General features: G+C 52.4%; 2 protein-coding genes across 2 annotated transcripts; one reads left to right on the top strand and one right to left on the bottom strand.

Annotated features, from left to right (window-relative positions):
- The first annotated feature begins 13,473 nt into the window (after positions 1 to 13,473).
- LOC100908421 (uncharacterized) lies at positions 13,474 to 26,643 on the top strand. Its single transcript, XM_029112244.1, has 10 exons — positions 13,474 to 13,525; positions 15,340 to 15,462; positions 17,457 to 17,738; positions 18,720 to 18,931; positions 20,656 to 20,886; positions 22,106 to 22,294; positions 22,786 to 23,077; positions 23,572 to 23,891; positions 25,457 to 25,712; positions 25,903 to 26,643. The coding sequence occupies exons 1-10, from the start codon at positions 13,474 to 13,476 to the stop codon at positions 26,334 to 26,336; spliced, it is 2,391 nt and encodes a 796-aa protein (XP_028968077.1). The 3' UTR covers positions 26,337 to 26,643.
- Positions 26,644 to 30,321: 3,678 nt separating this feature from the next.
- Dsor1 (mitogen-activated protein kinase kinase 1) lies at positions 30,322 to 42,148 on the bottom strand. The gene is made up of 6 exons (XM_003745986.2): positions 41,986 to 42,148; positions 34,090 to 34,276; positions 32,650 to 32,923; positions 32,289 to 32,485; positions 31,579 to 31,832; positions 30,322 to 30,873 (listed from the first exon to the last, which is right to left on the bottom strand). The coding sequence occupies exons 1-6, from the start codon at positions 42,081 to 42,083 to the stop codon at positions 30,720 to 30,722; spliced, it is 1,164 nt and encodes a 387-aa protein (XP_003746034.1). The 5' UTR covers positions 42,084 to 42,148; the 3' UTR covers positions 30,322 to 30,719.
- Between the last annotated feature and the right edge of the window lie 14,329 nt (positions 42,149 to 56,477).

Below are 56,477 nucleotides of genomic sequence, written 5' to 3' on the forward strand. Positions count from 1 at the left end.
TTGAACTAATTTTGATCAGAATCGAAACCTTGGGCCGCGGCGGAGACGGGATAGGGGTTAGTGTTCGCTCTCAGAAGCACGTGTCATCTTGAGGGCGAGGTATGCGGTGATAGCCTCTACAAACCCCAGGACAAGGCACGCTCGGGTGGCCGGAGGGAATTCACCACGTCGAATTGTACAGTGTTCACAGATCCGCGGCGGGGAATAAAGCCCAAGTTCGTTAGGAACTTCTGAGATAGTCCTCGGAGGACGGATCGATTGCCTCATATACGTAGCTTTCGAGTCACTCGGAGCTGGGAAATCGTAAAGCTGATTTCCCACGCGAAGTTCTCTGGCTGAAAGCCTCCGTCTGGTTAGAAATCCGCTCGGGGCGTTTTCTCGCAACCGGTAGTATTCGGGAGGAGTTCATGAAATGCAACCCCGTCGCTGGAATCTCGCTAATAACAGCCCGACTCTGGAGGGGGCGTTCCAACCGATGCGCTCCTGATATCTTCCCATCAACCACTCTACCTCGCACGAATTGATACCGGAGTTCCCCTTCACTGGGAGATGCCCACATTACGTCAGAGCTCTATCCTTTCTCGCAGGCGGAGTTCCGAGTCGTCGCGCCGGCGTTGGCGGCCTGAGTTTTTTTCAGCGACTGGTTGACAGTTCGGATGATCCCCTCACAGATACGGGCAAGTGCACTGTTGCCAGTTGTTCGGTTGGCATACACAACGACCGAAAGCAAAGAGATGGGATCGTCTCGAGGGGGAAAAACAAGATTAGCATATAGAAGAGGAAGACTCCGAAGGAGTCGGCTCTTTGTGGGTGGGAACAAAGGAAGTCGATTCCTCATAATGAATTCTTTTAGGACACTAGATACTTCCATAACCATGACCGCCCCCCCCCCTTCGTCCGAAAGCGCCATACGTTCATGTAGTCGCTAGCCGCTGCTCCTGAATATTCATTGTTTATCGGAGCCGCAACCAACGCAGAGACTCGATTCACTGGCGGCACAATCCCGAGAATCGACTGCTTGTACAACCTGTAGAGGTGTCAGCTGTATCACAAGAGGCAAGCTGGGTCATTGTTGAGGAGCAGTCGTCGGAGAAAGACTCTCTCTAGTCTATTACCGAGCACACTAATCGATCGACATCTTGGAACAGCTTTCAGCACTTCCATGCCATGCGAAGACCGACCAATAGCGGTACGGAATGAACTCGCGTTCATTTTCCGAATCCGCCCAAGATCCTCCGGCCGCGCCGCCTCCACGTACCGCATGTCCGGCTCTGATTTCGCTCGATATTGATTCTACAACAGTTGGATCGATCGCAGCCTTCCGGGGATTCAGCTGATTCGGGTGGATCCAGGGCGCTCTTTAGAGTAAAGACTACTTGTACGCCGAAAAAGATCGAGACTCTTCACTCCTCCTTTCCCTCCGCCTCTTGTATGAATGGTTGAAGACTGACTGACTGAATGAATGAAGAACGAACCAAACGAAGGCTGAATGAATGGATTGAACGATTGGAGAACGAATGAGAGGAGAATATATCGCAGAAAAGGCGAGCAAAAGGGGGAATGGATGGAATGCGGCGTTAGACACGCACAGAGACTCCCGTTTCCATTCATTCGGCTCTTCTATCTCTGGACGTCGGCGTCGTCAGCTGTTGTTCTTGAAGGGGTGAAATGTCGGCGAGGGAATAGAACAGACATTGCCGCTCGCCGCTGGAAAAACTTCTATAAGACCCGCGGATGAGCTTCTGTGGCTTGATTTGTGCCCCAAGCTGCCGTCGAGATCGACCTCGATGGTCCATTTCAGGAAGAAATACGTCGAAACGATCCAATGAGACCGGAGTCAATGGGTTTCCGGCGACCAAGTGCTCCGAGCAGCAGTAAACCCTATCCAGGCAAGTATTGAATGATCGGAGGATAAACTCCATTCCGCCGATATGCTGCACTGAACTCAGCCTGTCGTGTGCAAGCGTATCGGAAATCGCTACCGATGGACTTTTGAGAGTTCATTTGAACCGAGGAGTTCTCTAGGACATTCTATGCGGATCGCCACGTTGCCCTAATGTTGCCGAATGTTCCGGAGATTCTGGAAATGATTTTCGAATCGCTTCACTGAAGGAATTCAGTCTCCTGCATTTAGCGTTCCCGGATTCGGACAGCGAGAGAGTTTTCATCAGACCGATATTCCCGCCGCCTATTTCTCATTTTTCTTGATGCCTCATACGCCCATGGAACCGCTCGTGTTATCGAAAGTTCCCGAGTAATTTCAATCAATTAATGAATGAATAGATTCGCCTGAAGATCGTACGTCGCTTTCTGACAAACTCTGTGGCCTTCCGGATCAATATTGACGGAAACCGCGGCTCCCCGAGGCCAGGGCCTCGGTCTGCCCACGTCAACGTAAGCATAACCCAATAGAAAGGTGTGCGGCGTGAGTTATCGAGTTTATTATTTGTCTGTCGGGAAGAAATTGTGGTGACGACTCGACTCTCCGCTCGGGGAGCTCTCAGGAGTTCGACGGGGGACCGAATCGAGGGGTACGAGGTCCCTTTCCATAAATGGCCGCTCTCCGTCTCCTTATGGCTGAATGGAGCGCCCTCTACTCCGCAGACTCGGCGTTCTGCTGACAGCGAGCCGCTGTCTTGAACAACACCTAATCCCATAGAACGTGATGATTCAGGAAGAAATATCCATCCAACAATGGGTTCCGACGTTTTCCGGATGAGTTGTTCGAGTTCCGGAGCCCTCAATTGGATTCAGATGGAGGTTCGCCTCGAGCTTTGATCTCGAAATCATTTGTTGTTCAAGCGCGGAGTTCGCCTCGTGACGTGCCTCCGTGGACGGAGTTGATGTGTTTTGTGACAAAATGTGTTCCTGAATAATGTTTCGGTCAACGATCATTTGATACCGACTGTAAACGTCCTCCGACTACTCTCGATTGCCTGCTGTCAAAGGTACGTGGAGGGATAAACATTCACGGGATACATTTCCGAACCCGTTCCGAGATGCGGACGACATTGTTTTCATTTGAATCAACACTGGCCGGCTCCCAATGAGCGCTGGCCGTTTTTTTCCGTGGTGCACATCCGATCTACCGAGCCCCGGGCTCGATCCCCGTCCAATGGATGCTCACTGCGACAGGCGGGTGGACCCGGCGGACGCCAGCATTGCTCGGCTCTCAATTGACCCTGGCTGAGAACAAATGGCGATCCGGGCGTCGACGACGTCCCGACCGTGGTTCTTTTGACATTGTTCATGCTGTAACGTATCTCCTCGACGTCAATCGCGATACGGCGGCCCCCGTCCTCAGCGAGGGCCGATCCGAGAAACGTCCGAGACTGCGGAATAAAACTGACTCCGCGCTCAGTAATCGATGCTCTCTGGGATTCAATGGGAGCTCATTCGCACCGGTTTCACTAGGGGTGCGCTCTGAGCGTCGAACCCAACGAAAACGTAGCTGCACTAACGTATCCACATCGGGGTTGGATCGGGCTGTAGCCCCCCTCCCCCTCCGGCATTGTTCCGCTCTGGTAAAGGATAAGAGCGGGGCGTCATTTTGGATTCCAAGCCCCATACAGATCCCTCTCCCCCCCAGGAAAAGTTCTAGGTACGCCCCTGCATAGCTGCCTGAATCTGGAGCCCGGAGACGGCCGTCGGCGACGTTTGAGTACCGTCCGAGCTTCCCTTATTCCGGAGGAAAGTTAGCAATATCAGTCCGGGAACGGTTCAGCCCACATCGGACTTCCAGGAAAGCCACTCATACCGCACCTGTCGTGAGTCGTGGGATCTTATCTCTGGAAGAGGAACTTCATTCTCTCACGACGACGACGGCACGCGAGAACCTCGGTGGAAGGCATTTTCCGGCGGAGATCGAGTTTCTGGAAGTTTTCCCAATCTGGCGGAGTCGGAGTGACTTCTGCAACGACGATGTCGAGAGAGCCTGTGCGCGATAAGCAGGGCTTGACTTCTATGGAGCGGTTCTGGAGCCATCGATGAGACCGATCGCCTGATGTAGACTATCTCGGCCTTGCGTGAAGGGCGTTTGGAGCGAAGGATCAACCCCGCCGTAGTTTACATTTTAATACTTCTTCCCAAAATCTTGGTACCAAGTCCGTTCCCGAGCGTGCGTGACGGCATGCATGACTGGAAGTGGGTGCGGGAGGACGCGCATCCCGCGCGCAAGGAGGGCAAGAAGTTCCACCGCTTTTCCCGCGCTCGCTCCTGCGGTCGGTCTTGCGATCCATCGGCAATGGATTTATTTTGGGACGACAGCCCCGTGAAGTCGGCATTGCTCTAAGTAAAAATTACTCGACCGAAAATCGTCGAAGCTTATCCACAAAGAATGATTTTCTAATGCACAGAGCGGGGAGCCTGCCTCAGCTGAACAGACTCGAGAACATCGAGAAGCCTGCGCCTCTGTCGGATGTTTCCGGCCGTTTGAGGGAATTAGAATTATTCTTCATTGCTCGCCCCGTTTCTGAAATATGATAAGGAAATTCGAGGCTCACTGCGATGTAGTGCCTGGAGCAGGGCAGCTGCTTCCCATCAGCGGATCGCATGTATTGTGTGAATTACGTCGACGGCTTGTCTCCTTCGCAGTTCGAAACAGTCAGACCGTGTCCTCAGCCCACCGTATAAAATTCAGTATTCCTCCATGATATGCATCCCCCGGGAATGAGCTAAAATTATTAGGCCGGGCATCACGATCGCTCCTGGGGTCGAATATGGAGAGCGAGCTCGTTCATGGGGCTCGAGTGCAGAGTCTGCTGACAACGCCGACGCTAGCAGCAGGGATTGAATCCTTTCGTTATGGAAACGGGAACCCTCACGGGGAGCATTCACGGAGATAGTCACGGTGGCGTCTCAGTGCACGCCGCAGTGGGATTGAGCGACCGGAGCTTTCCATCATCATTCACGTAGAGATATTCACAAGGGCTGGACCGCATGGCCGCCATAAAAAATAAGCTTCTGATGCCAACAAGTTAATGGAACGATCAACTGTAATCTGAACCGGAGGAAGGGAGGGTGGGATCTAGTATCTCTCAATGCACCGTCTGTTTGCTGCTTTGTTTCTGTCGGCTCGTGGGTTCTTGTCTATATATCCTATCTCTAACAAAGCATCACCTCCGCAGAGAACGTCTTCCCCGGGGTGGGTTTCGCTGCCGCTGCCGCCACCATGTGCGAGCCGGGCGATAAGGGCTCAGGGAGACAGAATAGAGGACAAGAATATGTTCCTTTCGTTTTTGTTTCTCCGCGCCGATCCATCGCTTGGAGGCACCAGGGGAGAAACGGGAGGGAGGTGGAGAGGAAGCAGGCGGACGACTTGGACGAATGCAACGCGATTCCGTTCTCATTGCTCCCTGCCCTTCGTTCTAAATCCTTCCACTGACGCTGCTGACGTTTGTGTCGCGAAAGACGCTGCTCGCGTTGCCCCGTCACTCTTTCTCTCTCTCGGGGAGGATAAATTCCCAGGCCATTCAAGCGCGTAGCTAAGCAACTCATCCAGATAACTCCTGCCTCTCCGGTGACGACGACTTCGGGGCTTCGCTCTTGGCGCGGGTCCGCAATCAAACTCATCGGAATGAGGTGATAAGTATCTCGGGGCTCATCAGGGGAGTCTTCCCAGCGGAGAGAAGGGAATCAACTCGACTACGGCCCGGAGAGGCTCCGAAGAAGGTCGGATGAGCGAATCCTGCCTGACCTGGTGGCACGCAAGCCGGAGCTGGCAGCGGACGGCAATAAAAGAGGTAGCAACAAAACATAGTGGAGTCGATGACCCAGCTCAAACGCTGGCGAATGGCGCGACCAGGTGTTGTCTGCCCTAATGGCCAACCAATGGTAGACTCCGGGTCTTCATGTTCTCGTTGTTCTCGTATCCGTGTGATATTTGCCCTCGTCGCGACTATGGAGTAAACCTGGCGATTCGGACGCTTCAGATGATGATGTTCCCGCACAAAATGTCTGGCGCGGCGGAAGACGATAGAGTTGCCCCTAATCGAGTCTGATGAGGCTCGATGGTCAGAAATCTCCGTGAGAGTCACGAAAAGGGAATCCGATGATGCGTACCTTGGCCCCCATAGTCAGGGAGGCTGGCAGACGGAGTATCCTAGCAAGTGCTTGCATAAGAAATAATCACCGAGGGATCACGACTCCATTAGGATCACTTTTGTGGGCATGCAGTGGCTGAGAGCGTGTGTCAACCTGAGGCGATCCCCACGATGGCGTCGCCGGGCGACGCCACGTTATGCGCGGACTAGCGTTTTTCGTCGCGAAGTCGTCCATCGAGGGTTCATTGGAATCTTCCCCATCTTATGAGGACCCGCGCGGCTCTCTCAGATACGTGTTCCTTATGCTTGCGTTGATCGCGATACACGAGACTAGGCGTCGCGTCGCCTCTACCAGGCTCCTGCTGGAACACAGTAGACCGCATAGCTCCACGCAACCGGGAGACTTATGCGCTAACCGAGTGGGGTCGAATCGAATCGGCAGTCGTCGCTTGACCGGCTCAGCTCCTGCTCCGATGGAAACTATTGTCTACGGAAGCCGTGGACCTGTCCGAAGACCCCTTAGAACGACCTTGTCTCGTACGACAGCGGGCTCATCCATACAGGGGCCGAGGATGATATTCCTTTGGGAAACCGTCTCCGATCCTGATCGTCTCTCTCCGGGGGTCTGATCAGACCGAATCTGTCCGCTTTCCCCTCAGTCAAAGCCATCTAAATGGACATTCAAAGAGGCATATCCTCGATTCGGAAGGAAGCTAGCGACTCTCCCGAGGAGGAATTCAGTTGCATAACGGGTCCGAATACACCTACGCACCATGGAAGAGAACATGAATGCACGTGTCATGGGTTGTGAAACTTCGGGACGGACAGTACGGCGCGAGCAGTGGAGTCGGGAGCAGAGCCCCTACGCACGGGTCAGAACCCAGACTGCACGAGGAGGCTCTCTCCTGACTGTCCGGGCAAATCGTTGTGGAGCTTCAACCAGTCAGAGAAGTTCCACGGGACTGTAATTTCGTTTCATTCGGTCGAGAGCAAAGTCCTTGCCGTCTGAAATAACAAACGTCATCCTCCTCTTCGACGAGGAAGCGGAGAGAGCAAGATTGCGTCCCGTTCGCCGAGCCAACTGTATTCGGTCGGAAATTTCCGAATTCCAACCCGCTCTTCGCGTCTTGAAAGATTCTTCCCCGTGTTTTCCCCTCGAGAATCGATCGTGAGACGAAGGTGTCGGTCACGAGCCACGACTGATGGATGAGTCATGACGACTGGATGGGACCACGGGAAAAGAAGCGACCCAGTATCAGAGTATCGAAGGTCCGAACAAGTCTTCACAATTCTCTTCCATTTTTTGATCGTTTCCCTCTCCATAGAAGCGGAATTCGCTTCGGCCCCTACCGACTGCGGGATCTTGCTCATGTTTATTCGCTGGAGGAGACGTTCCCTAGATCGTGAGCTCTGCTCCTTCGTTTCCCCGTGCTCGTGAAGGAAGCTCAACGTCTTTGGAGCTCATGCCGTCAGCTTCAAACGGACCAGCAAGGTTAGCAGTCAGAACATTCCAGAACGAGAATTTCTACCAACCACAAGCTGGTCCCCTCTCTGATATTGAGCTTTGAAGATCTTAACTTGAGACAGAATAATTGACGTCCCGATTTACCGTCTCGATGACTCCATGATGTCGACGGATTTTCAAGGGAGCGAGTTGCTCCAGTCGTTAACCAATGATCCGATTGATTGAAACCTCGTAATTCTTTTATCGAGAACCTACGTTGCAATCATCTCGGGAAATCTATCAGTAGAAGCTTCAATACAATCATGACTTCTTTGGAGCCCCAACACCGTTAAGTTTTGGGAACCTCTCCCGCACACACATCGAGAGATCTACCGGACGATTGAAAGACCGGGCACACTGACGGTCGGGCTGATCGGAAGGACGGACGGGGCGACGCGACGGATGACCGAAAGTAACGAAAAAATGAGATAGAGAAAAATGAGCGCCGGGATGGGGCGTGGGGTGACGGATGACGACACTTCCTTGACGTTCGATACTCGAGATCCTCAGATCAAGCACAATCTAAGGCTTGTGCGTCTGCAGGTCCGCCAAGCCTTCTCTTGATCCGATCCGCTCAATGTCGAGACAGCGGCCGACCTCCGTCGTAGATGGCGGCAGGATGAGAGCGCCACCGCGCGAAACCTGACACTGCCATAATTTGTCATGTTTTGGCTCCGACGGAAGAAGAGCGACATCGAGGGATAGAGCGAGAGGGGCCGCCCGGCAAGTCAGCCGGGAGCGGCCTGTTACGGGCGCGTGGTCGACGTACTCTCTAATCGCATCGCTACGGGCTTTAGCTAATTGTCGCGGTTCCCTGAGACCCGCGAGCCAGTGAAACGTCCTTGCTAGAAACAGCAGAGGATAGCCTTAAATGCTGGACAGAGTAAGTAGGAACGCGCGGCCATTCGTTCAGCTGAACTAGTGAGAAACGCCCGGGATCATGCCGTTTCCTCCCCTTCAGATCGCCCACACACACTGTCCTGATGGAAGGGAGAGCTTGTGGACACGCGGAATGAATGGACAGGGGTCGACGGGGAGGAATAGTCAAACCCGGAAAAACACCTCGAGGGAATTCGCCGTCAGGGATCGGACTCGCGCTCTTGGATCGAGGGATGGGGGAAACGACGTAATGCGGCAATTTGATAGAATTGCGCTCCCTTCTCCCCTCCTCGTCACTGTAGACGGGGAAGCCGGCGCCGAATGACACGACAACTCCATTGGGTCACGTACACCTCAAGCTGCCCGCGAAGCAGGCAAAGCTAGCTCGCGCACATGCCCGAACGTACCGAGCTCTCTCTCGACCCAGGTCAGCCGCGTTGCGGGCTGAAACATCACGAATAATCAATCTATGATCGAGGTGGTAATTTCTAGAGAATCCCGGCGTCCCGAAATGAGTCGAGCGGGGCTCGCGAGGCTATTTAATGTACCCTGGCCGGGATCGCGGTTGGAACCGACGGGTTGGTCTGTCTACCCGTCGCCGGGGCCAATCTTGAAGCACCCCACCCATTGTTCTCGGACGAGGGAGAATTCCCACGAAGGTGCATGGAATCGTCGGCGGATTTGAATTCGAGGGTCCGTCTACTTGCAAGTCACGGGTCAGAGTCTGCTGGCCCCAGGACCAAATGACCAAGTTTCCGAAAGCGGCGAGGCGGGCACTCTCTGACGGTCATCGGACGGCTGGACGAGAGAAAGCGGGCGGACCGCAGCGGCGGCGAGTAGATGGCCGTTTGCACAAACCAGTTGGGGGGAATAACGCGGGAGGTCGGTGGCTCCTGGCGCTGGTCGAGAGAACGAGCCGAAGGAGGCTAGAGCTCGCTCTCCAAACCGCCCGCTCGCTCAGTCCGTGGGTTCAGTCTAATGTGAGAAATTAAGAAGGCTTTGTGGACAAGACGGCTGGTTTCTCTCGGGTCTTTGACTCCCACTCTCGTTCTATCTAGTCAGCAGCTCACGCCTCCTCCGAGCGACCCGGTGGAGCATGGCGCTTCGGTGGTCGCATGACGATCAGCTGAACTGAGAATAATTTCATAATTACCCGATAATCGAAAAAACGAGTTTTCTGTTCACGGATCCAACGGAGTCGGTCCGGTTCATGACTCCCTTCCCCACGGAATCGGCATAGTCACCCGGAACTCTGACAACAAGAATCGAGACTGTGCATGGAAAGTTGTCGCCCGCTGCTCTAGCTGAGTGGTCAAGGGATAGGAACGTCTGACTGCCGACACCCCGGGTGAAAGATTGTCAAAGCCGTCCGACTCACTGAGAGTATAGATTATTATCCACTGTATGAATAGACAGCAGAGATGCGGCCCTAAAGCACTGAGGGCGCGAACAAACGTTTCCCAGCTGTCGACGGCCTTTCCGGCCCGCGTCGGTAGCAGCGGCGCCGGCGGCAGCATCACAGGACGCCTTCAATGCGTCGATACGTTAGACGCGAGAGCCAGACGATCCGGCGGTGTCGGCGAAGCGAGTCATGCCGAGAGACAAGGGAGCAAGACACTCGCCTGCTAGTCATCCTGCCAGCACATCCGAGAGCCGCCTGGCTCGAATGAAGAGAGTGATGCAAAAGGAAATATTGTTCAATTGTCGCATGCCTCGGGGAACAGAAGTGGCCGCCGTTGCTCTACTGTCAGCTCTCTGCCGCTAGCCCGCCCGCCCGCCTGCCGGTCTACAACGAGTGTCGCAGTCGTCACCATCGTTCGCACCAGCGACATCATGTTTTTTATTTGTTTGTTAAGAATCCGCTTCGAGCGTCTGTAGGCGCCTCATGGCCGACAACGACAGCATAAATCAAGGATGACTCTCGCGGGTGCACAACTCGAGCCTTGTCGTCCTCTCTCCGGGCTTACCTCCCACCCGGATATCTCTGGCAGACGGAGTTCTCTCGCGTCGGATCCGCCCCTCATCACCTGCTCCGGTATCCTGCTCCGTTTTCGTGTTTCCACCGCCGCTTTGCATCTAGTACATACGTTTCCCTTCCTCTTTCCGTCTCTCTCTCGCAGAGCTCGGAGACGACGACTTTCGGCGCCGGGTATTGTATTTATCTCGCGCAGCCGGTCAGATAAATCTCCTCCGTGAGCTGCCTGCCTTCCGAGATGAGAAGCTTCCGTGTCTTCGCGTGTGTCCTTGTCGGGCTCGTCGTTGCCTGTCCTCGGGCCCCGGCACGAGGTCCACGGAATGAGTGGGACAAAGACTGAACAAGCTTCCGTTCGTTGTGTGAGTAAGGGATTAAAGAGGTTCTCGTCCGCGCGCCAGCCGCCATTCAGCTCCGATCGTCATGAAGACTGTCGGCCTCCGAGCCGCCGACCGGGGCAGAGGGGTAACGATCGCGAGATATTAAAGAGTCAAGCAAGAAATGTGTCAAGCAGGATGAACGACAGAGACGTTGGATATTTATATTATGATTGTTATTAATAGAAGCATCATCCCCACGCGAAAAGCCGCGTCGGGAAGCGAGGAGGCAGTCAGTCTATCCCTCGCTGATGGAACGGACAACCGAAGAGTCGCTAAAAGTGCTGAGCGGAAGCTCCGAGATGGGGCAGCTGAGCGCGGGGATTCAAGGAGAGATATTAAAACTTTGAGTCAAGTCGTGGGACTTGAGGAAGGAGGTATAAGCCTGTGTGATGAAGCAGGGGTTTGCCATCCCTGGAGCCCGGTGGTGCGGACCGCGATCGTGGCTGCGTCCCGAGGAATGGAATTTCCCAGGATCGTAATGATGACTCCATTCTGAGCTCTCGGGGTGGGAATCGATTGCCAGCCTACTCCTGAGACTTTCTAGGAGCGATTCGGGGTGTGACGGCTCTCAAAAATCGGTTGCCTTCCCCAAGATATTGACTACGGAGTACATTCCTGCTTTCCCCGCTCAGCGGGCGTCGATTCTGCGCGAGCGGCGCGTACTCATTTGTCTCGAGATCGCAGCAAGGCCGTAGGGACAAAGGGCGCCAGTGGGACGCCGGAAGCGTTTGACAATGCGAAAATGCAGCGATTGTGGGAGACGTCGCGACCTCAGCCCCAGCACTTCTCCAGGGGAGACTTCGACTACTTTCGGACTTGATTCTCGGATGAAGCTCTTGATTGTTTTTAGCAACGCATTTACGGATGATGTACGCTCCGTACTCGAGAATGGCGTCGACGATGGCGAGAATGTCACTATCTTAACTCGCATCCATCCCACCGGTAGTCGAGGCCGGCCCCTCGAGGTTCGATTTGGACTCGGCTGACGTGAATTCTCTGGGGAAACGCTCCGCCGAAAATCCGTCTCTTCCCTGAACGCGAATGAGATGGAATTCTCCCGGAGACAGTCCATGAGCGCAGGGTCCTGAGATCGTATCCTAGTCCGCGTGATTGTCTTCGCGGGGTTTTCTACTAATGCGCTCGGTCGGTGAAACGATGAGCAATCCGCCGCGGGCTGTTAGCGCAAAGCTTTCAAACACTTCTAACTAAATAAATACCGCCGAAACAAGTTTCCAATGCGGTTCCACGCGTCCGGCTCGAGCCGCAAGAAAGTCCATGCACTCACTGTCGACATGGAACGCGCTGGAGCAGAGCAAGGCAAAATCCATCGCGTGGGAAGTAGTTCCCCTAGAAGTTTGGCAACACCTAACCGATCCATTTCCCGACTGATCCCGAAGCTGTCCACAGCATTGTCGTTCTTGATGTTGTTGAAGTTGTCGACGAGTTCGGAATTCCACGTGGAGCGTGTTCCGTATCCCTCGCTCAGGGAGACCGACGGATTGGTGTAGTTGGCAGAGGAGGGCAGATGGAGGAATGGATGGATGCATGGATGGTGGATGGATGCATTGGTCGATGAATGGAATGAGGGACGGAGATTCTCGACGCATAGGTAGCAGCCGCCGAGCCCCTGAACTCACCCCACATGGTGCAGGAGACCGGAGGAAAGGCTGAGGCATAAGCGATTGACGGCCAGAGAAGCTACGTGGCTCCCGGAGCGAGACGCTTCGAGATTGGTGGCACGTGTTGATCTGAGTTCCACCTGGGGGACCTACTCGTGCTGAGTTTTCGCTCGCTGGAACCGAGTGAAGCCTGGAAAACGGCCGAGGCGGTCTGATCACGTTGACGGGGTTTGGCAGATCGGAGCGAAGACAACTGTAGGATTCCCTTACGCTAGGTGTTGGAGTCCCCGAGGGCCGGAGGATCGAACCTACTCAGATTTTATCTTTGAGCGAATGTTTCTCGAAACCTTCGCCTCGTTTAGTTGCCGGCGCATCCACAATATTGAGGCTCCGGAAAGTGCGCACTTCCGAATCCGAGTCGGAATCGGGAATCTTGTCGCCTGCCGTCCGGAGACCTCGGAGGATCACCAGAGAGGAGAAAGCGACGGTCTTCGCTTGGAGCCATCCTATACTCCCCGACCGACCGACCGACCGACCGACCTACCGACGGACCCGCCAACCAACCTTGAAGAGGCTCTGTCAATTGATGTGGCCAAAATGCGCCAGCTATCTTCCTTCATCGTAGCTGCCAATATATATGGTAATGGTCATCCAACGCTAGAGCGAATGGATCAGGGACCGCCTGCCATTTTGATACCTTGCTCGAATGATCGTCTCGTTATCAACGAGGGCGGCCCACTAATCCTGGAATGAGCCATAAAATGACTCTTGTCCGATGTCTTTCGAGGCTCGACTGGGGCGTCAAATCGATTCCTCTGCTCAAGGTTTCGGTCTGTCACTCTTTTCAAGATGGAGCCGAAGAACTCACAGAATCGCATTTGATTTGATGTAGGTAATTTAAGTAATCGCGCTCCGCGATCTGGGCCAATGAGTGACCGAGGGTGGCGTGTGGAGGGATCACGGCAAAATACGCCCACACGACATCGACCGTCTGGATTCTAACCATCTTTATTCGTTTCGTACAGGTGCGCAGGACGGAGTCTTCGCTGTGAGATGAATTGGAGAACAAGCTCTTAATATGTCGGTGCCAGACGTGCTGGGCGGAGTGGACCAGGCGAGCCATGCGGTAAGTTGGCAATTTTCAATGCAAAGGTGCGAATCAATTGGGCCAACGGACTCGACCCAAATACCGAGGTAGAGCCGAAACGGGGCCCGAAAGACAAGAGCTCCGGAGCCGCTGACAACCCAGCGGTCTGCGGAGCTGCTCAATGTCGTCGGCCTGCGCGAGCTGTGAGTGGGACTTGGTCTGGTCGTCCACCATGTGCACAAGCGGCAGCAGGAACCGACGGAAGCGTTCAAGTCTCTGCGAACTCTCGCTCAGTACCTCACAGCCGGATGGATATCTCGGGCATCCTCTGGAAGGTCGGAGCTCCGACGGAAGACATCACAGAGAGCGGGGCAGAACGGCGCGAGGACGTTGGAGCAAATGGAGGGCGAATACGACGACGTCCTCGCAAAGCCGTCGTCGTCGGAGCTGCGAAGAATCGTTCGCCGTATAACGCATGGTACTGGCAAAAGTACGGTCGACCCCACCGGTGGTCTTAGAAACGCACTGACGACTCTCGTAGGCCAGCCGAGCCCGAGGAAGAGGACAGCAGAGGGTGATTAAAGCGCAGCCATTGTCTGCTTTTGCTGGGACGACCGGCGAGCGAGTCCTTTCGATTTGAGCCAGACTAAGCGAGCCCCGCCGCGCAGACAGACACTGCCACCAGATAAGGCTCATCTAGGGGCCTCCAGGTCCCTGGCGAGCCGCTGGCAGACAAACGAACAGAAGGACGGACGGACGGACGGACGGATAGACGGAACCAGCAGCTCGGATAGCGGGCCTCCAACATGCGAACAAAGAAATTTCGAAGACGGAGAGCCTTGGACGCCGGGGACAAGGAGTCGCAGATGGTTCTTCAGTTTTGCGACAGACTCCTCGCTCCATCCCATCAACCTGTTCTCGCGTTCATTCGTGGGCATATGAGGCGTTCCAGACATCCTTCCATCGTTTCTTGATCACTTTCGCAATTTCGATTCTTCATGTCGGAATCCGGAAATTCGTTTCTGTCGAAGTGCGGGCTCTCCCTGATTTCGGTGGCCATCTGCTAATACCCGCCGATCCTGGGAGTATATTCCTCCCTGTATCGATATCGTCGGTCGCTTACGACTCGTGGAGCCGTTCTATCCGACTGCAGGGGGAAGCAGAGTTCGTTCGAGTGTTTGTGAGAAAGCGGGAGCTTTCCGTTCCTGCGTCCGGAACGTTCGCTTGAACGTTGGTCTCTGTTTCCTGTCGATAAGCGAGCTTGGAAATTAGGACGAACACTTTCAGAGCTTGCCACGGCGACCGGCAGACAAATTGAACTTCCTCCGCGCTTGCCATGAGCGACGCTCGGGCATCCGATTCATCTATCTCGTTTAAATCTTTGCGTTTGTGGACTTTTGAAGTTTACGAGCGGAGTGTCGCGATCAAGGTCGGAGCCGGGAAGACGAGAGCCGAGAATATTATTCTCGGATACGGAGGAGGCTGCGCAAATGCTGAACAAGGAGCAGAACATGGTGAGAACTCGAGGTTTCCGGATCGCCTCCTCAAACGGCGGGTACGAAAGCGGAGAAGCGCACCGCAGAGGAAAATGAGGTCAACAATCTGGAAGGGCACCGAAAGGAAAACGAAAGAATACCAAGCGTTCAAGCACTCGAGATGATTACACAGAGTACGAATTTGGTCCGACTGACTGCAGGGTTGAGAGAAAGCGAGAGAGAGTGAGAAGAAAAACACGAGCGGCTACAGGAGAAAGAATCCTCGAGGTGAATCGAGGCGAGGGCCCCGCTCGAGCTTCACGCCCGCAGCCGCCACCGACGGCGGGGAAACAAACTTGAAAGGAGTTGAAGTTTAATGAAGGCCGCTTCTTTCAGGTCGATGTCAACGGCGGGGACCCCCACGGAGATCTGGCGAACGGTACCGCCACCGTTCCGCAAACCCCGTCGCATTTCCCTCAACCATCGAATGCGACACCTCCGCCAGGTAAGAAGGGCCGGAGTTTTTCCTCTCTCGAAAAAGCTCACAAGCAAGCAAACACTCTTCGGATACGATTCGAAAAGCCGAACAATGCGCAACACAACACGAAATCGCAAGCAGAAATCCTTTGTTCGTTTATCAGACTCGGTCATGCACGCAAGAAAATGCTGTTGAGCATCCGCATTAGCGGTGACGGTTTCGAGGCAGGCTGAACAGAGAAAACATTCCATGAACCTCCGGATAGAGGCTCGTATAGTACTTCAAGCCGATCGATTCCACATTTTACCACTTCATTCCTTCGTGGATCACCTCGAGCCGAAAATGATTTGTCTGTCCGCGGTCCCCAGATTTTTCCAGTCGGACGCTTAGACAGCGCAGGCTTCATGGCTCCTCATTCCATCTAGAACGATCACCAGATCAAGACCCATCGGGCCGCTCTCCTCCTCAAAAGTTGCTCGCTTCATAGTCATTACTCACGGGGGAAGTCAACACTTCCCTTCCCGCGACATCATGGAGTTTCTGTCGAGCGCATCCTTTTCCCTGATACCATCCGGGAAATCGACTGCCATTTCTCTGCCGTGCGGAGCGAAAATCGAATACGACATGGTCCTAAATTCAATTTCGAAAATACCCACTGCATAGATCCATCTCTGGAGAGGGAAAAAGATCCTGCTGAGAACAACTCCTCCTGGAAGCTCTGTCTGAAGGGGATTCGGTCCCTTCCTTCGCTCATCTGAAGGAGTCTGTTCGTTGCATAGACCCTGGCTGCAGTCGTCTTCTCGAGGACTTTTGAGACTTTCCGGGGCGACGCCGGTATTTTAGAAGCGCATAAATCCTGAGAAAAACTCAGCGGACGAAAAAGACCGGAGTGCTAAATTGTTCCGTGGAGAGGAAATTGTTCCACGCACCGACGTCCCATGGATTCCTTTAGTTTCATTATTCTCCGGAGTTTTAACACAGCTAATGATTACTTAATGAGTCGGTCTCAATCCCCTTTCCCTGCTGGCTCCCTCGTCCTTTGAAATCCTTTCAGGGGACAGATTCGCGTGCGAGTCTGAATACGAACGTGGAAAGCCATTTGCCAGACTCTTCCAGACCTAAATATAACAGCACCTGCATCAACAACATTAGCAGCAGCAGCCGCCGAGTCGTCGTCGTTGGTGGAGTGGGGTACAACAAGGGTACGACAGAAGCAGTCGGAGCGAGAGACGGCAACGTCAAACAACTTGAAGCAGCTACAAGAGACTAATAAAACAGCCATGAATGGAGCAGCGGCCCCGACAACGCAGTGGCTCTTCTGTCTTTTTGTCGTCTCCATCTATTCCGGCCATGTCACGCAACGTTCCGAACTCGATTGAACTCTGATAGGATTCTGCCGAAGTTGGCCGACGGTGCTCGGTAGTGAAAATAGCCTCCTCCCGAATCACGCAATATCACTGCGACGCTGCGAGCAACAACCGAATAACGTATGGATCGAGCTCCCGAGGTCAAGGTACCGGAAACGAAAGAGTTGCAGACGAGGTTCCGAGCTATTCAAGCGGACGCGGAGGGTCGGCTCACGGTGTGATAACGGCGCCAGTCAGGCTGCGTGAGCGGACTAGGCCGACAGAGAGCGAATTGAATAGTCTGCCGAGGATATTAGAGAACAAATCCAACGCCGCCATCTCGGCTCTTCCGCATCCTCTTCCCGTCACCGTGGCGGCAGCCGGGAGAATACTTGAGAAGGTCTGCCAGCTAGCCAAACATTCTGCCAGTCAGTTTTCCTCCTCGTCGACAACGGAGCGGGACGAACGATGGCGGAAAACAGCAGCTAATTTCACGAGATGCGAACCGAACGGCAATCGCAGCGTACAGTCAGCGTCTGCGCTGATTGGTGGCGCCTCTCCCTTCTGCGTGCGCCGAGCGGTCTATAGTAAACTTCGGCCCTCGAATCGATGAATGAAGGAGCCCTCGGCTGATTGCGAGGAGGGATGTAACTCTCGGTGTTTTGCTCATTGCAGGAATTCCTCCGAACGTGACTTACATCGAGCCCCTCGCCAACCTCGACCTAACTGCAACTTTAGCTCGACGTCGACGGGTTCACTATGCGGATCCTCCAGCTGCCTCGAGTCATTCGCAGTGCACGGCGGCTATCAGAGACGCCTTGGTGGCTCCCAAGCAAGAACTCCCCAGTTCGGCTGCGAGCGATATCACTCCAATAACGAACTCAGCCGCTAGTCGAGGGACTGAAACCCCGCTGGCAAAAGAAAATGGCCAGACACCACAATCACCTTACATCTCTGGTTCGTATTAGAGCGTCCCAACCCCGTTTTCCCCTTTTCTTCCTCTCTCCCGACCGCGGGGGCTCGCTCTTGTTTTTTTCCCCTTTGCCCCACCCTATCACCAAGGTTGCACAACACTATCAATTTGAGCACGCATGACGGCGTCGCAACTTTCCCAAATTGAATAACAAGCTCGAAGTCGTAGGAACTGGAAAGTTTGTCCCGGGAGGAATTCTGTATTTTTTTTCTCGGAGCTTCCCTCGCTCGCCGGCCGAGAGAGTGCTTGCCTAGGATATTAGGTACTCCAATTGGAACTTGTTCGACTGAAGCCTTATCATGGTGTGTCTGACCACGGCGTGTAGAAAAGGAGTTCTCCATCCGGGGGAAAATCTCCCTCTCCGTCTCACGCTTTTGGTCGGTGTTGTTTTTCGATCAGATGCTCGAGGCAATTACGTTAATGAAATAGCGATCTCGCGTCGCTGATTCTTCGACAAATCAGCTGGTTTTTCGAACTCACCCGTCGCTCGACTGCGTAAAACGGTCGCCGTGTTTCTCCCATATCCTAAGCCCGCTCGCGCTCATTTCCCCGAATGAATCGAGAATTTAAGCTGAGTCACAGCGCTCGGAAGGGCAACTCGATAACCTGACTGATGAATGGCAGCCTGAACTTAATCAGCTCCGAGGTCTCCAGCAGAGGTCCCGAGCTCGAAGGGAACTAGACCTCGGCTGTTTGACCAAACTTTCATTGTGTCGAATCACGTTCGAGCGGACAGAAGACCGCGAGCCAGTCCATACTTTCAATTACCCTGGTCTCCAGGATGTGCTTTGTGAAAGCTGCGCTAAGCCGCTAGTCGCGCAAGCAGCAGCAGCGGCACTGAGGTCGAGTCGACGAAGGCTGGGCTTCCGTTGTTCGACGGCCTGTCGGTCGGTGGGTCCACCGCCTGGGTGGCCGGCTGGTGGTGGTGGTGTGACACGACAATAACAGAGCCACTTAACTTGCAGCTTCTGTGGTGGACATCGCTTCCCACTTCGTGGTGCAAGGGTCGCAACCGAGGCCGCCAATCAATGCGTCGCTACCTTCCATCCCCAATTATTTCCCCCCTCAGGCTCTCGGCCAGTTACAGCAGCAGCAGGTAACCGGCCCGCAGCAACCACAGCAACAGAACAGCCACAACTTGCTCAATTCTGACCCAAATCAGACTCCTCACGTCCAGGTACGTTCCAAACACTAAAGCCAATAGAGAATTCCACTTCCATTTGTAGTTGGCTCCCCCCGGAGTTTGCCAGTTTGTACCGGGGCGCGGTTTCGAACGCTTGACTGACTGTCGGAGGAACAAGTACCCTCCCTCCCGGCCTCCCTGATCACTACCATCGACGCAAGATATGACGGTAACGGAAAAAACGGCGAGGAAAAGAGATCCGGGGAGAGAACATGGAGGCGGGAGAGGGGGGTTGGGAAAAATACGCGTTGTCGGGAGAAGCCTTCAACGGAAGTCGACCAGCTGGCCGTACTGAGACAGCCAGCTCACTGGACGAAAGAGTTCAGAGGAGAAATAGCGAGCGGCCAGACGTGACCAATGCCTGCGGCTGACTCAAATCTTTCCGCTTCATCACGGACCCTCCGCTTCCTCCTCCCGTTTGGTGGCCCGCTCGAGAGGGAACCCTTCCTTCGCTTCTCTCTTGAGTTTTCTGTTGTGAGCTGAATGACCTTTTTTCGCCTTGCTCGGACGTCGCCGTTTTCGTAGCCGGAGATCTTCCGTTGCCGACGACGATGTTCCTGTTCTCCTCTTCTTGGTGCCCCGACACGGGCACGGGCGAGCCGAGGAACGAATGAGCGACGCACCGACCGACGATCTAAACTCCGGAAGAACTCAAGAGCCACCGTAAACGGGAAGGGCGGAACCATGCGAGCCAAAGTAGCGCGAAACGTGTAGGTGGAAGGGAAGGTTATGGAGAAGGGCGACGACGACGAAATATGGAGGGCGAAGGAGATAAGCATGGAGGGAAGACGTCCAGTCGGTTCACTCAATAGCTTCCTGTGCTCGTACCTCATCCACCAAACAAAGAACCCGGTCCGGCAGAGATAATCTTCACTTTGCTCACAGATTCCAACGAGCGGAAAGTCGGCCATCGCAACGGTGATCGTCGCCGTCTCGATCATGCCAGCGCCGTCGTTCCATGAGATTACGCAGGGAGCGAGCGGGTCCTCGCTGTCTCGGGTGCTCCGGGGAACAGAAGGGCTCAGCGGGCTCGCAGTCATATTCGACTGCCGTGAGCACAGCATCTCGATTCAGTAAACAATCGACGCAATCGTCATCTTCGTCGTTGTTGTTCCACAGACAGCCAGATGGTCAGACGACAGGCGGATTTTGTCGCTGGAGCCGTGAGCAAACTGTATGAGTCCACAGGCTCCATGGGGTCCTCGGGGTACACACCGCCATTCGAGTGGAGCGTACTCACATCGGCCGGTAATGTCTTGCTCAGCCGCAGCAGGGCAACATGTATGGACGTTCGTCCGTCCATCCATTCGTCCGCTGTTATTTATGCATGCAAGTGCGCGAGCATGCGCGCATCCATGCATACATGCCAAGGCCTGTTCTGTCCAGCTGCAGATAGTGATGGACGTTGAAGGTGACAACAAGAACGACGCTCATGATCGTGATGATGATGTTGAGGTGTTCCGGCAAACAAACGCACTTGTGCAAACAGGAACTAGCGGAGCGAGTGTCCGCACGCTCGTCGCGCCTCGCTCTGAAGCCATTTCCGAATTCGGCAAATTATTTGATCGCACGAATCCATCGTCAACGTCGAGGACGCTCGCGCGGCGCTCTCAAGCGAAGGCAACACGCCCGACATCTGCCACCAAAAGTTCCCGAGAGAGCTTTGTAGGGCTCTTGAACACGCCTGTCTAACGTTATTTGCGTTTTTCGAATTACAGATAGGCGCTCACATTCACCAGCTGCCATTGGCCAATATGGGCCTAGCAGGATTTCTGGCCGATCAGGCAGCCGCCGCGGCAGCTGCGGGAGGCTACGGAGGCTGCTGGGCGTGTCCCCCCGACCTACCTGGGTCGATTACTCCTTCCTGTGTACAGACACTCACGACGATTCCTTCGCTCGAGGAGTTAGATCACTTCGAGAGGGAACATCGGAAAGCGTTGCTCAACGATGTGAGTACTTGTCTACACGTATAGGAACTTATTTGTCATGAAGCAACGTTTCGTTCCCTGTGGACCTTTCACTCGTCGGTGGTCCTTCCGTTCCCGGGCTTTCCCTCGACAGCTTTCCGCATTCTATGCTACCCGAATTTTATGCCCTGCCAATCGCGATGAGACTTCCGAAAAAACACTCCACGCCTTGGACGAGGGTCGGAACCTTCGGAACGCGCCCGATCGAATGCTCGACGGTCCCGCTGGATAGAGGAGTGTACAGTTGGGAACGCCGCCTGACTAATACGGGGCTTAGTTCCGTCTATTCGTCCATTCATCCGTTTGTCCGAGGTTCCGACGACAGGGTCATTCTGAGGGCTCGCCCTGCGGTGCTTCGCTGCCCCAGATAGAAGAGGATTGGAATGTCACTCAATCAGCAGCCAGGCTCCGCATGGACGAGCGGGCGAACCAACGAACGAAGGAACGAACTGATGGACGGATGGATGCACGGACGGACGGACCGACCCACGAACGTAGCACCCACCGATCGTCCGGCCGACAGGCGCGAATCAAAAAGCTACGAGTCAGTGAGGAGTTTCTTCTTCGGTATCGAGGTGCTGACTCCGGCCAGAGTTTCGGCTTCTATTCCACCATCAGTCAGAGTCTGTTTCTTTCCTATTCCTGTAGCCTCTTCGAGTATTTCCATTGCGTCTTTTCTCTTCCACCGGTCTTACTTAGCTCCGCGGCGAGGGAGATACATCTGAGAGGGAGCTCGCTGGAAGAATTCGATGAGTCCGCTCCCGTACCAAATCCCCAATGAGCTCAATACCGCGGGGTTAGGCTTCCCCGAATAGTGGCCGCGGTGGGGTCGAAACATCCACGCGACGGTCCTCGGTACGCGCGCGTCCATTGCGAAGCGGGTTTGTGCATTCGCGAAACGATCGTTATTCATCTCGTTTCGTCCGTCGGGCCTCGTGGCAACGCCTGAGCTGGTCGCGGAACGATGCACCGTGGAATGTCGGAAAGAAGAACGCACGCTCCTCTGTTGCTCCGCGTATGTAGCTGTCTGAGTTAAGGCTCAAGGCGCGTCAGGAGCGAATTCCACCGTCAGTTCCAGAGGGATAAGGAGCTTGAAAGGGGAAACAAGGAAAACCCAGCAGAAAGGAACGGGACTGAATGACAGGGACCGGGCCGCAATGGCTGGGAGGCTCTATTTCTCATTTGTGCATCCTTCTTACAGAAATGGCGTCAGTTATTCGACAAGTATGATCCCGAAGGCTTCGGAGAGATTCCGTGGGACGATTTTCTACGCGCACTCGACAGCGTTGAGTTCGAAGACTGCGTCGATATTACAAAACGCGAACTATTTCGACTAAAAGCTCAAGATCGAAGGACCAATGCCATAACTTTCGACGATTTCATCGCTGTGGTGAGTTTCCAATGCCCCAAGCTCCACCCTCATACACCCGCCGTGAGGGAAGAGAGCCTCTGTCCTGATCTAATTTCGGGAAGATGATTGAGCCAAAGAGAGGGAAACGTCTGTACATGATGTGTTGGAAAGGCTTCGATGCTTGAAAACTTCCCGTGGAACGCAGAGATGCTCATTCCTTCTGCGCGATAGTTTAAACGCAAAAGCCTGCGTTTCCAGAAGTCTTCGGTCCAGAAGTTGCGGTCTCAAATTATCGGACTTAGTGTTTTCCTCTGAATGTCTCCTGAAACGAATTATAAAGTTCAGACCCTGAATCGGAGCGTTCGCTCACCCAGGAAAAAAACTTTATACTCGCGTTCCATGTATACCCCCGAGGAACGCCTCCAATCCTCGTATTTCTTGCTTGGTGCCCCGAGAACGAAGGAAAAGTGAGCGGGACAAGGGAGCGTCGCCTTGTTGCGCCACCTCTGAACGTGTTTTGCGAATTTTAGATGAGCGGAAAAAGGACAAGGTCTTTTGAGATGGCCGTGCACCAGAGGGATAGCTCGTGCGGATCGCTGTGGCTGCAGCAACAGCCCCTGCAAATGGAACTGGTGCATTCAGCCGGCCTGCAGAGCCTCCAAGGACTACAAGGTCTTTCTCACCCTCACGAACTCGGTCCAATGGGTGTCGTACAGCAGCTGAGCCAACACCAGGACGGAATTATCAGTCAGTTGTGCAGCACGCACTCTTCACAGGGAACCCCGAGTCACCACGTGCACGCTCACGTTCATCAGTCAAACGGTAAGTGAATGCTTGTTTGTTATGCGTTACAGCATTGGATGGCGCGCACGTTCAGTCGGTGCGCCATTGAGCGTGCCCGGAAAATTCCTTTCAGGATACAATCTGTCGTGATTGCTTGACGCGTATTCCCCGCTTCCGAGTGGAGTTCACTTGTTGCCCAGAATCGTCTCATGGGAACGAAGTTGAGCCAGTATCCGGTCCCTTTTCCCTATTCGAATCAAGCTTGTCCGAATACGCGTCCGGAGACATGACGTACCGACCATAAAGTTGCATACATGTCGAATCGCTTGGCCCGCGATGGAGATTCAGCTCCCCGCATGTCGACTCCCTCCCGCCAATTTCAGCTTGTCGCATCGAGAATATTGTCGTAGGGATGCATCCTATGTGTAGATAGCAGGCCGAGCGACAAACGAAGTCGACGGACGGTGTGAGGACGAAAGGACAAGGCCCGTTATCTACAATCGATATGTGTTGTCTTCTTTACCTTCCCCCAGAATCGATGTATTTTGACGGTCCAGCGTGCATGGAGCCCCACTCAGGCTTCAACGGGAACCCGTATCTTGCAGCCTCGGTTGCGGCAACAGCGTTGGCGTCTTCGGGCGATACTACCCAGGATTCGTCTGGGCTTGACGACTGCATAGCCGAAGACGATATTCCGGTGATTTCGGTGCGAAGAGCCGACACGCTGTTCTCTAAGATGGTCAACGTAATCGGTGGCGAATTCCTCCCGGACGATCGAGATCGGAAATACTATGCGGACAGCTACACCTGCTGGCCGCCGCCTTTGTTCGTGTTGTTCGTCACCATCTGCCAGGTAAGGATAAGAAGGAAGGCTTTCGGATGCTTCCGGTCAGTTAGTGTATAAAAGGCTGGCCGACAGCGATGCCGGCTAAACGGGGGAAAGAGGGGGGCAGGAGCGTCTTTATGGCAAGCGGGTGGATGAGTGGCGGGCTGTAGCGATTTCGTACAAGAAGCACCGAACAGGCGAGGAGGGGTGGGCAGCTGCTTGCTCTACTCACTTCAAGTCGGCTTAGCGAGCTTAGTCTATCCTATTCGAGGTCCTCGGTCCGCTGGAGAATGGAACGAGACTGCGAGGGAGAGGCGGAGGAAAGCTATTGCATTGCGAGAAGAAGCGAATCAACCTCTCCCGCGACCGCTGCTGTCGTCGTCGGATTGCGGTGGCAGGGGCCGCCGTCTAGTCATGCCGTCTCCTCATTTACATCTCCTGTAGCTTTTCTTTTCATCACTCCGGCATCGCTTTTCCGACGTCAATCCAAGTCCGCATTTGTCGCCTTGGCGTAGATCCCATCCGTTCGTTAAAGAGGTCGTCGTTGCTCCTTTTTGGATCGTTCATCACGCAAACGACGGCAAATAAAAGCTCCGAACTGATCCGTCTCGCTGTCATACCATGACGACTCTCTCGGCCGACCGACCGGCCGGCTAGCTGCCCGTTCGCTCGCTTGTCAGCTGACAGAGAGAGAGACGTGCTCACTTATTCACAACACATGAAACCTATTCTGGTATTGGCTCGTGACATCTGAACGAGCTGAATCCGAGACAGAGGACGCGGCTTACTGGCGACGGCTCGCGACATTTGCCCTGGGCACAGGACCGGCCCGAGGTTGACACCGATCGACCAGCCTCCCCTGCCCCGAGAGTCCTGCTGACGTTCCCCTCAGTTTTTCGGGCTCGCGCAAATGCAACCCGCTTTTGGGATTTCGCAAGAAAAAACTTCCCCGAAATTAATGGCTCGTGCAGATTGGAGGAACAACAACCCTGGGAACGAGGGTGCTTGCGCGATGGTGGAAATATTTTTCTAAAGCGAAATCGGCAGGCTCGATTGGGCTGATTTAGTACGTCCTCGTTGAGGGATTGCGTCACGGAGGAAAAATCCACGGTACTGCCACTTCGATTGCATCGGAGGAGGCCGGGGCTATCTCAAGAATATGGAACAGCTTGTAGACGAGGACACGGTCGTGTAATGAACTCCACGAAGACGATTGCGAGAGAAAGCAGCGTTCTCAAATCACGTAAATTGTGTCCGCATGACTGAGGGACTCCTCGAATAGGCTCCGCATTTTCGTAGATTCGTTCTAGCGATCAAAAAACTATTAGAATCGAACGCTCCGATGTGCGCGGAAGAGTTCCTATCAAGTCGACATCGGCTCCGCCTCTCGAGATCCAATTGCATCAGAATCGTTCGACAATCATCGATGCTGAACGATCTGCTCGTAAGTCTCCGCGACGACCGACTTCATCATCAGAAACGACTACTCCGAACGAGGGCGACGAACTGATCTTGGCAGACACTTGGTTACGGGAGGAGTCTTCTCTCTCGTGGATGCTGTCGTGTTCTCATGTTGCTCGTATAATTTTCAGATTGCTCTCTTCACGTACTACTCACTAACTGTCGGACCCGCAGGACTGTCGGAGCCCATCCCCGCTCAATCGATATTTATATTCAATCCAGCACAGTCGTTTGAAATATGGAGATATTTTTCCTACTTTTTGGTGCATAACGGATGGCTTCACTTGGTGTTCAATATCGTCATACAATTGTTTGTGGGACTACCCCTGGAAATGCTCCACGGCTCTTGGCGTATCGGTTTCATTTATATCGCTTCCGTGATAGCAGGTGAGTCGCGGAATTGTTCCCTTGGCACGGAATCAGGACACTCAAGACAGAAAAGACTTTGGATGATCTGAGTACGCCCAACGAGGAGAATCTGGAGCCACGAGCAGAAGCTCCGAGCGAGGAATCCGCCGGGGTCGATCGTGACCGACAAAGGGAAGCACACTCATTCCGTTCGATCGTTTCCTTCCAGGGTCGGTCTTCTGTTCCGTGGCGGATCCGTCAGCGTTCCTGATCGGAGCGTCGTGTCCCGTTTACGCCTTGCTGAGTGCCCATCTGGCGAACACACTCCTAAATCACGACGCACTCGCTGATTCCGGCCTTTCGAAATTTTTCTTCCGAATCACGCTGGTGTTCTTGCTCACCTCAATCGATTTCGGCTTCGCTCTGTTCGACAGGGTCTCGGAGCCGCAGGGAATCAGTATCACGTTTCTGGCGCCCTTCATCGGGGTCGCTTTTGGCGTCACCGTAGGTTGCGTCGTCATAAAGAACTACGAACAGAAATTGCGCGAACACGTGGCCTGCTGGATAGTGATGGTGGCCTACGTTGCGGCCGTCGCTGGTGCCATCGTCTACAACGTGCTGAACTTCGACACGTTCCGGCAGGCGTCTGCCGCGTTTTTCTGATTCGGACGGGGTGCAAACTCAGCTCAGGATCAAGGATACAAGTCAGCGAACTTTGTTCAAGCAATCGACGAAGAACGTCCATTAGGGCTTCTGGAGCAAAATGCAAACAAGGAACAAAAGTAGCGAGAAGAGAATGGAAACAAGGGTCTGGACGCAAGAGTAGCAGTACAAAACAATATTAGGCTTCCGGTGTCCCCTCTACTTGCGTTCATCCGAATAAATTCGACATGGAGAAGACATCACCACGACGAGACGAACAACAACAACAGTAACAACACCACTACCACCACCGACGGCAACAACAACAACCTATCATAGATTTAGGGAGTTCGCTGACGCGTCTGACGGAGCCGGATTGTACGCGCTCGAACGGATACACCGGATGCCGTCACGGCCAAGGGTTACAATAATCTGTTAAGTTTGTGATAAAGAAAATTTTCATTGCATCCTTGTGATAGCTCGATCAAGCGAAAGTCTACCGCGTGAAAGCATGACGATGATCATACAACTGCTCTTATGATTGGAGACTTCATTACCCGCACTATTATGATTCCCAAGAGAGCATCGACATCACCGCTGATGATTATTGACACGATACAGGATACCTACAGTGGGATGTTTTTTTCAAGCAGTGATCGAGAGCCTGGTTTGGATGGCAGAACAACACTCACTCACACGGTGATTCGCCACCGTCAGTCAAGTTGAGCCGCAAGAACCGGACTTTCAGATGGACGTTGATACAGCGATGAGAACAAGAATAACTAAGAGCAGATGGGAACACTCAAGCAAACGTCATGTCTCATCTACATGCGACGGAACAGAGTGAGGCGTTATCTTGTGACTTATTGAAACGAGGCACAGTGTTCCGAGCTGTCGTCGAGGCCTGTTGGGCCTTGTGGGTGCTTGACACGAATGTTGTCCGTACAAAAAGCGTGAGGGCCATTTGACTCGCAAACGAGAGTTTCTCAAACCATCTTCTAGTACAACCGCGTAGGAGGTGAGATACAAACTAGCGTGGCACGAGTCGCACCTATTCCTCCTTCGAGTGATTCCTCATCTCATTCCCCATAAGGGGTATAAGAAAGTTATCGGAGGCGTCCGCCTGTGGTTAGCTGGGCTGATTCTGACTTTCCGATGAGCTCCCCGAGTCGGGAAAGAATAGAGAAATTGTTGCACCCGGTCGATGATGCTGAATTCATAGATCTGGTCATCTTCGTCCTCAGAAAGCTCTCTCGAAATCGCTCCAGCAGTATTCGTTTCGGGTCTCTCCCGGACGACCCAGATGAATACATGAGAACGACGCCGAAGATATGATGACGGCGGAGAGAGACTGAATGGTGCGACTCGTGTCTGACGAGGTGTTTCTGGATGATGATGATGATGATTATAAAAATGGAAGGACACAAAGAACATGGATCCCTGATTTCTAATGTTCAGACCTTATTGGATCGAGAATTGAGAGTCTCTGAATCTTTTTGTAAATTGTACACACGACGGAAACGAAAGTGAAAAAGCGAGAAACTCGGAGAATTCCGTGAAAATTCTTTCCATACTCCGCACCCTGAAGCGATCGGAGAGATTTTGGATGATATTCTGTTGTCCAGGATGTTTCTTCACACCTACATAGTTGAACAAAGGAATGCGCCTACCGAATTGATTATGTATCTGGATGATGATGATGATGATACTAACAATAATGGATAATGATGGAGATAAATTTAAATATTTAGATATATGAAGTGAACCTATTACGAGGATTATGAGATCCGATGGAGGATTATTATGGAAAGATCGCTGGAAGGAGCCAACACTCAGAACAAGAACTACCCGAGCAGAAGAGAGCCCGTTGAATGAGGACAGACGACTAGTTAGAGACTAGAATGTCTCCCAAAGAAGAGGCGAACTCATGCTCTTTTGATGACGTATTTAGATGTAAATGGTGGCTACGACAGGTTTTAGCTAGAGCTGTCTGTTACGAGGGACAGCGCCACTCTGGAAGATTTCGAAAGCAAGAACCTTCATCGTGTAAATTCGCTTTATAAATGACGTTCGTCAGTTGACAATCAATTTCTCCGGTGTTTTCTATCGACGAATTGTGTTCCTCTGACCGTCCTAGCTTTCCGAGTCGGTCGCGCTCTTGAACGCTCTTCGCAGGTTCTCCCTCCAGTGCGGTCGAAGTGCACAGCTAGGCGAAGAATATTGCTTCCGCTTGACCCTCCATCCACTTAGCATGTAGACCAATGCAACAAAAACGAGGCATGCATCTTGCATAGCTGAGCAGCTCGTTCGTTCATCTATTGGCAGTTCATCAACGGCGGGCCAGCTGCCGCCGGTCCCTCTGCCTCCTCGGGATGAGGGAGAAAATTCTGCTACAAGCATCGAGCTCTAATAAGGCTTGCAAAGCCGATACTAGTGATGTGGTTCTACGGTTCGGGGCGTCTTTGTGCCTCGAAGGTGAGCCCCGCACGAGTCGTAAGGAGCTTGTTCTACCTCGAAGCTTATATTCATGCCGGTAACATGCCCACAGAGTCGTATAAGGGGGAATTCCCAGTACCATGTGACTCCTATGGAGGGACAGAATAGGAAGCCCCACCGGAAGAACGATGGAGGCCACGGACGCAAGCCCACGCGGTGATTGATTACACGACTGTTATACCGATCACAGATGATTTATTTACAAATATAGATCCGTCTCCGGCGAGAATCCGGTGGACTCGAAGGTTAGGAATAGGTACAAGACATCTGACACAGAATTAACGCTCATGGACTGATCATTGAACTCGAATGATACGTAGAGGAAAGGAGGAAACTTCCGACTCCTCGATTCGTCTTTCTCTACATCCCTAATATGAGAAGCCAGAAGTCGGATTCGTTGCGTGCCCCATCCGAAGATCTGCAGGGATCACATTTCCGGGTTGGGCCCCTCCAAGTCTGACAAGACACGAACAGATCCGCTGCCTGCTGAATTCGATCTCCGCTTGCTAGTTTGTTCTGCGTTCCGAGGACCCTCCGTATACTCCGTCGACACGTCCCATCGTGCCGGAGGCGGCCGTTTTCCATAAGAGCATCTCACGCAACAACAGAGGATTCTCTCCGTTCACAGAGGTCAAGCAAAAATAATCTCGATTCATTTCATCCTTCGGAGATGAGAGATGCCACTTGCCCTATCGGTGAGAGAATGTATCGAATTGGAGTCTTCTTTTCCTCCGGAACCGGTGTGGATGCGTGATTGGGATCAGCAACTCGTCGCACATAACCTCAAATTCGTGAAGCGTTTGACTTATTTCGGGATCTTTCCGAGCGGGATGCATAGCGATAGATTCACTGCTCGAATGAGTTGGTTACAATGCAAGAATCCGTTCTTGTCGGAAGAGAGCTCTTCTCGAAAAACTCAATCAATTTCGAACGCTGTCAATGCTTGTAGTATAAGGTAAGTCGATCGTCTGAGTCAATCAAGATAGAACAGATACACACATCCCCTGGAACTCAGCAGATTTTGGAAGTCTCCAGAGTATTGTGGGATTAATGGCAACTTGCCCAAAAATTGTAGAATATTGATTCAGGAATGCCTCACAATGGGTGCTTAAGTGGAATGAACTGCTATGAGGATTGCGAGTATTTGATGGACCCGGAAGGCCGTGCGTCGTACCTCGCCGGATAGAAATATATGCTACGGCGAGCCGATGGGCTTCCGACCGGCCATGGCTGCTTTGGTGTATACTGGAGCTTCACCTCTTGTAGTATTCATATCTCTCTCACTTTCACGAGAAATCGACTGTATGATCCAGTCAAAATGAAATGCTGTCGAGGAGTTGCATTCGAGCCCTGCCGTGAAACGAGACGAAAAAAATTCACCGGGAGCTTCGCAGCAAAACCCTCCGCGAAAACTCTGAGTGTCACTCCTGCGTAGGTCGGACGTCGCGCCTCCTCGAGCTTTTGGTTTTTTTTCTCTCCTTCCCTCGGGTCCTATAAGGATGGACAAGCCCGGCGCGCCGGGGCGACGCCGCTATCTCGATGCAGTGTGTGCGCACGAAAGGAGATTTTGAAAGCTCAGGTCGACTCAGTTCGGAGAATCGCTTTTCCCGTTTTGTTTTCGTCGTCCGTCCGTCACGCAGAAGGCGTCCGAACGACTTCCCCGGGTCGAGCTCGATGCACGGAATACATGGCGTGTTTGCGTGTGACGAAATTTTGGCAGGGTGAACATAAAGCTTTGTGGCTGTTATCTGGTGGTGTATTCTGTGGGGTGAGAAACGTGGGTTCGTTTGTTTGCTTCCGAAGAAGAACAAAAGACTCTTGCTCCCAATCGCTCCAAATCCTTTCTCTCGATTTCCCATACTTTCCCAGCCGCACTCGTTTCCAGTAGTAGTCTCTGCCGAGAGCGAATCATTCCGCGGGCGTGGACGGCAGAGGTTCGGTGACTCCGACAGTTTGACAGACCCATCCCGAGAAATCGACGTTTTCGTTTTCACTGCTCTTTATCCACGGGTGATCCATAAGGGTTTTCAGATCACCTCGCTCCGTCGGCTCACGTTTCAAGCTGCAATTTCAGACGGGAAACGAGTCAGTATCTCTTCAACAACTCCGATACATCACCAAAATCCACAATCCATGCTGTATTATGAACCTATCCCTGTCTCCGATTTCGGAGTCCAGAGGGGGTGTTTGCCATCCTCGGCAGAGAGGCTGAACGCTCGAAGCGAGCGGCGACCGCGAAAACTCAACAACGCACCGAGTGGCGGTACCGTAGGTCTCACAATGCCCTCTTCGCCACCGAAAACTGAATGGCCTCGCCGCCTCCGTCGCGCGGTCCACCACGAATTCGCCGCGCTCTTCGTTCAACCAGGCCTCTGCCATGGGTCGCGCTCCGGGAACGTTTAAAGAATCGCGTGATGTGCGAGACGCTCCATTAAAACATATATACGGCCTGCGAGCTCTTGAAAGATTGGATTGGAGTTCCGAAATCTCTGTCAGACTCCACGCGATGAACACCGTGTCTGGGAATCGGTTCACCCTTTCTAAGACCCTCCCCCCGTTTGGGTCGACCGCAGAAGATGCGGCCACGCGCCATCGGTTGAGTATTGATCAGGTACAGCACAGGCGGTGGCGACGTTGTTTCCGGAGACGTCTGTCGGATCGGCGCTCATAAACGCTCAACCTGAGCCTCTCTAGCGACGCCGTGGAGGATTGCGCACATTTTGATCTCCCTTTCACCTAAGGACGCGATGTCGTTTATCCAGCTTACCATCGATCGACGAAGTCTTTAAAGTCATCGCTGAAGACGCCTTGGGGAACCGTGGGCGGAGGTTCATTGACAATGTAATCGAGCAGCTCGAAGATGGACATTGTGGCCGGCTGTTGATCCTGGGGGTTGTTTAAGGGATTGTACTGAGATCCGAAGATGGCCGACAGCTCCTTCGCGTCCGGTGGAGGGATCGGATAACGACCTAGGGCCATCTCGACGAGAGAGAGACCCAATGACCAGATATCTGATTGCACCTGCGAACATTGAGAGAAAAGCTTCAGCGACTGATCTAGCGGATCAATGGTCCGAGCGTTCACCATTCGGAAGAGGAATAAATTCGACTCGACGGTGGGAAAGAGAGAGAACGCCATATCGAACGGAAGAAATGACTACGATGGTAATTTGTGGCCCTTCTGATTCGGTGGAGGTCGTCGGTCGGTGATCGGCGGGGAGATATATTGCCTCCCTTGCTACATAATTGGGCGCTGAGGGGGCGGGTGGCAGGAGAGAAAGATATCGAATAGCATGAATGGCGACACTGATAGCCAGTTTGGCAGCGTGTCTTCCCCGTCTTGGTGGCAGCCCTCGCCGCCATGGTTTCCGCTTGCAAGACATAGTCGGACGCTCGATCGGCTCTTAACCCCGGCGCAGACGATCGACAGACTCGCCTGTTCTAAAGAGTGGGAAGGGAACCTATGGTCGCAACTCACTGTGTAATGGGTGCCCTGAAGTCTCTCGGGCGACATGTAGGAGCGCGTTCCAACGAACGAGTTCGCCATCGAGTCGATCAGCTGGCCACTCACACCAAAATCACATATTTTGATTTCTCCTCGACTATTGACGAGGACGTTGCTGGGCTTAATGTCTCGATGCATAATCTGATGCTTCTCGCGTAAATAGTTCAGACCTGGAACGTTGGGGGTCAAGTCGTCGACGGCGTCATCATTCATTCGTTGTCCTCACCATAATGTTTTGCTGTTTTTATTCATTTTTATTATTCGATCGACAAGGGCTCGCTGAGTCTCGTTTCATGACACCATGCGAGAGATGCCGATCCTTGGCCTAACCCACCTTTGAGAATGGCGATTGTCACTTTGCCGAGAATATTCTCAGGTATTCGACCGGCTTTCTTGAGAACGAGATCGAACGAGCCGCCGTCCATGAACTCCATGCAGACACTGATCTCTCCGTCGCTGTAGAAAGCGCCATAGAAACCGACGATGTGTGGCGAGTTGCACTTGTGAAGCACTTTGAGCTCTTGGATTATCTGGGTTCTGATACTAGGCTTCACTTCTAGATGAATAAGTTTTCGAGCCATGATGAGTCCGCTCGGTTTGTGCAGCACCTGAAAGTTTCCAGAGCCACTCGATCGTATTTCGAGCTTCGACAAAACCGAGAATTATCGAGAAAAACCGCGTCGCTTCACTCCGCTTAATCCAACGCGCAGTCGAGACCCTCGACCGCTCATGGGGACCGCATCAGCTAGCCCGCGAATCTGGCGGATCGATCCGGGAGTTTTCTCGCTAGGAGAGCTTCCTCGAGGAGACTTGAAGGATTGGAATTTCTCTCGAACCGCAACAGCTAAGAAGCCGCAACAACTTTAGCCATGCTCCCGCTTCTGAAGGCATGGCAGAACTCTACAGTCCTACGCTTTGAAAGCGTTTCCCTGATGACGATTCACAGAACACACTCAGCCGTTCGCAAACGTGGTTTGAGTGTCCCAAGCGGTACAGCGAGCCGGAGAGATCCGATTTTCCAAGGGATTGCCTGAGATGCAAGCGGGTAGCCACTCAGTGCGTCGAATCGGTCGTTACCGCTGGAGTTGCTGCTTCTGCCGTTGTTGAGAGTAGCTCGTTTGCTTCGTGTCCGTTTGTACTTAGGTCTCTTCGGTGGGGTTTTCTCTTTCCTTCAATCGAGCTCACTCACTGTTCATATGGCAGCCACGCTCGTGAATTATTGACATGGACCGAAGAACGGTCGGAGGAAACTCTTCGGCAGCCGCCGGTTGGCGGGATGCCCTTCTCGATCCCGACTGATTGCGCGCCCGAAAAAAACGGGAGACGCCCCGTGACAGCAATCGTAAGCTGTTCCGAGTGGTCGAGACTCACTAAACGGAATCGTGAGTCCAGAAACTCATTCCGAACGACTCCGGAGTTCCGACGATCCGTGGAATCGATTCTGGGCTTGGCCTGCGGCAGCCGCGGAGTGTTCAAAGACACCTTCGTGGCTCACAGCGCAGTATCAAATATGAGCGAGCGTTCCGATCGGAAACCTCGAGGGAAAAATACGTTCTCGTCGTGAAGACATTCCTTTTATCGTTACCCCTCCACAGGACTCGGGATCTTCTCTTCCAAGCGCTTCTACAGCCGGTCGCGACATGGGTTCTCAGCTCTCCTGTTCCCTGTCCGTTTCCAGAGGAATTTCATTGCGGTTTTACTGTCATTCGTGATCCGACTCCCTCGTCTCTTTCCGGAATTATTTCCGAATCGGGATGGGATCAGTTGGACTTACCTTATTAACCACGCCTCCATTGCCTGACCCGATCTCGCCGAGGTTCTCGAAATCCTCCACGGTCAGATCGACGACTTTCTGTTTTTGTGAGATGAAATGCTCGAGTCGTTTCCGTTGTTGATCGTCGATATCCAAGCCTTCCAAGGTCTGTCGAAGAGCCTCGAGACTCGTGTCGACGTGTCGGGTCCTGCGAAGAAGCACGCGGTTCAGCATCCGATTACCTTTTGGGACTGAACAAATTCTCCCTATCATCCTCAGAGCTCATCTCCCCCTCCCTCTCTACTGCAGAAATAACGGTCCCGTCGATTCCAGGGTTCTAAAGTCCCACCGAACGAGACCTGTCCCAACCTTTGTCGTATTGCGTCCATCTGGGAGCTCAAGTCGCATTGGGGGATGCCCGTTCCGAAGACGAGGTCTAGGGGCTGGCTTTAAAACTCAGTGGGGTTCAAGGATATTATGTATGTTCCACGAAAGAACTCGATCCCGTGGATTTCGATAGTCTTCTGGGAGAAGCACACATACGCTGCGATGGAGACCTCTAAACAGGTACGCAGCACGCTTCTCGGTAAAATATTCCTCATGGCGCGTACATGTTATGTTCGGACAGGATTGAATCAGCGGGACCCTCCCCGGCTGGGTCCGTCCGGAAAAGCACAGAATGTCCCTCACGCTGAGCACACCCTTCCGCTTTATTATCGGCCGCCCCGTTCGCTCCCTGCAGGAACCTGGGAATGATCAGCTGTTCCCCGAAGCTCTATGCGAGGGAACAAGGAGCGGGCGAGCTGTAACACGCGAACCTCGACGGAAACTCGGCGCGTTCGGAGGACCTTCTTGTACGATATGAATTGTATCTCTCTCGGAAATTTCTCCGCGGCTCCGTCGCCAGGTTCTCTGGTGTGATTCGCAGCTCCCTCGCCCCATGACACAAAAGGAAAGAATGAAGATCTGCGCCGAACGCCCCTTCGCAATGGGACTAGTGACTGTGTCGATCGAGACGAATTATTCATTCGAGGGAGTCTCTGGAGTGAAATTTCAAGAGCAAGGGAAACAGGAAAGGAAGAAGCTTCCTAACGCTCCCGAGCCTGAGCCGGAGCCGTCAAGACAAGCTGTGGTTGGAAGTTTGAACGCTCGGAGTCTTCCCGTCACGTCCGTGAGAGGAGACTTCCCTGAAATTGAGAAGCCACAGGAGCAAACAATGAAAAATGCTCCGACCGTTCGACGAGCTTGGATTTGGCTTAAGCTCCGTCCAAATCCCGAAAGTCGCTGTAAAACAAACTCTGCGGATCTTCTATGCCTCGGAGAGTTTACGAACTCTTGACCTTAGCTCAACCTTCGAGGTTTAGGTACGCTCTTATTTTCGGAGCGAAGTCACTTGTTGTCAACGGCTTTCGATTCGCGGTGTCTCAGTGAGGAAGGGAACGGAAGAAAATCAAGGAAGTTCTGCGACTTTATCCGGATGTCTTAATAAATCATTCAGCTCCGAATGCACGAATAAAAACAACACTCAAGTATTCGAGGGAGAATCCTCCGGAGAAAGGAGCGTCCTCACGAGTCGTTCGCGGAGGAATTCTCTCTCAATTGGTGAAGGCTTCCGTCTGCGATGGTACCGGGGCACAAGCAGCAAATGAACGAGTAACAAGAGGGCGGAGGAAGCTCTGCGGGAGAACACTCGAGGCGATGCGGGAAGCAGTCGAAGATTGTCATTGCATTATCGTTCCGACGGGACTCCCGGAGGATCTACATACGAGGCTCTTCACACGCGAGTTCTCTTCGTAGGTCCCGCTCAGCCCGGCTGGGCGGGCCAGCTATGCTGTGTTTACACCCGTTCTTCTCTCCTCCGCAAGTTCACCTCGGATCAATATTTTCCGAGCGGGGGTTTTCTGGGTCCGCCCCATACCGCTCTCCGTCCTGATATTGGCTCGCGATCCCGGCTCGTGGTCGAGAGTACAATTTTTCGCTCGATCCCGTTGCGTTTGGAGAGGGCATTCCCCCATGCACTTCTACTTTTTGAGCGAGGAGGCGGACTTACGCAACGGGATCCTATAGGACTGAGGGAGCTCACGACGACGAATTCGACAGGTACCTCAGTTTCTACGTGTGAGGCTCGCGTACCGGAAGGACGACAGTATGCTCGTGCTGCAGAGGAATTCGGGTTGAGGGCGGTCGTTGTAACGAGGTTTCACCCCAGCTCTCACCTGCGAGAATGCGAGTAGGACAAGGTCGCTCTCGCTTGCGATCTCTCGCAAGAGGAATTATGCCCTCCGAAGTATCTCGAATCGGAAAACTCGAACAAAATATTCTGGCCGGAAGGGGAGAGGAGGGCTTATAAATATTTCAAAAGCAGACGAATAGATCGATATGAATTTTAGATCATTGCTCGAACGGAGACCTGCCAAGCGACTGCGATTCACCGACTCGCTGCGATGCCGTAGTTCCCAGCGGACCGGAAGGAAAAAGGAACGAAAAAAGCCCGAGCTCTCTCCTCCCTGGAGTATAAAAACGTTTCGAGTCGACATCATTGATTCGATGATGTTTGGAAGGAATCCAGCTGGCGGAACCGCATGGAATTCCTCGAGGAACCGCATTTCGCAGAAGGGAACGTGTCCACAAGCGAAACCGGAGTCGTGACGCTATTACAAAGCTAACGGTTCCGAGCGAGAGGGAAATTCCGGCCGGCCATCTTTCACAATGTTGCAGCGACCTGTTATCGCGCGACGGAATGAGCTCAGAGAAAACGTGTAGAAATGTGGCGGCACCGAGGGATCACCGGCTCGATGCCGGCAGGTGTGAAATTTTTATCAAGGCATATGACACCCTGAAGAGGTGGCCAGAAGCACAGGCTGGTGTTTGTAGAACGGGAAAAAAACCATCGACATTGACTGAGAGACCGAGACGACGAAGAAGAGCAGAAGACGTCCCCGAAGGATTGGATGTCGATGAGAATCTACGACCACTTCTAGAGGGGAGAACGCTCGGGTGTACCTCGGTGGGGGTCGACGCCGCACAACAGATCATGGACAGAAACTGTCGGCATGTGTCGTGAACGATAACAAAGTATATGTTGTTCTATGCATTGAGAGAGGACTTGAGGGACACGGTGCGAACGCCGGTCTCGATGCCCGCAATGGAATGACGTGGAGCGATTGAAGAGCCGAGATCGACGGCGGCCGCAAGGACGGTGCGTAATCGCGGAGTGAATATCTCCGAACGATTCCTTCACGCTGAATGAATATCAGCCGAGGCGAATAACAGCCAATAAGACACATCTTGGACTTTCATGCTTCCTTTTGGCGATTACGGCGATTCCATCTCACCGGTGCTGCAAGCCGCCCCCGCTGACGCGCTTCCAGCGCACCGAAGGATTTCAACTTCTGCGGCTTCTAATTTCCACAAGTGGCCTCCGATCCGTAAGCAGTTCTGCGCTACAAGGATTTCAGCCTCGGGCAGGTGGATTGATCCATGAACGGCTAGACGGCTCGCTAGAGCTTATGAAAGGGAAGAGGAACGTTGACGACGACCGACGGCAGCGCGGCGGCGCAAAGGGGAACGACCAAAAGCTTTCTCGTTTCGCCGTGCGCAAGCCACGAACCATAAAATCTCTCGGCGAGAGCACTATTTGTGCTTCCTCCCTCCGTCGACGACCGCGGGCCGGTACAATAGGACAGCCGATAAATATCCGTTTGTCAAACTGGGGCCTTTTCGGCGGCCAGCCGACCCACCCGCCCGCCCGCAGTGACGGCATCGGTTACGGCGCGCCGCTTGCAGAACGCGATGTTCTGTTGGAGACATGTTATTATTATGAAAAACAAGAATGGCACAGAGGATGTTCGCAGACCGGAGTGATGCAAATACGTAAGCGGAAGACATATGCGAGAATCCGTGGAAGAGGAACAAATTGGCATGCGTGCCAATCTGCTCCGGTCCAATCTGACCGCGACGGCTTCGAACAAGAAGGGCATTATACATGTCGGAGTAGCTTCCCTCTGGAAAAAGGAATTCGAGCTCGGAGGATGGCCGATTATAAAAAAAACTCCCATGTCCTCCACCTCCCATCGTAGGTACATAAACTATGTATGTCAATGCTCTTCAAGTCTGTGCATCATCGATTGGTAGACGTTTTCGGAACGCTCAGCTCAGGTCCCGCACAGAAACGCCTAGAGCTCGGGGGAAGATGGATTCGATCCCATGTCTTGCTCTCGCAGCCAGTCGAGGAGCGAGAGCGAGCTTACTCACTAGAGCGTAACGTCTTATCACGAGGTCTCGAGGCAGCGATTCGTCTGAGGTAATTCGTCACCATTATCGGACGCGTTCGCTGTTTCACCGGATATATGTTCAAGCAACAAGAAACGATATAAACAATCAGTCGTTGAACGTTTTTGTCTATCGTCTTCTATTCGCTTCGTTTCATGCTGCTCAATATGCATCGTGCGAAAGAGAAGAACAGTCTCCTCTAACCACTTCCCGTGATTGAACGTCGGATATCCACAATGCCGACGAGAGATTTTTCTCGTGCCGAAGCCAACCGACCGTGGCCGTTTTTGAGTCAATCTCGCCTAACAGGGTCGAAGCCTGGAGAAGTCATGCATATTCCGGCTATTTTGCGTGCACGTCAGATTGTCCATTAGACGATAGGGGTAAGAGAGTACGGATTCCAATCGCTTTCCCGTGCCCATCGACCGAATATTATTGTTCTCGTCGGAGGGACGGGAATTATGCTCGCATCCAGGCAATCCTCAATCGCGGACCGACAAACGGTTGACTGAAGGCATCGATCGCTCCTCGCGGAAACCTCCTCTAGATTCAAGGTATTCATGATCGTGGATTGGGTATTGGCCCGGTGGAAGGATACATGAAGCGGAGTGACTCGACGGAATCACTCCGAGCACCGTCAGATTCTGCAGCCGAATGAGATGACACAGTTCGAGCGATAGGCGAAGTTCCCGCGAGTCTTTCCTCAAGCCTCTCCGCGAGGAGCGATTCACTCCTTATTCGGCCGCAGAATCTGAGAGTGACTGAAGTGATCCCATCGAGTCACTCTGCTCCTCGTATCCTCCGACGGAGCCAATACGTGATCCACGATAAGCGAATCTCTGAACGATTCGAGTTTCAAGGACCCGAACAAGATTCGGCTCGGAAATGATCTCGGATCGACCCCGTGTCCCGCATGCTCCCGCTCTCCGACGACCGACTCCGAGTATCCCGGTGATGAAGCTCTCAATGTATATTCATGTATCCGACCGGGAAGCAAGAGATACCGTTCGGAGGTCTGAGAAGGAATCTCATCGAAGAAAATCTTCTGAATAGTCGACGCCAGACTGAAAATTGATTCGATTCATTTTCCGGTTTACGGTTCCCCCTACGCCCTGGCGCGTTGTCGATCCTCAAAGTTACCGGCCGGAGCTGTCGCAAAACTTCAAGTCGTGTGCTCAGGTCCAAAAGAATCCAATTCTCCGGAAAGCTGGATATGGTTTCAATATTGCTCTTCTCCGCCTGGAGACAGGCACGCACTGAGACCCCGGTCACAGTTTCCGGGACGCAGGACCCCGTGGAACCTACTTTGACTTGGCGTCCTACTGGTGGACACAAGCTTTGTCCGTCTCCCGCTGAGCTCCTACTGCGCCTCCAGAGCAGCCGAAAACAAAAACCCGACTCCACGATGGCTCACTTCGCAGCTGATTCGAAGCGCAGCTTTCGTGCCCAGCAACAGCGATACCCAAGCAATTCTCCGGAGCGGAGCCTTCAAACTTCAGATGAGAATCCTTCCCCTGAACTTATATTCGGAATCTGGGTCCCCATTGACGTGGATTGGTCAACATTGACAATATTGTGAGCTCTTCCGCTGCCTGGTTCTGGGAGAAGTTGAAATTCCGCCAATCGACTCGGAAGAAGGGCCGCTGCGATCCGGTGACGCGAGCAGAAAGCCGACAACCAGAAACTTCAGTCGTAGGTTACCAGAAAGTTGCGGACTTCGATAGAGACGCTCGCTCGCGCGGTCAAAGACAGCGCCAGCGGTGGCCCGGCGAGAGGTATAACTACGCGAGCAGAAGCGCCGAATGCTCGGTCGGCAGCCCGCTGGTCGAGTCTCAGCGTCGCCGGACTCGTTGGCCACCGGATGACTCGACTTTCAGCCGGGCTGTAGGTTGGTCGTTGGCTGCGTGCTCTTGTTTCAAGCCGCTCGCTTGAAGATTCCGTACCTCAGAGCAATCGCCCATTCGTTTGTCTGCGATTCACTCTCACGGCGGACAGTCATCTTCACAGTTTTCTGCCGAACTCTTCCGAATTTGACGGATGGTCTAATAGGACTGGCGCTGAGTCAAGCTGGTCGCACGCGCTCGCTCGTTTGTTGCTCCGTCCGGACTCTTCCCTTGACAACGTCCGACCACGGTCGGAAAGGAATGAGAAGAAAGAGGAGCGGAAAATATCTAGCCTCGGGCTACCCCTCGCTAGGGAGGAGTCGTTGCCGTCGGGACGCAGCGAACGAAGAGAGAAATGATGGAAAATATGCTCGCGCATTCAAGCGAACGATAATATAACACTTCGTTACCGGGCCATGTTCCATATGATATGCTGTACTTTTCTCAGTCAGAAAAACCTTCGTCAGGATGGGACCGAGGATAATTGTTCGTGTCCGGGCCGCGAAAAGTTTCTGCGGCCCCAACCAGGCGAGCCTGATGTCTTGAGACTAGATCGGAGAGCGGCGAGAGTAAATGGGAATATCGAAACATTCTCGGCGCGGAGGGGGGTCTCTGGGGTGAAATTCGAACGCTCAGATCGGGATTGAATATGTTAGCAACAGTCGACTGCAGAAGTCGTAGCTCTTCGGAACCATGTTCTGACTACTCATTCCGAGACGTCGGACGACAAAGCATTCGAAGGTTGGCACTTTCCTTTTAGAATAGATGTGCCCCGACAAATCACACTTGGCAACCCCGTTCGGAGTCTGAGCACGGGACGAAACACAAAAATCAATTCATGAGCGGGACCCGAGGCGCCTAACTTTGTTTGCTCGGGTAAGGTCGAGGGTCGTCAACCGGAAGATTGAGGCTCGCGTCAAGAGCTATAAGTGCGTATATGGAAGGAGCCGAGTCGAGGAGACAGATTAATAAAAGGCTAGGGAGATGACTTAATGACACGGCTCAAAAATTAATGGATTTTTCTCCAGACACAACTCTTTCGAGGAACTCCGATTTTCCGGCAGAGTTTCCGTCTGAGGCGCGGCGCGGATCCAATAGCGCGATGAATATTAACACCGATTCCCTCGGAGCTCGTCCGACATATTCGGTTGGAGTTCCCTCAACTTGACGACACGAACTCCCGATAAGGGATATTATCATGCACGCACAGCAAAATCGTCGATTGCGCTCATAACACCCTCACTGCAGCGATTCCAGACGGATACTACCGAGCCCCCGGGTAAAGAGAGTCCTCCCGCCCTCGAGACTCGGATCGTGTGTACTCAAATTCGGTCGAACAATGGGCGTTCGTTTAGAGCTCGGAGAATTTCGGCTCCCCCCCGTGTCAGATTGGAAGGACGTGTTCGCATCCGGGCTCGTATCGAATGCGCCATAAAACGGAAAGAACGAAAGGAAGCCGAAAACGGTGGCCAGTGCTCCATAAACAGGCGCGGTCCGGGAGGATGCAAACAAGTGTCCGACAGAAAATTTCCGCACGCGTTTTCTGCGTGGCATCGACAACCACTTGTAAGATCGCCAGGTCGGCATCCCGTAACGGTCCACAGCGACTGCAGCGACCGTAGCTAGAGTCCCTCAATACTCGTCAATCAGCTTTTCGAGACTCTGACGGTCCAGGGTGTCCCGCAATCACCTGGCTCGTCCCTCGTCGTCCCGCTGTGCCCCGCTTCATCTTCGAGCAGAGCGTGTCGCTTTGGTAACTCACTCATTGATTTTGTCGTCCAGAAGTTGGTCGAATGGCTCAATTGGAGGCAGCGTTAGGTTGAGTTTGTTTTTCGACGAGCTGCTTCGAGTAGTGGTCATGGCGATTCATTCACCTCACGCACCGCAAGGTCCGCAGCTGCAAAACTCTCCCTCGGCGACGGGTGCTGCTGCAGATCTCAACTCCGTTTCGTTGTCGATGCCTCTGTTTGCCGGGCTCCGCTTGGGACTCGATTCCAGTTGTCGCTTCCGCTCGTCTGGTGGCAAGTCGGAGGACCCGTTCACTGACTCACTGAACTGACAGCTCACAGAATAGGGGACTTTTTCCGGCACCGATCAGCCGTCGGAGCTGCTGCTTCTCCGCGTGACTCGGGGTCTATCGAATCTTCATCAGGACTTCAGCGTTGTCCATCCACAAAGCTTCTTATAGTTCTAGTGGTTACACTAGAAACGATCCTCGAGACGGCAGTGGTGGAGTAGAGCCTGCTCGCTTGCTCGCTTGCTCGCTTGCTCGCTTGCTTGCCTGCTTGCCTGCTTGCCTTCTCTTTCTCGCTGCTTGCTTCCTCCGGCTGGTGAGCGAATGAACGCATTTTTGTTCGTCCAGGACGAAGAGCGAGGGCGCCCGCTCGCCCGTCCGTCCGCTGCTTACCAACCTCAGTGTACCGCTACCATCGCGACCTGACCGGGATCGATTTTAACAAAACTTGATACAGAGTCAGACCTGAGCGCGGGAGTCGCCGTGACCGGGGGATTTCATGGGCAAACGCGAAGTTAAAAGATATGAGCCCTCGAAGATGGTCCGCTACGCATGTTCGGGCCGGGACCTGCCATCGCGGCGGCCTCTGTTTATGTGGTCACACATGCGACACTGCTCGGCCCCGTGTAGCGATTCACATCCGCGCGCGGTACGGCGTCGGCATCGGCCTATCGCTCGGCATATGGGTCAGGCACGGCACTCATACGAGACGTCCATCAATCACACTCTATTTCATAGATATTCGTTCATTACTGAAATGACTAGTGGAGGTGTACGGGGCCGAATAGGCATGTAAAACAAAGAAATTCTCCGCAGTAAACGACTTTCAGGAGGAGAAATTCGGCATGGGCTGAACACTTTGCGTCGGGCGATTTCAGAGATATGAATAAAATTTGACTCAAGCTCTCGAAAAGGCCGATGTGCTCATTGAAGTGGTCCCCGGCGCACTCCTATGCGTACTTCCACATTCTGGAGAACCTCGGGTGCTAGACCTGATTAAAACAAACGCTGTGGATTTTGATGATGAAACACCTATTGCTCGGTCTCACGGGCGACCGGACCCTGAGAAATAAATCCCGACAAGCTTCTATGATGATTTTAACGAGAATCTCGTACCGTGCCTCCTCTATTTCTCCTTTGAATGTCAACGTGCGGTTTCGAATGGGCTCGTATTCGGAGCCACTTTGATTCGCGTTCCCAACGCACTCTTCGGCCAAGTTCATCCCTGTGAAGTTGTCGTTTATCTGGAGAAGGTCTGAACGAGGATTAGATGGATACCTCGACGAGTTCCTCTCCGACCATCTCGCGGATCTTTCGGTTCTTCTCACGCTCGCCTAAGCCACGCTGAGCGTGCCTCCGGATGATTTCAAGCGTAGATTCTCTGGTGCGTTCATTTTTCAGGCACTTCGTCCAGCCTTCGGTCTGACGGAAATCCCAGATTTTCTCGATCTGTTCTGATGTGAACTTACATTCGATCGGGGACGATACGGCCCGAGGCCATTAAGCAACCGCCTGCTCGTCATAAGCCGCGTACCCCACGTCATCCTCAAGGAGGGTCTCCGATTCGTTTTCTTCTTCAACGGGGCATCCCTCGTCAAGCTACGGGGTTGGACACCTCTCGGCATCCTGCGAGGAACCGGGATGCTCAGCGGTTTCTGGGATTTCATCCCCGATGCTCAAAGGAGGAGCCGGTCCTTCGTCGACATCCGTCGTTTCATCAGCTCTTTGCCACAGAGAGCTCTCTGCGCCTCTAATACATTACAACATTCCCGCTCCTCACACGATTCTTTTAGGTAACGATTAATTTGAAATTGCCCTCTGGAATAACGACGTTGCAACTGCGCGGTATTTTCTGAACAGTCAATCTTTTCCCTACATGTCGCCGATTGCAGCCAGCTGGAGTCTGTGCTTTGGATTCGGCGCTAGAGTCCTACGGGGATGTAGATATTCCATGCTCTGAAGAACTCCTTCCCCTGGAGTTTCGGAGCCTCGTTGTCCGCAGAGGAATGAATATCCAAATCGGAGATCAATGAGGTCCAGATGAAACTTCGACTGACTATTACGGCGATTTCGTTCCGCATTCGCCGAAAAGTGGATTCGCGAAATGGGTACTTCCACGGAGGAATTTTCGGACGACGGCAACCGATTCCTCGTCAATGGGGCTCCAATACTACGGATCGGCGGAGGGAAGAATCGTCCATGCTATCCAGAACAATGATCTTCCACCGACCTCAAACCAGGATGTCAGCCTGATTCGTCGCCAAGTAATGACCGATTGCGTAACTTTTACACCGAGAAGATCTAGGGAACAATGCCTCAGATCAGGTCACACGAATTTGTGCGGGAATCCTCTCTGCTTCCAGCAGCAGCCACGAACATACCTCCGGGGCTACTCGGACATAATCACATAATGAGATACACAGGCGAATTCCCTAGGAGAGACGATTCCCTCTGACCTTCCCTCTGTCAGTTGGGAAGTTAAAGAACATCTTCTCCAGAAGAGTTCCACGTGTCGCTTGTTTTCCTCTGATTTCAACATAGTATGACCGATTTCAGCCGTGTAATCCGTCAACCAGCATAGCGTACCGGTCCCTGGGAGGGGCACTTTGTTTACAGCTTATTATGTAAGAATCTTTCTCAGAACTAAATTCGGTACGAAACTTTTTTCGAGATAGAATCCCCGGGGCGGGAAACTGCAAGGTGAGTGTCGGGCCGATGAGAGCAGTGGAATTCCAGTCCGTGGCGCGACAGAAGAGGGCCGCTGGAAGGACTTCAGTACAAGCATCGATGGGAGACTACACGGAATCGGTCCTCTAATATGAAATTCCGTATTCCTTCGTCGTCTTACGGAACTCTTAGTCAGATGATATAATACAGGTCCACAGCGCACATTATCACGGCTGTTGAAGGTCCCACGTTTGATACAGGACGTATTGACGAGGCCACCTTTCGTACGAGTGTCTAACGCAGATTTGAGCGTTTCCGACGCTCGAAAGTTCAGCGAACCAAGTTTTTCGGTTCCGAGCTTCTTCCTCGCAATTAAGCTCTAGCTTGAGATAATCGGATCGGTTCCGATTAAACCATTCGCAGAAATCGATTACATTCGGAATTCAGAGTCCTCACCAGTAGCGTACCCAGGGGGGGGGGGATCCCAGGGGTCCATGGACCCCCCAAAATCTTCATCCGTAATGCTAACGTATAGGAGCAGGTACCCATTTTGGATCCTTATTTTCAAGCATTCACATACCACGATGTCAAGAAAAATATAATGCAGGTAGCACTTCTAGAAAACTCCGAGATACGTCCATACATCGCCAGTTCTTGAGTTATAGATCGCTGTCATGTCTGATGGCTCTCCCGTCTCTCCTTTACTGAGAACCACAATCTTCCGAAAGCAGAGCTTTCCGTGCGTGTTCCGCTCCGAACCAGGTGATTGTGATTATGTACACCTCACTTTACTTGGGAATATACAAATAGCGGAATTCTTCTCCTTCGTCCGTCGGAACGACAAAGTGTTCCCCGTTGTCCACGGTCCCTCAAGCGCGTCGTTCGTAGATGTACTCAGTCAAAACAGAGCCAAGGAGTCCTCCTTCAACTTCTTTGCAAAGAACGGGCACGACGGCGCCGTCGCTTTTGGCCAACCAACACATTTGCTCAACCAAAACGATCTCTGCTCGAAATGTCGCACCTCAAGGTTGCGCCGCTGCTCCGCGAGAGAATATCGACGGTGCTGGATTTAAGCTCGGTGTGGCCATAAACCGCAAGATTGGCATCGCATCCGAATCCGCTCACGCATCGCTCGTTGTCGAAGACAGAAAGATCTATCTCGACGCCGGCGCCGCGGATCAGGAGACTCAGCCTGAGATCTGAGTCGGTGGTGGTGAAGGGATATCATTGAACTTTTTCCGGCGTCCCGATCAGCTGTCTTTGTATCCGTTCAATGATCCTAAAGTGAGGAATGGATTATTAATATTGAACACGGAATCAGAATCTTCCCTACACGTCTCCATACATTCTTGATCAAGGGAGGTCCTAGTAGCGATATGGGAGAGCAGTTCATGCAGCGACGGTGGATGATCGCGGAGATACAGTCAGTGCTCGATTTAGTGGACACGTTGGGGGAACGAGATCTTTGTCCACTAAATCGAGTTTTCAGTATATCGCGAGGTAATAGCATGGGGCGGAATGGAGCCGGGACTCGGGTTCGTGTTCACTAAATCGAGATTTTCACTAAATCGGTAGGTAACTAAATCGAGCACTGACTGTAGTGGGCTTACCTTTGTCTGGGAATGAATCCCAGGTTCAGGAAGAACATCTTTTGGACATCTATCGCGTAACCCGCGACGAATATGAACGAATCAATCGTGCAAGCCAGGCTCACGGAGTCGCTAATGTTGTAGCTTGTTGTGTCGAACGTCACGCTCATGTTGTAAAGAACTTCGAAAGTTTCTTCTTCGACCCAATTCGAGTTTTCTTGGTAAATGTCGAAACGTCGTGTGCCGTCGGATGAGTTCCCCTCGGATCGAAAATCACACCAATTCGACGATATCTCAGGATGAACGGAAACGTTTTCCTTGCTTTCTTGCCGCTTAGCTCCCGCTTTAGCGTCGATGATACCTTGTATCGAGAGCAGAATCGCCGCGAGTCCCGCGATGAATACCATCCCGAATATCATGCAGACCGCCTTCATGGGCAAGATTTGACTCGGCTCATCTGACTCAGGCTGAAACTTTCCACGAGGCATCATAGCCGTACGAGTTCTCTTCCTGTTGAGCATAAGGGTGAACGGGAGATTCAGTGAAGATTTTTAGTTATCGGTGTATATTAATGTTTTCGTTGCTCCGATTTTTCGCTTCGTTTTTTGGCGCATTTACATATGTAGTCGGGGAAAGAATCTTGTCGATTTCAGAGCGAGATTTGACGCATCCATCTGCCGCGGACCTCAGCTTCTGTCGGGTGGTACGATCTATCGCAACTCTCTGCCTTCGACATCCTCCGGTTGCAATCAATAGGAGGAGCTTGTCTCACGAGATTCGCGGATATCTCTAATTCATTGCCGACCACGCGAGCTTGCGTTCGATATCCGAGCGGTTTCCCGACGTCGCATCAGACTAACTCGATTTTCGAGACAAGACATCGATGACGTTCGGCGGAGAGATCAACTATTCTGGGTACTCTAAGGGTTGAATGTTGTTATCGATGCCTTTCCACTTGTTAGAAGTTAGAAGACTCCTCGAAAACCAAACTGCGAAGATTGTTCCCGATAAAAGATCTCGGGCCGGCCAACTTCTGTCTCGGCATAAACATATCGGCATAAACATAGGCCCGCAGAAAGGACAATCTTCCTCGACCAAACAGAAGCCATCACGAGAGTTTTGGAGCGTTTCGGAATGAGTGGATCCAAACCGATGAGTACTCCTTCAGAAATAGGCCTGAAGATGGTTGGTCAGCAAGTATTGTTCGGACCCATCAGTCGCTCATTGGAAAGGAGTGAAGAGAATCTTCCGGTATCTCAACGGGTCGAAAGACTTCCGGCTATGTTTCCACGGCAACAATACAAGCAATCTAGAAGTCTTTTCTGATTCCGATTGGGGTGGTTGCCAAGACAGCAGGAAATCTACCACCGGTTATGCCGTAATCCTTGCGGGAGCCTGTGTGTCTTGGCAGAGCGAGACACAGCCGACGATGGCGCTTTTGACGATTGTGTAGACAGAGTATGCAGAAGGGTAGTCGAGCTGGATCTGGAAGCTAGCTGACGGGAGAAGTTCGACCAGAAGAACGAAGCTCACAATCAAATACTGACTGTAACGAAGTTAAGACTTCGCCTTTATTTATAGTCTTCCTTGCGCAGGCGCATCGAAGTGTCTACGTTCATTCAGACACTCAACACTCCCACTCGTAGACCTTCCAAGAATCTCACTTGAGACCGATGCGACTCTTCATAACCTCGAATTTTTCCGGGGGAAGAATCTTGGTGAAGATGTCAGCAAGCTGATCATGAGTGGAAACATGACTCACTACCAGATCTCCTCGCTCGAACATCTCACGCACGAAACGAAACTTGATGTCTATGTGTTTCGTCCTCTCATGTTGCACAGGATTCGTGATGAAGAACTCTGCAGCTTGATTATCCATGTAGAGCACGGTCGGAGTTACCTGCTTGAACTGCAGCTCCTCCAAGAGACCCCGCAACCAAGCTACTTCTCTAGAGCAGGCATGAGCTGCTACGTACTCCGCATACATTGTGGAATCAGTCACTATGGTTTGCTTTTTCGACCTCATGCTAACCGCTCCGCCGTTCATCATTAGGCAAAGTCCGGTAACGGATCGTCGCGTTGATATTTCCGATGCCCAACTGGCGTCGCTAAAGGCTATCATCTGATTCTTGACCGTACTAGCGGAGTACTCGATGCCCGTGTCAATAGTACCTTTCAAGTACCTCAGTACCCGCTTCGCAGACATCCAGTGATCCTTTGACGGCGATTCCAAAAACTGCGAGAGCTGATTCACGATGAAAGCTATCTCAGCTCTGGTGCCGATAGCAGCGTACAGCAAGCATCCAATCAGTTCCCGATAAGGAACTTTTTCTCCAACCTTCTGATTCCCGTCTTCATCTACATTCCTTTGGAGTTGCAGATCGATGGCTGCGGGCGTTTTCGCCGCGTTGCAATCCGTCATCGAGAAACGTTCGAGAAGTTTGGTTATGTAGGCCGCTTGATGAATCTTGAGTGTTCGCTGTTCACGATTACGAACGATCTCTAAGCCGATGAAACAATCTGCTCGACCACGCGTCATCTTGAAAGTCTTCTCCAGCGAATCGAGAAACTCGTTAACAATCTCAAGTGTCGGAGCAACACAGAGACCATCGTCAACGTACAGAGCGAACAGTAGTCTATCCTGTTTTCTCACATAGACACACGGATCCCGCAGGCACGGCACAAGATTCAACTTCTTCAGAACAGCCGATATCCTCTTGTTCCACTGCAAGGGAGCTTGGCGAAGTCCGTACAGAGCTTTTTCGAGCTTACAGACTCTACCGCTTCCATCGTCGAAGCCTTCCGGCTGCTGCATATAAATGGTCTCGTCCAGTTCTCCATAGAGAGAGGCGGTGGTCACATCGGCATCGCACTGAACCATTTCGAGATTTCCGGCAGCGACAATCGACAGAAGACACCGGATCGAAGTCATCTTCGAAACTGGCGAATAAGTGTCGAAATAATCAATTCCAGCCTTCTGCGAACAGCCCTTTATGACCATTCTAGCCTTATGGCGATCAATCGAACCGTCTGGACGGTACTTTATCCTGAAGACCCATTTCGAGCGAATGACATTTGCCCCGTCAGGACGCTCCACCAGTCTCCACGTTTTGTTCGACATCAGTGAGTTGTATTCACTCTCTACAGCTTTCTCCCACTGTTCTGCGTCAGTCGAATCCATCGCTTCTCGGAAAGTTGAAGGACACTCTGAAGCACTATAAGCGAAATCACAAACGGAATCCATATGGACATTGAGCCATTGATTCTCGTTCATGCTCTCTGTCTCGGTCCATAGCCGAATCTTCTCCTTAGCATCTGACGCAGCTTGGCGTTCAGGTCTCTCCGCAAGAGGGCTCATTGAGACCGACGAGTTCAAATCCTTGAACGGTCTCTTGACGATCTTATGTGCCATTTCCCCGAGATCTTCAGATGATGGAGTTACTGTCGTAGAACCACTCCCACTGCTGTCGAACACAGCCACTCGTTTTGGCGAAGATTCCACGAAGCGTATGTCTCTTGACACCTCGATATTGTTACTCCCAGGTAACCACATCCGATAGGATTTCGATTTGAGGTCGTATCCCACCAATATACGGCGCTCGCTCTTCGCATCCAACTTGTCTCTCTTACTATCCTCGACGAACACGTACCCAACACTACCCCAGATACGAAGATGGTCAACAGAAGGTTTCGAGCCCGACCACAATTCGATGGGAGTCTTCCAATCGAGTCTCTTCAGGGGGATTCTGTTACTCGTGTAGCAAGCTGCACTAGCAGCCTCTGCCCACAAGAATTTCGGGAGATTCGCCGCTTTCAGCATCGCTCTGGCCGACTCAATTACAGTCCGGTTCTGGCGCTCGACACGCCCATTCTCTGCCGGAACGTATGGAGTCGAGAACTGCTGCTTGATGAGATGTTTCCTCAGTAAAGCAGTCATCTGCGCTGATTTGAACTCGATTGCGTTATCACTCCTGAGAAACCGGATCTTATGACCAGCTGAAGAAGTCTCCACTAGAACACCTTGCATCACGCCGAGAATTCCATCTTTCTTCCTCATTGGATACACCATCAGATACCCGCTGTAGTCATCGACGAAGACAGCAAGCCAGCGACACCTTCCTGGGGACTCCACACTCATTGGACCGCAGATGTCGAAATGAATGAGCTCAGCACAGTTTTCAGCTCGCTTATTCGAAGGATAAATCGGTAATCTCGCTTGCTTCCCCAGGCAACAGGCCTCGCAGAAACGTAAGCTTTCATCTGAGACGTTGGTTCTCTCCACCTCGAGACCGAGAACAGATTCATGTCGGAGTGCGGCTCCAATATTTTGATAATTCGCGTGCCCCAGACGCTCGTGCCAGACATCAATTGGCTGAGAAGTTGAACTCAGAGTCGAGAGAGCGTGAGCTTCCTTGTCGACGAGCACTCGACATTTCATGCGATACAGGCGCTCGCCGCCTTCCCTCACTCCAATAGCCACCGTCTCATTTTCGCGGAGAATCTTGAGACCTTCGCTTGTGAAGCGAGCTTCGAAGCCACGATCGGTGAGCTCTCCAATGGAAATCAGATTCTGATTCACCTCCGGTATGTGCAGGACATTGGTCAGTGTAGCCGTGATGCGCCTGCCATCCACGATGCTCTCAATCTTGACAGAACCAATTCCGACTCCATATATAACGTGTCCACTCGCGGACACCACGGATCGTTTCTCTTCCAGAGTTTGGTACTCACAGAACCAGTCCCTCCGGTGGCACATATGTCTACCGGCACCGGTGTCAGCAAGCCACACGTCACTACGGATGGCCGGGACGGTCTGGACATTGAACAGAAAATCGTTCGTCGAAGCAACCTCGGAAGTCATGAGAGATCTGCTCGGAGTAGTCTGATTGAAGCTCCTCTGAGCCGGATGACTCTGGCCATCTCTTCCACGATTCAATAGACGACAACGATTTTTCTTGTGTCCGATCTTTCCGCAATGATAGCATTTACCTGCGAACTTCGCTTTGGAACTTTGATTATCTCTCGGCTTAGTTTTGGCTGAGAATGCGACCGACTCTTTATCAGAAGCTTTCGCATCTCCTTGATGCAGTTGTTCAGCTTTCATCAACCGAGGAATCAGACTTTCCACAGTCTGCTTGCTCTCATCCAGAACATCCCAGGCAGCGATGAGGTGTAGATACTTCTGAGACAACTCCAAGAGCTTCGCAATGATTTGAGTCTCCTCAATGTTCTGCCCAACATCACTTACTTAGACTTAGGGCCATGGATTCCACCTTAGCTATGTGACTCGCCATGTCTGAGTCGTCGGTCATCTTGTACGAGTGGAATTCCTTCAATAGGATATTCAGAGTTACTCGGCTCCTTGATTCGTACATAGTGGTCAACCGAGTCCATATATCGTAAGCAGTTCTGAGAGCCATCACAGTTCTGACCACCGAAGTCTCCAACGCGTTCAAGATCACCGATCTCGCCTTAGCGTCCGTCCTGCTCCACTGAGGATTGGGCTGATTCACGACTGCTTGAGGTAGAGTTCCGTCGATTGTCCCGAACCAGCAATTGGCTTCCAGGAACGACTGAACTTGAACTTTCCATACAACGAAATCTCGACGACCGGCGAACTTGGTGACCAGTAACTTGTCCATCCTCTTCCTAGTCCACGGACACCGGGATGTGTCGATCAAGTTAGCCACGTAATACTTCGACTTCGGTCGTCGTTTCGAAATCCGCAATTCCCGACTTTCTTGCTATCCTTATAAGAGCTCCAACTACAGAGGCTCTGGGACCATAACCTGTAGACAGAGTATGCAGCAGAGTAGTCGAGCTGGATCTGGAAGCTATCTGACGGGAGAAGTTCGACCAGAAGAACGAAGCTCACAATTAGATACTGACTGTAACGAAGTTAAGACTTCGCCTTTATTTATAGTCTTCCTTGCGCAGGCGCATTGAAGTGTCTTCGTTCATTCAGACACTCAACATGTACAAGTCCTCCGAAGATACACGCGAAATCCGAGACAGAGAGTCGCTCAGCGAAGATATATCGACTTTCAGACTTTCATACTTGTGGGCGTCCGATTGAGGAGTAAAGAATTCCCGAGAATTGTGGAAATTACGGTAGATTGTCTCTTGCATCCGAAAGCTTGGAGATGATTCGATGATTCTCTCTGATTCCGCCTTTCGAGCGCGTAAAGGAACGGGGAACCTGAGGCCTCAGAGTGCCTGACCTGTATTGAGAGACCACCGGAGTTGTCGAACCGCTTTCCGGATTCCCCGCAGATGGTCTTGTTAGACAGGTTTCAATGTATATCTATAGGTTTGTGGGCGAGGCGAGCCGGACTATAAGAAGTCTCCACGCTCCGAGTTTAGGCGTTCTAAACAACGAAGGAGTCGATTCAACATGAGCTCAAAATCACGAGAGAAAGGGACCCACAGTTTGTCTTCGGCCACGGAAGCTGAGCAGAAATGGCTCAACGGACTTTCGGAGACTTAGGGCGGGCACGGAGATACCCGGTACAATCGTCCCCGGCAACTTACTGCTCAGTCAGCCTAGAATCTGGGGATACTCTCTCTCTGCTAATCGGAGGTTACCTCCGAGCTGCGAGGCAGAGCGAATATCCCCTTTTTTCCGCCGCATCCCTCATCATGGGTTTTCTAACCGACTAAGCTTGCAGCCCACTTTGCGAATGCGTTTCAAGGCGGAGGACATGATACGTCTGATGCATCTGGCGGTTCAATCGCAGGACGCGATGGGCTGCTGTCTACCTGGCCTGGCTCGGTGGCGTCGCGAATACGGAGCTTCGTATGATGACGCGAAAACTGTTTGGGAGGCTCTTGTAGCTCACGTACTTGAGACTGACGGGCACGTTCAATGGTTGGGTGAGGACGCCTCTGGATGGGGAATACGATCCGCGCTGTACGCATCGGCTCCGTTCGAACAACGCTTGGGTAAGTTCCACGCTCGTGCCGCGAACATTCTATGTGAGAGCTAGATTCATTTGATCTCAGAACTTGGGCTTCTCCATGCTCTCTTTATGCTATCCAGTCTTCACGGAGTGGAAGCGCTCGCAGGCACCGATACGGAGACTTCTTCATCACCTGGAGCTCTCGTGACTTTCATGACGATCCACGATGTATCCTACCACGACGTCGAAGAGTTCACGTACTATATGATGACGGCTTTCTTCCTGGGGCATGATGCTGGTGCCAAGCACGAACTACGACCCATTCTGGATTCCAAAACTCGTTGGTATTCGACAGTTGTCATGATTGAAAGGGCCTCACGTATCCTTTCTGCCCTAAATGACGTGATGTCTCGACACGGAACGCAAATCAGCGCTCAAGACGCTTCCGCATTGAAGAATATAGCTAAGGTTTTGTCTCCCCTTTAAACGAGCAATACTCTTACTTTGCAAGAAAGAAGCCACGCTGATTCACGCCGATAAAATATTCAAGCTTCTTATCCAAGAGCTGAAGACATCTGAGTCAATCTTAGCCGAAGCTCTGCGTAGAGCTCTCATACAAGAACTGAACAAACGTCGGACCGTATTATCCACCTGTCGGGGGTACTATCTTCTTGGGATACGGCGAATGAAGACCTCGGTATTAACGAACCAGCGATAGCCACCTCTAGTTCATTGAGCTCACACACCGACCGCCACAGCCGACCTATAGTCGCTGTGCGACCGACCTCTCTGACTACTCGCCACACTCTGTTACATCCTACACCTCTAACATCCGTCCGACACGTCACACGTCCGTCTAACACCTCGAACGTCCATCTAACACCTCTAACGTCTACATCTCTATGTGACCACGACATTCGGTCACGCTACCTACGCTGGCTCCTGACAGCGATTTCCTTCTACCGGCTACCGTTGTAGGATGTTCCGAATGTTGAAGGATCACGCTTCTGCTATAGGGAAAGTTTTCGCTCCTCTGACTTTCCAGCTGGACTTTGAGGTGGCCACTCTTCGCGCCATCCAACACGAGTTCCCATTGTCGGCAATCAAAGGATGTAACTTCCATTTTAATCAGTGTACCTGGAGGAAGGTGCAATCGTTGGGTCTCGTATCGTTCTACAGCGATCCCCTTGTCAAGAAGCTGATCCGATCTTGTTCGGCTCTCAGCCTGGTACCCTTGGAGAGGATCGATGACGCCTGGTTGGAGATAGATGCGGACCCTCCCCCAGCGGAACACCCGGCGCATGAGCGCGTGGAGGCTTTCAAAACTTAGTCATCCAGAATTGGCTCGAGAACGCCTCGGTGTTTCCACGTAGTATGTGGAATCACTTTGGCAATTTTAACGCGCGCACGACGAATCACGTGGAGGCTTGGCACAGCGCCCTGAGCCGTACGATCAGGAAGGATCATGTTAACATTTTCGAGCTCCGAGCCGGGCAAGCCCCGCCGAAGCTGTCGCCCAAATATAAGACCTTGAACGAGCGTTTGATTCGTCTGACAGACGAACTCGAGACGGGGGCGAAAACCCTGATGGAGTACGTCATGAGCGTTGGATTTAATTTAAACTGAAGAAAAAAATGTGGCATTCGAGACGTGACTTGAGCGTCGACTTGTATCAAAAAGCTGTAATCGGAGCGAATAATAAGAAGGGGTATGAGGTCCCTTCCCGCCTCCGTACGTCCGACAGTTCCTTCTTGCTCCTCTCGGCGCCACGAATCCGGGCTCCCACTACCTAATTCTGGCTTCCACAATTCGGGTTTCGACAATTCGGGCTTTCACAAGTTCTGGCTCCCACAATTCGGGCTTTCACAAATTCGGGCTTTCACAAACAACACGATTCGTGTTCCATGTTGATGCTTTTCAGACGATCGTTGATGGTATGAAAAGCGCCCCACCCGGTCATTTTCATCTCATCGATGAAAATGATCTTCACATTGGCGAAGGCGTTACGATAGAGTTGCAAAGCTTTGGAAGAGAGTCCCCCTCGTCGTTGAATCATCGATATATAGAAAGCACCACGCACTGTCGTGCCTCCGATTAGTTCAGCGGCTTTCCCGGTCGAAGCAGCGGCAACGTTCCGTGTCGTATCATGTGCTTGAGAGAAACGATTATATGTCCTCATAAGCGATCTCAGTGTGAAGGTCTTGCCGCAACCGGCAGCGCAAGTCAAGAATATCTGGTATGGAGGCAGTTCTGGATTATGGATTCTAGCGATGCAATGTTTCAGAATAGCGCTTTGCTCGAAGTTAGTTTTCCGCATCGACTCGCAATAGTCAATCTATCTATATATATAAAAACGTATGTCTGTTTGTCTGTCTGTCTGTCTGTCTGTCTGTATGTCCGGGGTACCCTATAGACTCGAAAACGGCCGAACCGATCGTCGTGAAAATTTGTGAGCGTGTTCTGTGGGATCCAGCGGTGGTTATAGGGGGGTCAGTTCTCCGATGCGATGAGTCCTTCTACCTTAAAAAAATTATTTGAGTGCTCCACCCACGAAAATACGAAAACTCGGAAAAAATTGAAAAATCTGAAATTCGCAAAATTCACTAACGCCTGAACCGATCGCCGCAAAAATTCAGGGGTGGGTTCCCGGGAGCTTCAGGAAGGTCATCTGAGGGTCGTCGTTCTCATGTTATGGGTCCTCCCCCCATAAAAAACTGATTTGAGTGGTCCTCTCACCGAGAATCAAAGATTTCATCAAGGGAAAGACGGGAATTCGATTTTCCGGAGGACATATCTAATAAAAGCGGGGGCACGGGGAGGCGGGGAAGCGGGGAACAGGGAAAGCGGGGAACCGGGAAAGCGGGGAAACGGGAGAGTGGGGAATCGGGAAAGTGGGGAACCGGGAAAGCAGGGAAACGGGAGAGTGGGGAAATGGGAGAGCGTGGAAACGGGAAAGTGGGAAAACGGGAAAGTGGGAAAACGGGAAAGTGGGAAAACGGGAAAGTGCGAAAACGGGAAAGTGGGAAAACGGGAAAGTGGGGAAACGGGAAGTGGGAAAACGGGAAAGTGGGAAAAGGGAAAATGG

Source organism: Galendromus occidentalis, unplaced genomic scaffold (assembly GCF_000255335.2).
Source record: "Galendromus occidentalis unplaced genomic scaffold, Mocc_1.1 scf7180000077487, whole genome shotgun sequence".
NCBI lineage: Eukaryota > Metazoa > Arthropoda > Arachnida > Mesostigmata > Phytoseiidae > Galendromus > Galendromus occidentalis.

Excerpts from the sequence above, each read along its gene's own strand:
- LOC100908421 (XM_029112244.1), top strand. The coding sequence starts at position 13,474 with ATGTCGGTGCCAGACGTGCTGGGCGGAGTGGACCAGGCGAGCCATGCG. Across the intron at positions 17,739-18,719 it reads ACAATCACCTTACATCTCTG|CTTCTGTGGTGGACATCGCT; the intron begins GTTCGTATTAGA and ends CTTAACTTGCAG. Across the intron at positions 20,887-22,105 it reads GGAAAGCGTTGCTCAACGAT|AAATGGCGTCAGTTATTCGA; the intron begins GTGAGTACTTGT and ends TCCTTCTTACAG.
- Dsor1 (XM_003745986.2), bottom strand. The coding sequence starts at position 42,083 with ATGACCACTACTCGAAGCAGCTCGTCGAAAAACAAACTCAACCTAACG. Across the intron at positions 34,277-41,985 it reads CTGGACGACAAAATCAATGA|GACCCGACACGTCGACACGA; the intron begins GTGAGTTACCAA and ends GCTTCTTCGCAG. Across the intron at positions 32,486-32,649 it reads GACAATCGCCATTCTCAAAG|GTCTGAACTATTTACGCGAG; the intron begins GTGGGTTAGGCC and ends CCAACGTTCCAG.